This window comes from Coturnix japonica, chromosome 7 (assembly GCF_054131305.1).
Source record: "Coturnix japonica strain WE chromosome 7, WE-NBRP24, whole genome shotgun sequence".
Lineage (NCBI taxonomy): Eukaryota > Metazoa > Chordata > Aves > Galliformes > Phasianidae > Coturnix > Coturnix japonica.
The window spans coordinates 18,920,001-18,985,000 of record NC_140669.1 but is presented as its reverse complement, the minus strand read 5'-3'; the positions used below and the strand labels follow the sequence as shown (position 1 = coordinate 18,985,000).

Sequence of the window (65,000 nt, the reverse complement as noted above, 5' to 3'; positions counted from 1 at the left end):
ACCAAAGAAAGGCGAAGGCGCTGCGCTGCGCGTGGGGATGTGTGGGTTTAACAACAAAGGCGAACTCCGCTGGAGACGCTCCCGCGAGTTCTCCGGCAAATTGAGGCTCTGTTCTGGAGAGCCGGCAGCTCGCTCCGGGAGAGCACTTAATGCCTTCCTAGGGCGCGATTAATTACCGTCCTCGCAACGAGGCTTCGGCTGAGTGTCCTTTAGCAGGACTCCGCGCGGCCCCGACTCATTACCCGAGAGCGCTCTCCGCGGCGGCGCTGTCAGCTGTACACGGCTCTACGCGCTGCGCGGTGCCATAGGCGCGGTGGCAGGGGAAGCGCTAATTACCGTCGGGCTCCCTAATAACGCCGTTCTCTAACGGTACCTCTGTCGGGCTGGCGTTAGCGATCAACAAGAAAATAATCACCAGGGGACGCGGAGATACCAGGGGCGCAAATCGGGTTTCGTCGGGGCCGCGGGGTGATGGGGGTGATGGGGGTGATGGAGGACCGTCGCGGCTCCCCGGGTCGGGCAGCTGCCGTCTGCGGGGCGCGTCGAGACTGCGGGGGGGGCGGCACCGCTCCGGGCTCGGCTTTCCCAGCCCCCCCTCGATGCCGACAGCGGAGCAGCCTGCGGCCGGGCCGAGGCTGTCTGCAGCTCCTCACCTCGAGCCTGACCTCGGGCGTGAACGGAAAGGGCCCTTTCCCTTCTGCTCCGTCTGGTGAAGCCATTTAGTGTTAATTAATCCCCAACTAAATGATAAAACCAGAAACGTCCCTCATTTTTCATGACTAGAAAGTGTATTTTTTTTTTTTCTTCACGATTTGGGTTTACTTCCTTACGAGTCGGGGGCAGGAAGCCGCAGCCCTCGGCCCTCGGCCTCCCCCGGCCGGGAGCTCCATTCCTCTTCCTCTTTCTCCTCGGGCCCCGGATCTGAGCACAGGGGGTGCCGGAGGCAGCGCCCCCTCCCTATCCCCCATGAGCTCCCGGCCTGGGGGGGTCCTCCCCGGGGAGCAGCCGCGTGAGCCCCGTCCTAGCAGCCCGGCCCCTCCTGCCAGCTTCGGAGCGCCAAAGCCAATTATAAGGGCTGTGATTACAGCGATATATCTCCGGTACGCTCCGAATGCGCGGGTGTCAAGGGTGGTGGTTGAGAGAGGGTACGGGGGGCAGCGATTCATACGGGAGAGCTGACAGCTCTTTGATGTGAAAATGATGCCCTGATTTTTACTCCGGGGCGAACAACCGAAGAAAGATTACACTGCTTAAAAAGAGAAATTTAAACCCAGATGATAATAGTAACGAGCCAAGGAGACGAGGTAGGGAAGTCAATCTTACAACCAGAAAAGCAATCTCTGAAGGCCTTGTGCAGCCCGGTCGGTCTGGGGAGCGAAACAAAATTCCCCATCACTCATTAATCAAGGACGATCTCTGCGGCTGAAGGCATCATCCCGCGGGGGTTCCGACCACCGCCCGCGGATGTGGGGACGCTGTGGGCACCCGGGGCTCTGTGCCCTCCGGGTTCGGCCCCGTGAGCACGTCGCGCTGCCCCAGGGGGTAGAAAACAACCTATCCGCATAGCAGGTGCTCTCCTTGCAAAATGACACATTCCGTCTGGAAGTTTCTTTTTTTTTTTTCTTTTTCATTTTTTATTATATATATGTACATGTCTATAAGAAACCTCCGCTGCTCCCCGCTCTGCCCAGCCCGATGCGCTGCCCATGCCGTGCCCCCCTGCTCGGGCTCCGCCCGCTCCGTCGAGCCCCAGCTGGGTTCAAAGCCTTCCATTTCCGACCAATGGGCTCGGATTATTAACACATTATTAAAAACTCCGTTCTGAGCACCTTAATGAGACCTGCACTTATTAGCGATGGGAACGAATTTCACAGCGGTGAAGTGATCAGTTAAGCCGCGTCTATAGTTTCCAGACTAAGCAAAAGAGGCTTTTGCCTAATTGAATTCAACTTCTCTCGGCATGCAGAGGCCGAACTCTGTCCTTCAGGGTGAGGTGCCGATCAGAGTCGGTTCTGTCCGGGAAAACGTGCCATCAAGGGAACCTCACCCCGAGGTGGGAGTGCTGTTTGAGGGGTGCTGCGGTGCTCCGAGCGGGGCAGAGCCCCAGCCCCGTGCAGTCCGCGCCAGGTGCTGGGAGCCCTTTGTCGAACTCCACTTTCGCAGCCCACTCAGCGTGTAGGAAAACGAAACTTGTGCTTCCCCAAATCTCCTCTCTTTACCGCCCCTGACAAATTGTTGCACACAGCCCGTGTTCGGAAGCCCCCGCGCAGCAGTGATCAGGCAGAGGACACAAGGCATCCTCCAGACAGCTGAGGAAGGGACCGAAAAACTTCAGAGCAGAGAAACAGAAACAAATACATCATCCAGCGCAGATTTATTATGGCTCCGGTCTGTTTTGCTGAGTATGACTCAACCAGAAGAGAGTATCGGCTCTGTTTGACGGCGAGCAAGTCTTAAAAATCACGGATCGAATCCAAGCTCCAGCAGCAATTTCAGAAGGGTTCGGAGCCGCACGGGGACCGGAGCCGAGCCGTGACCCAGGGAACAGCCCGGGCCCGGGGGCACCCCCAGGCCAGACCACTGCGGGATCCCCCGCCCCGCTGCTCAGAACTCGTTCTCCCAGGCCGGGTGTGCTCAGGGCCCAGCGCGGCCCTCCCTCGTCGTATTTCATTTTAGACACCAGGAAGACGCGATTTGTTGTCCAACTAAATAGGACGTATCACCTCCAGTTAAATGCGTTAATTATATTACGCTGCCGATTCGGCTTTGTTTTTCATCATTTAAAAACATCCGAACAAATCAATTACATTAGCCATATGGCTTGATCATATCAGCTAATTTCGCTCTCCCCCCACCCCCCCTTTTTTTTTCCCCTTAAATTATTTTTGGAAAGTAATTGTTGTTTAAACACTGACAACTTATTAGTTAAGGTGTTTAAGAAAGATCTCTCTGCTCCTGTCTTAGTTAAAAGATGATTGAAATGACAATGAATACTCACAGCAAAGCCATTAAATCATCCCTTCCTGTGATTTTCACTTTCTATGTGCTAAAAGAGTTCACAACAACAGTGGATGTGTGCAGACTGATTTATACTTCTGGAATGGAGGCCGAGAGACCATCAGGCTTCAATTCAATCCATTCCAGTTTGTAATGATTTGCCTAAAATGAGCCAGGTTTTGGTATGCAGCAGGTAAGTAGTCATTTTTCTTAGTTATTTTAAAGGTGTGTAGCGTTGAGAATGTACAAGTGGTTCCACTCCGGCATTTACACACTGCAAATATAAAACTTCACCCCTCAGTGATCTTAATACTTTGTCCATTAAATGTACTTACTCATTTAAATGGCAGTGTATTTAACTGCTAAACAGATGGTCTACAGTGCGCGCAATTATAAAGCAAGGGTTTGTGTATGTTGCTATATTTTAGACTCCAGATTTCCTGCTTCCCTATACATTTTTCAAAGCAGTTTGTTTTTCCATGCAAAATGCTACCACAGGTGGAGAAGCAGTCTGGAACTCATTTCTTCTGCTCTCGGACACCACAGCACGTTCCTTCAGGCACCCTTCTTCATTTTCTGATGAGGATTTTAACTAGTTCTTCAGGTATTTCAAGCCTTTCAAAAACTGGTCTGAAATGCTCAGGATTATGCCCGTTAAAAAAATATTTTATAGACATTTCTGGTTGTGTTTACTTTGTCAAGTAAATAATGACAAAACGTCTTGGCCCCACATCAATGTTTCCTGCCAGTGCAGAGCTCGGCCCACTTTCCTTACTGCACTTTCTGTCTTTCCCTCATTCCCATTGCAGTGCACCCCACAGACATAAACAAAAACATTCAGCATGACTCTGTAAAGTGAAGATTTAACGCCATCTTCTTACTGGGACGCACAGTTTGGAGACAGATGAACATTGCACATCGTACATCCCACAAGTGACACTGGGTTAATACTTTTAATGTATCCAGCAATTTTATTTTCTCATTGCTTTGCAAAACAAGATGTTGAATGTGATTTCGAGCCATTAAGATGGAAATTACTGTTTGTAGCCAACTACGACAATCTAGATTTAAATGGTGTGCCTGCCATTTTACAGGAGTTCAGTAGTAAGGCAAAAGTTGAATTACACTATTTGAGGCACCATTCATCTATCCCATGAAACCATTCCTTCTCTTGCACAGTGGAATTACCACAGCCTGAACCAAGAGTAGAGCACCAGGTGAGAAGGCACGGCTGACCCAGGGAGCTCAGGTGCAAGCAATGTACCTGATTGACCACAAGGTGTGGAATCAGGATCCACCCTCTTCATCCTCATTTAAGGGTTAGCAGGGAAGGGAGCAGCTTTTTTCTGGATTCAGATTGTGCTTCTCTTCAGCCTTTGCTGGTCATTAGAAGGGGTGAGTTTTTTTTTTGTTTTACTTGCTGTTGCTGTGTAGGCTTTGTGTCCTGATTGTCATTGTCTCCTTTGCTGTACACCCTGTTTCATAAGGCATTTCCAGCATTGTTTAACTTGTTCAGTATATGGCTGGATTTTACTGGTATCAAGCTTGTACTGTGCAGTCATGAGACACTTTCAGAAGACCTCATATCAGCTATTTGCTTAGCAACAAAGATGAGGATTTTATCCAGTGCAGCCCTACCTAGCAGTAGGGTAAGGCTTCATAAATCACCTTAAGAGTGGTAGTTCCCAAGGCCTGAACATTTGGCTCCTCAGGCAGCTTTTGAAATAGCTGTTTGCATGTAGGCTTCAAGATTAACAAATCAGCAAGTGATCCCTTCTTATATAAATAAGCAAAGCACGTGCTATTGCTTCAGTTTGCCATAGGTTTGTTCATTCGTATCGAATATGTGGGAGAGTATCTTTTTAAGAAGAGTAGGGAGGTATTGGAACAGGCAGGAGGCATGTGGTGGAGTTACCTCCCCTGGAGGTTTTTAAGGAAAAGTTACATGCAGCACTTAAGGCTATGATTTTATGAGCAACACTGGTGGTGGAAGGATGATTGGATTTATCAATTTGATGATGTCTGTTTGAAGAGCTGAAGGTTGATGTGTGGAGCTCTGAAAACAGTGCTCAAGGAAGATATGGGCTACTGCAACTCATGTAGTGCCAAGGGGTGTGCAGGGGCAGCAAGCTCTTGCATGACATCAAGCAATGCCATTTCTCATGGCTTTCTCCTTACCTATTCCTTTTTGTGCTGTTGTGAATACATAGCAGATGGATGTACCTGGGCTTTGGTTGAAGGGGTTGCTTTTTATATTCCACAAGTTTAGTTTAGTCCCCAGTCACAGTTATTCCAGACATGACCCAAAAATAATTTTATCCATTCAGATTAAAGATTTGAACATCAGAAATTGCAGTGTATCAGAGGTGTTGTTCCAGCTCTTGGGGTTCATCCAACTCTTGGGTTTTGAGCTATTGCTGTTGGGAAGACTTTAACACCTTCAGTACTCTCATAAATTTGCCAGCTAAAAACATATTATCAAAAATGGTAAATTCATGTTTCCGCCCATTTGTTGCTTCCTGTGCACGTACAGATAGTGCCTGAGAGAGGTATTTCCACTCAGTAGTTTTTTGGCTTCAGAAAAAGCACAGAGGGCAAGGTAACAGGGTTATGCCTTTCAATATATGATCCCGTTGTACTTACGTTTAATTATATTATCTTTTCAGAGCTGCCTATCACTTATTTAAAGGTGTATGAAATCAAGTATTTTGAGAATCTGTATGAGGTGAGAAAAAGCAGATAGGGTGTAGGAAAGGTGATTGAAGAGGTTTGATATTTATGAAGGGAAACATAATTTTCTATAAGGAGAGAGCATCTTATTGTTCATTATCCCTCCTGCCTTTGTTGATCTTTATGGTCTGCTTCTCACGGTAGGCTCTTAAGCCATTTAAGGGGCCTTCTCCTTTCAGAGATATTGATGAGAAGGAAAAAGTAGGAACTTGATAGAACAGAAAAATTTCTGTGAGCTAGAACTGAATAAAAAAAGTTGTTTTTCAGACAAGCACTGAATCATGTCTAGAGCCTTATAAAGCATTATTTGGTTGACAATGTCTCTTAAAATATCTGTTTATGAAATGCTGTTTCACTTCCAGAAATCTACCGTTTTACTCCATGAAAAATAGCCCTTTTGTTCCATGATAAATAAGTAAAAAAGCAGACTTAACAGCAGGATCTTTAATGTCAAGGAATGGGCAAGATGTCAGTTTTATGCTACATCAGAAAGACAGATATATTATATATATTTCACCATTTCTCCTACCCTATTTATGATTGCTGCAATCACAAATAATGTAGCTGAGATCTCATATCTACTTGACCTGTATGTATTGCTGCTAGGGTAGCAGCACTTTGTCATATCTATTTTCTTCCTTGGGTTTTTATCCAGTAGTTAACTCTGTTTTTCAGCATGACTCTGCAGTAGGCAGTGCTTTGCTGTAAATAGGTTCAGCGCTGTGCAAAGGCCAAGACTTATTTATTAACGTATGACATGCTACTCATTTAAAAGCTGGAGATTATACCTTTCTGTTTGTGCGTGTTACTGTTTGGGTGGCACCAGTCAGATGATCAAGTTCAGAGTGTGATGCTCTTTATTTGGGGAGAAGCATGTCATGTGCTGTAATGTGTTGCAGTGCTTTCTAATACACCATGTAAGTACTTCCTCTACCATGTCTTGAAGCTAGCCATTTGTTCAGCCAGAAATGATCCTTATTTAACTTAAAGTTGCATTTAGCTTTCATTAAGTTAATCTCAGTTCACATATCAATTTAAAAACCATTACTTACATTTTGCGATAGGTCTGTGTAATCTGCCAATTAGAAATTCCATGCAAGTTTTCATAGGCTGTTGTAGAATTCTTGAATGGTGGATTTTCTGCTTCAATAGCTGAGTACGCCTGCAGTTCCACAACTTGTTTTGGGACAGATCATGACTTTTTGGGAGCCAAACCTGGGGAGAAGCTCAACTCCACCTCTTTCTCTTTCCATATTTCTATACTCCTGAGAGATAGTCCAGTCAAAAACCCTTCCAAACACGTGGGAAGTAAAGCACACAAATATCCTTTTACTCAGATTCTTGTCAGCCTATTGAAGAATAAAATGTTCTTTTTCTCTTGTAAAGCAGCGTGCAAACATCAGGAAGCTTTTCTGAATTATGTTTTATTTGAATGTGTGAAAATCATTACAGATGATTAATTCTGGGTAAGGATGTTTAATGATTTCCCCTTATCTTTGAGAAATATCAATACTTTTGCTTAGTTGCTATGCTCTTGCACAAGTTATTTCACATATCCTGAGGATATGGAACGTATCTTGTAGAGTTGGAACATCACTACTTTTGTTCTAAAAGATCCCTTGTAGCTTCTTGTTGGATGTTGAACTGCTGGAAGGAAGCCTCATGAGTTATGTGACCCGCTGCCTGGCTGGGATGTGGGTGATGGCTGCAGAAATACTGAAGGAAAGTGTAGGAAACAAACTACAAGAAGCACTATGCAGTTTGGTTATGTTTGGTTCATCTGCTGTGTTTGGGACTGAGGTCCACTCTTTGCACACATCATAGCATGTTAACGTTCCAACTAAAGAAAATGTTGCTTTCTTCTGGGTCTATTACAGCTGCCCTTTCTGTGTAAATAAAACAAGGCTTCATTGGAAAAGCAGGTGACTGCAGTCAACTCAGGCAATGCCCAGCTCCAAGCTATTCATTATAGAAAAAGTGTTTAGATCTGTACTTGGCTTGCCAACAGCATCAGCACTTGACCTACAGAAAGATCTGTCAGGGAAAACATCACCCAGGTCCATTAGCAACCCTGCGATTATAGCCTTTTAAAGGCTCATTATAACTGGTCCTGTAATGAGCTGAGACAACATGTTGCAATGTGTCTCTCACTCTGGACAATCAGAGTGACTCATTAGAGCTACACGGCATGAATGCAAACACAAACAGCATCCTCCCACTCTCAGCCTCCTTTGAGCCAGGACCTGGAGCGCTGCCTTTTCTGCATCTTGCAAAGTCACACTCTGGTGACCTTTAAATAAACTAGGGGTGTAGCTGGAACAGCAGCACTGGGTGTGGAGCTGGAGCTATCAAAAAAAAAAACCTTTGGCACATATGCCATCTATTGATGGAGTGGTTATACCATGACGAGTACCCTGCTGTCCTGGGTGGGCTGCCAACTACCTGCAAGCCCAAGGAGCTCAAAACTAGCTCAAGAGTGCCTCCATTTGATTGCATTTTAGACATGTATTTGAAATTGTCTTATTTTTTTTGCATTGCTGTGTTTTTCTGCTGGATGAAGTATTCTGCAGTGATCCTTCTTGTCTCCCATGGAGTGGCATGACATAATTGAGTTGCCATCTTGTCTGACAATCTAGACAGGTCAAGTCATTTAAGTCCATATCCTTTTCCAAAGATATGGAATTTCTATTAGTTCTTGATTAATTTTTGGTCATTCTTGGTGTGTGCTTCCTATGTGTATTTCAGTCTGGCTACAGAGCAGAACTGCTTGGACTGGGACGTTCGAGTGCTGATCTCATTGATGATGTGACTGGAAATGAAATCAAGTCACTCCTTTGCCTCATTATCCCTCAGACAGAGTTGGTAGACATATATCAGTATGGAAAGAAATGCCTCAGCATTACTTAAGTGTTGGATGGAATTCATGAGTTGAGACTGTGGGGGGATAAACAAGGATTTGGGACACAACCTGGCTCCAGTGCTCCTTTGAGTGGTACGCTGGTGCCTGCCCATGGTGTTGAAGAGGCTCAGTGGGATACAGCCTGGCAGTCATTTGGAGCCCAGTTTCTACATGAGGTGTGGAGACGTGTTGAGATTCATTTGGTTTGTCTCCCACTTTATGCTGTGCTTCCCATTGCTGGTCAATCCCAGAGCACACCTGGATTCATTCTGGATGAATGAACCTGGTTGACAACTTCCTGTAAACCAGCTGTAAAAGGCTTTCAGCCTGGGCCTGATCAAGAGCTGTCAAAAGTAGGAAACCCCTGTAATATATAGGATGTATCTGCCAAGTCCCTGCACTGCCAGCTTGTGCTGCTTGCACATGGTGGCACAACCCCATGGCTTGAGCTAGTGGGCAGATAGGAGGAGAGACCTCTATAATTCATTCAGCGCTTCTGTGGCTCTCCTTTCCAGCTCTTATTGAAAGCATTTTCTTTGTTTACTGAAGTGACCTATTTCAGTAGTGAAACAAAGGGGCTACATTAGACGTCACCAGTACAGCATGCTGCTCCCTGCGTGAGCCTTTATCTCCTTGGAAAAGAAACTTTGATATCATGCCTGTCCAGCCATGCAACTCAAAGTAAGCCAGAGGTGGCCTCAAAATCAGTACAGCTAAACCAACATATAACTTTGCGGAGAAATGAGTATGTTGTCAGTAGTGCATGCTGTGGGGTTCTCTGATGCATGTTTTTTTAATTCCAGCTGGTATTTTTCAGCTGTCCCCTGATGGCTGCTGTCTTGCTGCAAAGTCATCTGTGATACTTGCAGGTGAGAGGACAAGGCAGGAGTGTCAAAACATTTGTCATCTTTCAAGTAGTTTTAACAATCAGAACTTTTATTATTTAAATGGAGCTTTAATATAAACTTCATAGTGAACTTTGCTTAAATAATAAAGCTTTTTCTTCTGACTGTTAAACCAATATTGAAGCAGGTTGAGAACTATTTTACAGTTTCTTTCACAAGGTTTTCATGCTTCTAGCATACATGTATGACTGCTTCTCTGCCCATTTCTTTTGTGTGTTATAAATTTCTCTCATTTACTGTTGGGTGATGCTGAGTACCCCAGCTGAGAGTTCATGGGATTACCTGTACAGTGAATGAGAGAAATTTATGATACCCAGGAGAGATCTGCAGGGAAACCATTATAACTGTGTCTTAAAACTCCATGCATTTCTTGCTGGCGCTGTACAGCTTGGTTACTCCTGCAAACACTGCATTCCCTGGGTTTTCTGTTGGTGTAGAGGAAGCTGAGCTCCCAGTCCTGGGGTGAGCAGGAGAGTTTATTCAGAGCTGGTCTGGAAAGGAGTGCTCTTGAAGCAGTACAAAGAAAGTCTCCAGGGCTTGGCATGGTAAAGCTTTAATAAACAGATGCTACTGCACTGGGGGTGTGTGTGGGTGTTATGAGATGGTACTGACACTTCACTTCCCTGCAGAATGTTTTTTGTAGCCTTAGATGTGGACAGACCTCAGGTATAGCTGATAATGAATGGTAGTGAAAAGTAGCTTGTGGATTGAAATAGCGCCCTGTCCTAGCTGAGGAACGTCAAACACACATTTGGTTCCAGGTTAGTGGATAGTGCAAAACAGCCTGGTTTAGAGTTGCTGTAAGAATGTTCATCTGCAGTATTTTTTTTTTTTTTCTCTTGTGGAGGGATGTCTTAGTAATATTTTATGTCTCATAGTTGTGTGGGTCCTTTTATGAGAATGGAACTACCTTGCATTTATTCTGGGCTTGGTATTGCCTGGTCTGTCTTGGATTTTATTGCTTAAGTTTGTCATTCTCTTATTATGTAGATCTTACGCTGACCCTATTTCAGTATCAAACTGATCTTATCATGAGGACACAATTGTTTTTTCTCGGTTACAACAGGATAGGATATCCTCAGTTGCTCCATTTTTGTCTGTTTCTGATCTGTTGTAATTTCATCATTTTTATCTCTATGAAATCTGTCTGTTAGATCAAGTCCAAGTGATAATCCTGCATTCTGACTAGAATTTGCATTTCCTAAAATTTTTGTTAGATGCAATTTGTCTTTAAAGAGGTGTCCAATTTATCTGTTGTCAGCTGCTCTGGGGGATGGAAACATAGCAACACTGTACTGCAATGGACCACATCACCCTTCTCGCTGCTGCTCCTTGCCCTAGAGACTAGCTGAACTCCTCATTAGCCAGTATCTCTGAAGGATGGATAGAACTACCTTCCTGGATCAGTCAAGGCCACTGGTCTCCATGCTTCACCTTGGTGTAGTCTCAAAAATGTCAAGGATACAGCATGCTACTTAGAATTCTACTCCTAAGAATGATTTTCTCCCTTGGTGTTGAACAAGTAATTTTCCAGATTTCTGCACCAAACCTCCCTTTCCCTTTAGTAGCCTCTGAAGATGTTTTCCCACTTAAAGGTGTGGAGGCACCAGGTGCTAGGGATGTCCTGATGTGAGCTCACGGCTCCCAGGCTGAGGAATGGAGCATTAGATGTGTGCTGCTGGGCTGCCTGTTTGGCCCAGAGCAGCTCCAGATTTGGGGGTTGCCTTTCCAACCAGAGGGATGGGGCTGTTCACTAGGGAGGCACTGTTCTGAAGACATTATGCGTCGTGTAAGACTCCTATAGCACACAAAGTAACCACACAGAATGGATTAAGTCAAAACCAAGCAGGGATGTTAAAGAATAAGAAACATCACTAGGAAACTCAGAACTTGGTATCCCATCAAGTTGCTGGGTAAGTCATTTTTCCTTATGCTTTTCAGAAAGCCAGTGGTGCTTTCTCACACATGTGGATCTGTCTCCATGTCTGTGATGAGCTTCAGGAGTATTTATTTCTCATAGTGGATGCCACATGTGGTTTTCTGTGGGATAGTTGACATTTACCTGAACTGGACTCTAACTCAGACTTCAGGGAAAAAGAAAAGAAAGACTAAAAAGGTTGATCATGTGATTTGTATGTGATAATTCTCTAAATGGAAAATTAAAGAAAGCACAGTGTTCTATGCAGATATGGGCATATCTGTCCCTAAATACACACAAGTCCATTGACTCAGAGCCAGCATCAGCAGCATTCAGACAAGTGATATGTTTCCTTCAGAGCGGCCAATAATATTTTCCTTGGGGGATAAGTATTCTGCTCCATCAGGACATGCCTGTGTGTGGGAAAGCTGGTAGAGAAAGAACTTATGTGCCACATTCCCAGGGGAAGTTAAGAGACATGGGCTAAAATAGCTAATAAAAATCAAGAATCTGTTTTTTCACCCAGTTTTGCAGTAGAAGTGATTTTTTTTTTTTAATTTTTTTTTTTTAAATAGTGGAATCAACCAGGATGTATATCAGAATTAAGGAACAAGCTCTAAATGTGTTCTGTATTTAAAGAATCAGGTGGCACCACTTGCTGCCCATGTCTGTGGAATGGAAATGTATGTTTGGAGAAGTATTTCACAGAACAGCAGTAGTGAGTGGTTGCCTTTGCTTTCTGAACATGTGTTGTCAGTTTGCTTCCTTTCTGTGCGATTGGCAGCTTTTGTGACTATCCATTGAACTTTCTGCAAACTCTGAGTTCTTTTGTCTTTCAGCTGCTTATTTCTTCCTCTGAGTGCGATTTAGACACTGTTATCCCTCTATCAGTAAATTCTATTTTATGGGGCTTTATTCACTAACTGAAATTAAGTGATGTACAGCTTGTGTGCTTTGGTATGTAGCCATTAAAGGATGGGAGATTAACTATGCCAGGTTAAGAATTGTCTCAGAATCCATATTTCCTGTCAGTTCCTTTTTCACCATAATTGTGACTGTAACTCTTTCTGTGAGGCTTCTGATTTATTTTTTAATGCCCTAATTTAGAGTTAAAAAGTGAGTTTTCTATTATCTTTTTATTGCATTGCTACAATAGTGATAAAAATTAATATTCAGAGTGTTGTTGATGTTTCGATTCCCAGCACCTCATCTTCAACCCAGCTTTGTTTTGCTGGCCTTCTCCTTTTTCCCAGTGGTGTGTCTCCTAAGTCTTCCAGCAGAAACTCCTGACCCTCCAGGTACTTTAACTTTCTTTTTCTCATAAAAACAGGACCAAACTCTCTTAAGAGATGCTTTAGCTCCATGCATTGTTTGAGCCCTCATCTCTGACAATACTTGAAACGGAAGCAGGAATGCAAGTATGGAGACTCTTCCTGAAGTACTTCCCTGAGATAATAGTTCCCTCAGAGAACATTTTGTTTAATAATGGCATTTATAAATGGTTTGCTATACTTTTTCAGGAAATGCAGAAGGCCTAGTTTGGCTTTATTGCGTAGGAGCTCAGTCTGTTGACCATAATAGGAATTCCAATTTATGGGCAAAAATGCTCTTAATGACACATAGGATTTCAACATGCACATTTGCTTTTGATTAAATTCTGTAACACATTGGTACACCCATGTAGAACTGACATTTGTCTTTATGAATCTCATGTAAAATGACACTTTGAGTCACGCTTAAGGAATTTACAAGAAGAACATGACAAAACAATGTCCTTTTTGTGAATAGAGCCCATATTGTAAGCTTTTATTGCTTTACCAGTAATACATAATTAAATATGTCTACAAAGTCTGGCTTTGATCCTGGGGCTTTCTTCCCCAGGTTTAAGCTAGATACAATTCCTGTATCCACGGTACGACTACATAGTAGGTAAGGTTTATATCCAGGCTGCACTTTTAAAACCAAGTCTCTCGTGAATTCATTGTACTCCGAAAATAATCTCAAAGAACAGTTTAAAGCTACAATTACACTAAGATTTCAAGTCAAAAGGTCTAAGAAGAGATTAAGGGTAGAGCATGGCTGCAGACGGGCAGCAGCAGATGGGACACGCCACGAAGAGCGCTCGCTGTTGCTGTGAGGCAGCAGGTCTCATGCAGTGTGATCCCTGCAGAAAGCTGAGCTCAGCATCAGCACAGAGCTCTGCTCTGCAGGCATCAGGGATGGGGCTCACCCTTATACTCTGTGCAGCAGGTCATGGAAAGGCTGGGAAGGGGAAAGATATGTTGGAATTCTGCAGAAATACAAAATACTAATTAAAAAATCATTTGCTCATGATATCTTCTTCCTTTCCACATCAGTGCTTTGCCGAATTCTTAACAGCTGACAGTTACTTTGCTCTTAGGTTGTCCTGAGCAGTCTCTTGTCTGAGAAATGCTACGGGGCAAATGAAAGCAATTGGATTGAAGGCAACTAACTTGATATTTTTCCAGTGAAAAGTGGTTTAGTTTTAAGATGTGTTCAGCATCTGAAGTTCCTCCATAGAATTTCTGAAATAACAGCTGTCTGTTTGCTTTTATAACAATATTTTTTATCTGGTTCTTCCATGATATTATTCTTGGAGATATTTGCTTTCTAGGGTTGTTGTTCTTTGATTGAGAATTGTATAATTAATGTGACTTAGAATATTTTTTGTTATCTGCTTAGGAAACCTGATATACACAGTGACTGGACACATTTTGCACTGTTTACTTCTTATTCCATGTTTTGCAAACACAGCTAGAAGGACAGTCAGGGAGCAAACAAATGAGGGTGTGAATGCTGTCAGGGAGGATTTACACATGTAGAACTCCCCTCCTGGCCCATTCAGGGCTGCAGTGTCTCACAGCTGACTTGAGAGATGACCAGGCTGTGTAGGGCAAGGTGTTAAATAGACGAGGCAATGACTGTGTATTTGAGAAACATTTGCATCATGTATATGGGAACTGAGATGTTTCTGTATCATCCTAGAGCATGTTTTTAATGGATGGATGCTAAGTAGAATGAGGCAGAGGACAGGTAATTTAATAGCAGCTACTGGACATGCTGAGTGCTCACAGTGCTGAGGAGGGTCTCAGGCTCATCAGAACAGCAGCCTTCTTTCAAGGAGCTGGTATCTGCCCTGCCTCTGTGAAGCAGGAAATGTGGGAGAGTTTGATGGGGTTAATAACACCTTCATCTGCTTTCGTAGTCAAGGCTCAGTGTTCAGTTATGTTTCATGTTCAGCCCTGGTTTTTCATCTCTTTTGGAGAGACAACCTGCATCATCAGCGTCATTGGTTTGTGGCATAAATTGGAGCCTAAAATGGAGCCAAATACTAAGCTTGGTGGGAATCTGATGGCAGAAGAGGAAATGAGAATGAACAACTGCAAGTTAATTCATGGCTACAGGAAAACACCTGAATTTCCACAGTTACAAACTTCAAATCACCTGCACGTGGGTTCTAATCTTCATTTTCAGTATGTGAATAGCAGTCCTTATAGCTATGGTTTCTAACACCTCTTAGAAGACCTCATTGTCCATTGTCCCTGGTATCCAGGCTTATACAGTTCATATGGAATTCTGTGTCTGCCTTTGATGAATGGCTGAAAGTGTCAACACCAAGAGTTAAGCCATCATATTCATAAAAGACAGGTTGCTTTTTTTCCCCCCCAAAGTAGAAAGCAAGCAAACAAACACAGTAAAACAATCCTATAGCTTCTAGTTGATATAGATGAGCAACTTACAACTAGCAGAAGTTTTGCCCTTGATTTAGGGGTGTTTTTAATTCCAACTATCCCAATAGGTAAGCCTTGTATTTCCTGAGTGGAAATTTTCAAGGGCAGAGTAGCTAAATTCTCATGCATGTCCCACCTGCAGTGAAGATGCTTTGCCCCCTCAGGGCAGATGTGTTTGCTGCACTGCATCTATACACCTTTAAGGAAGATCTGAATGGACTTACCTTCTGCTGCCTGTGCATGTGACTGTGGCTCCAGGCTGTGCAACTGGGATCTGGCTTCTCTCAGTGTCACAAGTCCCTGTGCTGTCACCTTCTGCCCATAAAGGGAGGGAGGGGTGACCAGTTTTGCAAATCCCTCTGGTTAGATTACAGTGAAACTGATGCCCAGAGTGTAAAGGTATCAATTTTAATGAGAATCTCTGTGCTATGTTTGTCTTAAAAGCATTGGCACTCCTACAATTGTATCTATCTGAGCTGTGCAGATGAACTATACAACTTTATAAGAAGTTAATATAAGCCTTGTGTTACTTAGCAGCTTCGTGAGGGGAAAAAGGAAGAAGGGTGGTGAGGGGGATAGGGATGGACAGAGGAAGAAACTGCTAGTCTGTGTTCCAGTGTCGGTCCAGCCATGGGGGGTCCCCTCTGTGAGAGTGTTCATCACTTTAGTAGTGAAGTCCTAAAGTTCTGAAGTCTCCCTGAGCTTCTCTCAGTCATCTCTTTATGCCTGCTAGATTTGTGACATTCACAATCAGCATGTTCACTGTCAACAGCTCCACGGGCAAAACTCCTCAATCAACGACTGAGCAGGGAATTTTGGCCAAAGCAAGGCCGCCCTGTCTCTTGAGGGTTCCCTCCTCCAACCATATCTTCAGCCGTTAGCCTGTTGTCATGGCAATGGTTTTATCTTGCAACTGTTTGAGACAATGCCAGGCATACCACAGATAAAGTGTTTTTCGTTGGTCTGTTTCTCCCTGTTTCACAAGTTGCCAGTTACTGTGTGAACAGTGTGGGACAGAAAGGATGAGGACGTGAAAATGACTGGGGAAGAATGTGTGTAAGGAGGGAAGTTTGACCCACATTTGTTTGTGATGTCATGATGAAGTTTTCCAAGAAACACTGAGATGTTCACCTTTTCTCTCTAATGGCTTTTGTGATGATAATGTTATTATTTAAACACTTCATACTGATTTTCTTTCCCTTCTACATAAGATCTGGATACGTTTGTATCTTACTCTTGTACACTGTGCTCCCCCCTCACTGCATTTCTAAAGCCTGCTTATTGCATAGTTATGTTCTTGTTTGTGCTTTACTTATTATATTCATAGTGATGTTAAATTTGTTGCATCCTCAAACCAGAGATTTCTTATTTATCACTCCTATCTATTGAACAAAGTCTCTTATATTACTCTTATATTATATTACGGACAAACAACTTAAATGGTTTTGACGCTGCAAGGGAAGTAGAACAAGGCATGTGATCATTCTATTTTTAATAAAGCCTTCTTACACAGATGCTTATTTTTATATGTAGTTAATCTTGGGGTTACTTCTGTGAATTTCCTAAGCAATCTGAATTGTGTATTGAAATGCCATTCTTTATTTCAGTATGTAGCTTTTTTTTTAAGCTTTGGTTCAATTTTAATTATCCTGAATGCTAAAAGTCTTTTTCTTTCCTTTAATTCTTCCCATCGCTATTACACTGACAAAGTTACGCATCAATTTACATGACTAGTGGCAGACTTCAGATATGGTACGTCTTCTGTTAGGTGAATACTTTCCAGTGCCCAAAGGATGCTGTTCTGTTGTGCTTCTCTTCCCCCTTAGCTCATGTGGAGAACTGCCTGTCCCCATGCTCACATTTCTCCTTTGCAATTTCAGTGCCATTGACACAGATGTATGTTTTCTTTACATTCTTTTGCACCAGAGCTGTGGCAGGACTTTGTTTGCTTCATGGGCACAAGTTTCTCACAGCTCTTAGTTCTCAGGTTTTGTGTGAAGGAGGCTGGATACTGGAAATTATCAGGGAATTTAGGGCTGACTTCCTGTGTGTGTACTTATAAGTCATTTATTCCTATGACTTTTAACTAAAACTATGATTTCTCTTTGTATCTTACCATCTTATATCTTAGTATTTTACAGCAACCATGAATATAAAATGCAATAGACTAAAGCAATAGACTGTTCAACTGAGAGATGGGCTGTGCAGATACAAGTGTGGGACTTAATAGTTGCAATATAGAAGCTGCACATAAAGTCTCCATCTTCACAGTAAGATGAGACTACAAGCATCCAAACATCAGCAGTTGAACTGTGTGCACAGAGCATGAGGTTACAGTATGCTTTCAAAAGAACATAGCTTTTCCCATCAGACAGAGGACATTTTGATTGCATTAATAGCTGGTGCTCAAAATTAAAGAGAGTTTTTGAAATATGGAGCCCATCCTATTTTATATATTTCTGTAGAAGTATGGATTTTTATAAAGCTATCCCAGATCACTCGCTCTGGAACTTGTAGTTAAGCCTTGATCTGGTACTTTCTGATTAGAAAGAGAACTCCACAGTTTCATTCAAACATGGGTATTTCAAAGCCGATATTTGCAAACTCAGAAAAAAAGGCCTTTTCATTAATCCATCATTCTGGAAACAGTCACACTAACCCACAACCACGTACAAATAGAAAAATCCTAATGGGACTATTTTCTTGCTAAGCTTGTAATAGTTTACATTCACCTAATGGCCTGGGGTTATAAGCAAACTGCTCAATTAGAGAATTTAGGCTGGTTGCCCACATATTTTAGAGCAAATTATCCCTTCACAGATGCAGAACCCCCTATATAAAATGCCTAAACAGTATTTCCTGTCTAAAAAAAAAAAAAACAAAAAAAAAAAAACCCAACACAAAAAAAAAGGCAAAAAACACTATTCCCTAAATTCCCACCTTAACCTACTAAATATTTCTCTTTGTGCAGGCATAGCCAGTTTTATGGAGAAATACCTGATTTGTCTTGCATAACTCAATCTAGACCCTTTTGCTGGTGTGTTTTTAACATTCTGAGCAGCTAAATAATGCTAATGCAACTTTATTTTTGGGGGGCAAGTTTTTGGGAAGTAACTTCTCACTTTCCTTATTATCGACAGTGAAACACCGAGGTCTCCTGCAGGTATTCTGGCCTTCTGAAGCTTCAGGGATAATAGACCTTCCCCTTCCAATGGCGTGCTGAATTCGGAGTTATCTTTTAGCTCTTGTATTAGTACTACTTTTTGTACTGCTTCTTTTATTTAAAAGAGAGGCTGATGATTTCAACCTATAAACACCTATTAAAAGTTCCTCACCCTGTTATGCTGAGTTGCTGCTCTTAATTGTATGCAGCTGGGTGGATCATTGAACTCTTCTTTCAAATGCAAAGAGTTTAAAACTACAGTGATCCCAGTTATCTGTTCCTCACGTCACACCCTCTTCTGGAATTAAGATAAGTGTGACTCTGTATGCAGAGAGCCAATATCTCCCTCAGAAGGCTCTGGAAGCAGACCAGACAGTCCCTTTCACAAATGGAAGTATTTTATGTCTATGCTGCAAGTGACTTGAATGTTGTGAGCATCGGTACGGTGCCTTTTCTCCTGTCTGAAATCCAGGCTAAAGAATTAGGTTGCTGCTACCTTTTGCCTTGCTGCAGTTTTGAAGCATACGAAGACTTCTTCCCATTATTTCTGTCACGACGGGAGCTTGAGGTAAATGTCCTCAAAGAAAAATCTGCTTAAGTCAAAGACAGAATTGAGCTCAAAATATGAACCTGCATGTATTATCTTTTAACTTAATAACCCCAAAGCCTTTTTGTAAAGCAATGAGGAAACATCTGAACACTGAAGGACATCTTAGAGCAGCTGTGCCCATTGTGCAACACAAATAGTTGAGCTCGGCATGAAGAAGCGAGGAATGATTTCAGATGTAAAGTAATGAATTTATAGGTAGGTGTCAATGCACATACTTTTGTAAGGCATGCTAAAGAAGGAAGAATTCAAGAAATGGTGGAAATGTCAGGAGAAATTTAAAACCAGTGACCTACAGGTGGGTATATATTAGGTGCCCCCTAATAGGACAGTCACGTTCTCAGGGGAGTTAGTGTCAGTTCCGTTGGTAGGGGAATGATAACACTCAGGAAAACTCTTAACTTCACCAGAAAAACAAAAGGGAAACAGAGGTTGATTTTTTCAGATGTGCTGGTTAAGCAGGGTTTCTTCTATTAACATGAAATTTCCTTGTTAAAAAGCAGAGTAGATTCCTTCCAAGTCTAAGAAACATATCAAAGGAATATGCTAGCATAATAGGACTCGGGATCAAACCAGAAATACCGTAGCAACCTGAGTAAAACCAAACCGTCCAATCTCTCTGTGTGATAGAATTTGATTAAAGTTTATTGGCTTTTTACTGCAATTTCCAATTTGACAGGCCCTACTAAAGCTAAAATTGAATTTCATATACAAAGCTTATGTGGTTATGTTTGTTATTAGCATTGTCTTCCCAGGAGATACTTGGATTTTGTTTAACTAAAAAATAAACAAGTTAAATAAACGAATTGCCTGAGTAAGACAGTTATATGATGTGGTCTTTTCCTTTCATTCTAGAGATTGTGAGTTTTGGGATACATGTTTAGGAGTTTGTGGTTGCTTTACTTTAAATCTAATACTATGGACTTATAATGTTTTTGTTCAATGTTCTGCTCTTTTCATATAAAGTTCTGTGTCCTGGCCAATTTATGACCAGACTTTTCCAATAAACAAGTTTGTAGGAATTCATTTATAGATTGTTAGAAATATGTGTGGTGCCTGCTCTTTTCCCAGCATTAATGTAATGATTTATTTTTACTGTTAATTTTAAATTATATTACAACAACAACAACAAAAAGGGGAAGGAGGGGGGGATAATTTGCATACATCAGAAGTTACTTTCCTAAACATACTGGAAAAAAATCAGAAGATGCATATTGGTGAAAACAATGCCCATTGAGTATGGATGATATGGATGAGCTCCTCCACTCTTAGATGCCTCTAAAACATTTAAAAGAGACTTGATTTCCAAAGTTTAGACACTCAGTACTTTCTAAAAATGAAATCCCTTGCAGTATTTCAGCTGAACCGCTGAACCTCTCTGAAAGTTTTCTTTGGATGGTAAACTGGAAAGTAAGTAAGCAAGCCAAATGGGGAAGATTATGATCTGTAAAGATGTTTATTAGATCAGTATAATTCAGTATGTGACTGAGCAGGAGGCATATATTTGTACTGTGGAGGTTTCCAGGACCCAATTTGCTAGCAATGAGAGATTCAAGTGCAGAACAGAGACAGCACCAAACTGTTTACTACTTATATACAGGAAACAAACAAGAGACAGATGGGTCATGAATAAGACAGTATTGCTTTATTTTCCCCCAAATAATTTTTCCCCCCCGTGATCTTTTCCATGTGCAATGGTGTCAGGTTCTTTCATGAAAATGAAGAGGTTATGGTGTTTTGAAGAACAGACTCCTAAAAAAGAGAACCAGCATAGAAAGAATAAGTACGTTTCTATTATATGTTAGATTAAGATGTTCAAGTTCAGCATCTATCTGTCTTAAAGATGATTAAATGGATGTGTAAAATAAGGCTGTTCATTGTAAAGAAGCGACTCGCAAGAATAAAAAGCAACATAACAGATTTTTGTGCTATTCTACCATGAAAGAACTGATCTACTACTGAAAAAAAAAGACATAATAAAATAACTCAGACCCAGCAAAAATATATATTTTGCCCTAAAGCAAACCTCCTAGACTTCACTATGTTCTGTTTTCCTTATATCCTAGTAAACTCTTTTCTTCTTAAGAGGGCTCAACTTGTGCTGTCCGTGTTGAAAAATTAATCAGAGTTCATTTTCTAGTGTATTTTATTCTAGTTTATGTTACTTAAAGAATGTAAACTTTATTTCACATTTCTCCCCCCAGAATCCCATGTACACTCTTTGACTTTTTACAGCTTGCCCTTACTTTTCACGGTCCTATCCACCAGCTGATTATGTGTCAGTATTTGAGCAGAACATGAAGGGCACCCAAACAACTTTCAGTAGAAATTAAATACTCCGAAGTGCAAGTTCTTAATTGTGTTTTGAAAACTCGAGACATATAATCTAAACACTTCTGTGTCATCAAAGCAGCCTTGGAATGACCTTGAATCCTATCATTTGGAGTCACTGGAGTTATTTGCTATTACAGGGAATATTTCTTTTTCTTTTTTCATCTTCTACATATATTTAAAGAAATTGCTTTATATTAAGAAAACAAACATACTTGGACATCTTAACACAATTAACTCAAGTTTAGTTTTGGACATTTACTGGTATGTTATAATAAAAGAAAGTCATGTTGACTCATTGGGAGTTTTGCATGTGAAGTCACTGTAAAGTCAGATCTTATCTAGAGCTTTACACTGTAATATCTTTGGCAAAGAAGAGTAGCTGAGATATGATCTGAAATTCTGAATGTTTTCAAATGTGTTTTTTTGGAAGTTATTTGAAAATAATGTGTGTGAAAAGACTGACAGAGGTTATATAATTAAATATGAACACAAAGCAACCGTTCTTTGTCCTTCTGCTTGCATGATACTCGTTTGTTTTCAAGGGGAACTCTAGTCATCTTTAGTTGAATGAAATCACAGATAGTTTTGCATGTGGATTTTATTACCTGAATTGTTTTATAAGCCTGCTATTTAACATGATTACATGAATTACGAACTGTGATTTTATTTCTTTCATAATCTTTGTAGAACTTGCCATTACTTTTACATGTCTATGTCTGGTAATACACACCTTTGAAACCATGCCAAAAATATTTATTGTCTTATTTCTGGCATTCTCGGATTATGTGGTTCCGTTTGGTTTCCAACCGGAACAAAGGCTGTGAGCAGATCCAGTACCTGGTACTTTGCTGAGAACAATTTTATATGCAAATTTAATACTTCATTACAGTAAGCTTTTGTAACAATCACTAGTACGTATGAAATGCCTTTAATGTAGGTAATGTTCTATCTACTATTTTGAACAGTTATCAGAAGCAAAATATATGTACTAATTAGAACTTTCCTTCTCATTGCCTGTCTCCTCCAGCTTGACTAATTGGCAAGCACTAAAACGCAGTCAGGTTGAATGGAAATGGCACAATGTTCCTGCACTTGTTTGTGCTTCATACACACACACAGTGCCCTGGAAGAAAGGCTCACTGCTGAAAGAGCAGAACATTCCCATTCACCCCTTGAGTCATATTCACTTGGTTCCAAATTCCATTATTCTTAATCAAGTAAAAATCCTCTTAAGATTAGAGGAGTTTCACTCAAATTATTTCATAATTTGGCCCTTATTTTATTGGGTTAGTTCTCGCTTTGCCCAGTAGGCACAGCCATATTTGAAAGGTTATTGGATAGCATTCTTTTTTATTTATTTTCAAGGAAATACATGTTAATAAAATTTAAGGATGTACTTATGTGTTTATTGAAGAGTAGGAATCCCGTTGAATCAGAACCCTAATTTGTTTAAAGAATAAACTGCTCCAGGAAGCCAAAATAATACAGCTGACTTAAATATTAGTACAGCTCAAATACTTGCAGTGAGAATAATCAGGCTTTCTCTGGGAGACTGTTTTTTTTTTTTTTTTAACAGAACATTGAGTTATGGTTTACACGGTCATTTTTTCTACCCATGAACATATATTACTCATTACGATCTTTAAAGAGTCAGATGCTTGAAGTTATGCCCATCAGGGAAGGATACGCACTTCTATGTGCGTCATAACTGCTTTGAAAGCTCCACACGTGATTTGAAGCACGACTTATCTCAAATGCAGCCAAAACCATCTTTCTGCTTCTCGTGTCAATTTCATACTAGGCTCCTTCTGTTTGTGAGATTCTAGCGACACAATAAACACATATTTCAGTGTTTTATGAGAAAGTGCTTTCCTGATTCATTGTGTCACAATAATAATCCAGAGTTTTACCATTGCTATGTGTTTGTTGTTTATGAAAGGCCACATGCTCTCATTCTGTTCAGAATGCCCAGGAAGCAGAGTCTGGGCCCCAAGAAACGTGACCCACTGCTGGCTTGATTCAGTTTGCCATCACAGCTGGCTGGGGATGCTCTGCTGGGGATGGCATATGAGGAAGCTGCAGCAAACCAGCCCTAATAGCTTCACTCAGCCAGCCTTGTAGGGTAGCTGTGCAGGTGGAAGGTGGAGCTGAGTGGCCAGTGGCCAGTGTTCCTGGAAGCTCAGGCTTGCTTTAATTACTGAAGTATCTACAGCATGTGAGGAAGTGACCTGAAGAGAAGCTGCACTGTTGAGGAAGCCCGTGTGCTGTATGGCAATGAACACAGGACTGGCGAAGAGAAACAGAGGAGCTGTGTCACAACACTGCCAGCTTTGCTCAGAGCAATGAGACATACAGTGACATGGAATTCTTAAACTCTTTCATTGACAATACAGTGAAAATGCTGGTGAGATGGCAGCAGATGCAGACAGTAGTCAATATGGATTAGTGCTATGGATTAGTAGGATCGGTGATCTTAAAGCTTGCTGCAGTGACATTTCAAATTGCAATGTAGACAGTGTTTCAGTATCTAAATGAGTTAAATTAAATGGCCTCAGTCTGCTCGGTCTCATTTAGGGTCTGCTTTAAGATGATGCTGAGCATGCTTCGGGAGCCTCATTAAAAACCTCAAGCTGGTTCTATACTCAGATTTGTTCTGCTCACCAGCTACATGGGCACACTTCCTTCTTTTAGGTAGATCTGGGCTGAAGGAAGCAGGTCTCTGCATACTATCGTGTCACGTCACATAGATGAGACACTTCTCTTGAGTGAAAGGTTGAATGGTGGTGGCTATCAACACCTTTTTAAACCCACCAGTTCAATAGGTTAATGATTGCGTAGCAGCAATTAGAGCTTAATGGAGGAGGCCTGCTGCCAGAGAGCTTTATGATGGGGCTCCAGGACAAAGTACAGTCCGGGGTGTCCCTCAGATACCCTGAGTCAGGGCTGGTGACTGTGGTGACTTCAACAACTTTATGGCAATAAAAAAGGCGGACAGGCGTCTTAGAGACGCTACTGTTGGCTGTAGCATTATAACAACAAATAAACACAGCACAACAAACAAAAAGAGCACCACAAAACACAGCACCATCATTATCTAAGTTTATTATCCAAGAGCTGAGCAACCTCCTGTGCACCACACACCGAATACACCACACAACCGAACCGCCACACACCGAACCCTCCACACAACCGAACCGCCGCCCGTTCCCCTCCCCCGTCCCTGCGCGCCCCGCGGCGGCGCGGCGCTGATTGGCTGTGGCGATGTCGCGGGTGCTGATGGGATTGGAGCGGGGCGGCCCGGCCCCTGGTTCGTCGGGTGGCGGCGGGATGCGCGGCCCGTCCCGGGGCAGGTACGTGCGGCGGGAGGAGCGCCCGGCCCGGCCCGGCTCCGCGGCGGGACTCGCTGGTGTTTGGGGCGGGTGGGAGCGCGGCGCTTCCCGCGGGCTGGGAGCGGAGCCGCCGGCACGATCCCCGCCCTCCCTTCGGCCGTTGACAGCCGGCGGCCCCTGGCGTGTCGGCGGCGCAGGCTCGGAAGGGGAACCGCTGTCGGGAGGAGCACGGCGCTTCACTATGGAAGGGAGGGGGAGGAAGGAGCTGCCGCCCGCTGTGGGGCGCGGGGGGATCCTGAGCCGCCGCCCCGTGCTCCGTGTGTGGCGAGGAGCACGTTGTGGTGCTTCCAAGCGGACGGCAGAGAAGGTTGTCACTATTGTCACTAACTAAAGGCAGTATGTGCCTCTAACAGAGGGAGCAGGGCAGGGAGCAGTGCATGGCAGGTGATGCTCTCGCTTTACGTGCTTCTGCTCGCTGTGGGTGTCTGAGGCCAACCAGCCTGGGCTCTGGGGGGGAGCAGAGCGAGCAGACACGGACACGCAGTTTGGAGGTGGCAGTTCCATCCCTGGGTGTCACGGTGAGCAACTGATGAGGTCTATGTAGGAACAAATTAGAAGGCTTGCAGAATACCTGATTTAAATAGCACTCCCCTTCAGGCTGCAATGCCTGTGTGTCTGTGTGCAGAATCCTGGCTGAGCCTTCCTTCCTTTCAGTATGACTTGGTTTGGTGTTATTTAGTCATGAGTTTCAGCGCATTAGTTCTTAACTTTAGGGATTTGAACTTCTGGAGAGCTTTTTAATCATAGGACTTCTTTGAACTTAGCTTGAAGAAAGTGCTCACAATGTTCTGCGTGCTTTTGGGCCCTTTCTAAGGGCAGCCCTGAGGGTACCTGGTGTTGTTTGGACCCTGTGTTAGCTCTGAAACGCAGTGCTGCCTGTGCTGCTGGCTGGGGGAGGCAGCCTGCCTGGCTGTGTAACTTGGTGAGGTGCTGTGAGATCATCAAACCATTTGGTGGGTGACTTCTGTAATTGTATGTGATCCATCTTCTTTCAAAAGAAAAGCCTTTTCTGCTCCAGCTGTCCTTCTGTGGCATGTCTTCTTTTTCCTAATTAAGTTGGCTGTTTTTTGGGTAGAGGAGATGCTACCATACGTATATAATATATGCTACCATATATTTGAGACTTTGGCAACAGAAATCACTAGTTGTGTTTTCATGACCTCCTATGGAGTTTTCACAACTCTTGTATTGCAGCGTGTAGTGACTGAGGAAAAGAGCTCTGTGCTGAAGTAGTGTCGCCTTCTGAAGGAGAAGGGGGAAGGAAAGTGTCTGCAGTGATCCATAGTAAACACAGAAAATTCTCCATCTGGTAACTAAGGATTAAGTGACTGAATTGTAAATGTGAGTTCAGTGGCCTTAATCCTCTTTGGAAAAGGGTTTTGGTAACACTGACTCACAGGCAGCATCCATAAAGCCTGTTGCTCTCGTGGTTTGTATGAAATTATGTGTGTGATGACACTTGTCAAACCTGTTTCCCTTCCAGATATTTGCCAGATAGTTTGAAAGACATATGGATAGATACCATATGATACTACGAGCTTTTAATTTTCAGAGGTCTGTGACACCAATGGCTTATGAATAATCTCTGCTCACAGGGCCCTTGAAGTTCAGTGTCAGAGGTTCTGTGGTTATGGCATGAAGGAAAATGGCTCCAAAAGGCCATGAGAACCTAAAAAAGCCACCTGTGCTCCAAGCACCAGTGGCAGTATAATTAAACCAAACTGGATTTGGGAACCACGTGCCAGGTTTACAAGCTTCTTAATTGGTCAGCCAACAGCATTGGCTCTGTTTTGCAATGATGATGCTATCTCAGTGAGGAAGTACTTGTGAAGAAAGTGTCGTCCCAGATCATGGGATGTTGGAAAGCTGCTGTTGTTTTGCTGAGGCGAGTTACTGTGTTACTGATTGTTTGGATGGTTTATGCAGAAGACTGAGGAGTAATAGTGCTTTTTCTGTAGCTTACCCGCTCTGTGCCCATCTGTTCTAGCTTTGTTTTGGCTGTGTTTCAAATACAGATTTGCTTATCTTCAAGGATGGGTTTTCAAAATCATAGGGCCTGCAGTTCTGCGTTCTGAAGTCCTTGGCTCTCTTACAAGGTGAAGAGGAGGCTGTAACACAGTAGCGTTAGTGAGTAGTGTGTATCCTATGTTGTATTAATTCATTCTGACAGCATCAGACAGTTAGGGAACATCTTTAAATTGAGGTTTCTTTATCTTTCAATGCTTGGCCAAAAGTAACTTAATAAACTAATAATCACGTACTTCTGCCAAGCTGGGCAGTGCTTTTTGTTTTGTTCTGTTGTTTCAGTCCAGACTGGAGAGAAATTATGTATTCTAAGGTTCCAAGTCCATTTATTCCGCCTACTGACTGATGGAAGGCTGCAACACTTCTATTTCAGGAACCTAGGCACAGCTTCTTACATTAGCACTGTTCATGGGTTCTGGATTTGTGTAGACTGAATTACTTTTGCGTGCCTAGAATAGCTTTTAGAGCCATTTAATGTGCCGGTGACTGCCCTGAGCTGTGTTCAAGGAACACGAGCTTGTGTAGTGCTTTCCTATAGCATGTGAAATCTCTGTAGCCTGCTGTAATGCTATGTATAATAATAATGCTATATGAGAAGTTCTTGTTGATGAGTGTGAAAAGGAAGGGAATCTATAGAAGAAAGCCTCTTTCTCAGGAATAGTAGCATGTTAATTGTGAATGTTGGGGGTATCAACTAGTTACAAAGGATCATGAAGAGCTGAGCTTAGGAGCAGGTGAGGAATTAATTGGAATTCGGTTTTATAAATTATCTTGCTTAACACTAAGTTATATGACTTTTTGTGTGTGTGTGTGCTGGAGGGTTTTGGCTTGGTGATGGTTATTTTGTGTCTATTTTTGAGGGTCCCCCTCTGTTTACATACTTACAAAGTATTAATAAAGCTGTCCCTGTTCAGGCTGATAAAGAGACCTACAAGAGGGCCTACAGAGACTTGGTGTTATGGTAGCATACGGGTAGATAACTATGCAGTGATCTTATACGCTGCATTGACATAATTCTATGTTAGAATATGTTATCACTCTTGTAGAATGCTGTTAGATTGGTCTTATGTGCTTAATGCTTTACTTCTAGCTGTGAAATCTTGTAGAAGATTAATAGCTCTACCAACTTTTGTCCACTGTAGAAGATGGGTGGATTAATTTCAAGATGGAGGGTAAGTAAAATATTTTAACAATGTAATAATCTTTTGTTAGCTTGGAATACTGGAGATTTCCCAATTCTACAATGATTTCTTATTATGTTAGCCTTCAAATTTGTGGTCCAATGGGTTTGGGATCGTAATTAGTACCTTCCTACTTTTCAGAAATTAGGGAAGATTCTTAGAAAGCAGATTCCAGGTTGTTCCCGATGGGAATTTTACTGGAGATGCGAATGCTTACTTGCAGTTGCTTATGATTTATTTAGAGTGTCTCTTTGTGCGGAATGAGTATTGGTAAGAAGTATTCGAGTTCTTCAATTGTGGCTTCTTGTCTATATTTTCTTCATTTTACCTCTTCCTTCCACTCACCGCTTCACTTCTTGTTTTACTTCCTACCCACACATTTATTATTACAGTACCCATGTAGGTTTTCATCTTTTGTGGTGTAGGAGTGGAGCCTTCAATCCATAGTCTTGGCAACTGTAAGATGGCGATGTGCTAGTGTCTTCTATTTGTCACTGTTAAAGTAGGAAAATTATCTTAATATAAAACAGATGATATATTTATTACATGTCTTTTTGCCAGGGAATTGTTAATCTACACTAATCCTCAGTGCATTGCTTTAGTCAGATTAATGTCTTTGTTCTTTCCCTTGTAAGCAGGCAAAGCCTTCTACTGTAGAAGTATTAGAAAAAATTGATAAGGTATGTATTTGCCTCTTGGTGACTTGGTTTTGTTTGGAAATGTGTGTCCTGTTTGGTCTTGCTTTTATTTTAAGTAAAATCATGCTATGGTTTCAGCAGCTTCCCATGTTAGTAAGAAAGCATTACAGACATCTGAAATTCCACATGTCTGGTAATAGTTTTAGAATGCAAAATATACTTGCTTGAGTCATGTTGATATGACTAATTTTAGTAAGCACTTAAAAGCAGCTTTCTAAAAGACACAGATACATTTAATTAATGAAGTTGAACCTATTTATTTACAGGAAATAAAGACGTTGGAAGAATTTAGAGAAAAAAATCAGAGACTACAGAAACTATGGGTTGGAAGGCTACTCTTCTACTCTTCAATTCTTTATCTTGCCACCTGCTTAATTGTATATTTATGGTGTCTTCCTGATGAATGGACGGCGAGGCTTTTAATGACACTTCCATTCTTTGCATTTCCACTGATGTAAGTAAATGTTTTATTTATTTATTTATTTAAGCAGTTGTCCCTTTGATATAAGGAGATGGAGAATACTTTGTGGCAGGGATTTGGGTTTGTTTTTGATGATCTTTGAGTTCTCCTAACTTGCTTTACTTTTCGTGTTATAATAATTCTAAGCAGTAAGGCAGACACTTTCTTGAAGGGAGATGTTTATCTGGGGTCTGGATTTAGTATTGAATTAAGTCTTATCATCAGAAGATGTTAGCATCTAAAGTTGCTTGCCTTATCAAAATTATACCAGAGCTAGAGAGAGAATTGTACCTGAGCAGCTGTGTATGGGAAATTGGTAATCACAGCCTGAACCTCTGATTAATCAGATGAGGCAAGTGTTGGGTCAGCTGTGGGAGCACAGGTGAGAGTAATTTAGCTGTGCTCACTGAAGGAGTGGAGCTTGACTCCACCTCCTCTAGACCTCATTTAAGGGCTGACCACCACTAAGGCAGCATCTCTTGGAAATCTCTCCCTGGTGGAGACTGCCTCAGTATTTCCCAGTGAAGGCATCTATATCGGTGAGTTTTTCCTCATAAATAACCTTTTGAATATGTTACTGTCTTTGTATCATTCCACCTTACAAGCTGTAAGTTAACATAATATAAACAGAAGAGCACTATCTTGCGTTGTATTTCTACTGCTGTCTTGGAAAAGTAACACTACTGTATGGAAGTGATTCAAGGTATTTTGGCTGTATGTGAAATGAACCGTATAAAATTGGAAGAAAAAATTTGAGACTGACTGGAAAAACTGAATTTTTGATGTTAGCTGAATGTTAATACTGAAGTGACATGAAAGATTGTCAGGTTAAATATATTGAGGATAAATTTTATGTAAATAGCTGTTTTTTATCCCCCTGTAAGTTCCTTGACTGTTTAAATAGAAAACACTGTAACATCTTTGAATGTGAATAGGAGAGAGAATTGTCTTATCTTTTTCTACACCATCGGCCATTTGTCCTCATGACTGACTTGTTTTCCACACTTACTTTTTTCTATTTAAAACCAAAGAATGTTGAGTTACCACCTTACCAAGGAGTGCCTTCACTTCTTCCCTCCGTGCCCCCAGCCATCAGCAAGGGAAACTGGTCTTCTGAGCAGATTTCCTAGCGAGGAGATTGCACAGTGCATTTATTGCTTTACATCATAGGAATTTACGTCATCTCAGATGAACATGATGAATATTGTCTGTGTTTGTGCAGCACAGTTGTATGGAAACCAGACTGCCAGTCCTCTAGCTCTAGATTTGAAAGGAAGAGTCTAATGTATGTTTAAGGATCTGCAAGATCGGTGCGTGGATAACATGTAACGTGTTGAAGGATCCATGTAGTTATTCTCTATATGTTATATTGTGTTATGTGTAATGTATTTGTGTGTTGCTGTTATAGAATCCTGTGGAGAAGATAGATGGGCAGCGCATCTTTTCTGAAAATAATTTGTAGATTAATCTTTGACAGCAATATGAATTGTTCAGCTCTTCAATGCAATGATTTGAAAGCTTTTGTTGTTAGCAGGCAAAGCTTGCTTGGGCTACCAGTGAAAGCGTGTAGAAAAGGAAGCTTGTTGTGACTGAGATAAGGAGGTTTTGTGTAGAAGTGGAAAATTTACAACTGAAGGTGATGGCTTCTGGTGCTCTGGTGTGAATTTTCACTTTGGATTTTCCCTAGTTTGTCTCCTCATTTCTTGCTTCACTTTTTTGGAATGGTGGGATTTCTGAGTAAGATCACAAGCTGAGAGCCAGACTTGTTTTTTATCATTTGTGACAGTTCATCTGTTGTTTTTTTTTTCTATTAAGCTATTACACTTCAGGCTTTTTGACAGATAGGAATGGCAAACAACTGCCAGCTTGTCTTTGCTCTCAGTCAGGAGGTGCCACCCAGCAATAGCTCTACAGGTGTTTTGTTTTTCTTTTTTTTTTTTCCCCAATATATATTTGGAAGCTCTAATCAAACTGGAATATGTTTGCATTTCCCACTTGCAGTCAGTCACCGACTTGTTTCTGCCATATGTCATTTCCTCAGTCTTAGCACGTTACTGATAGGGTGAGTTAACTGCTAGGATTGATATTAAATGTGTATTGATACATCTGAGTAGTTTTGCATTTTATGGGGATATTCTTGGAATAGAATCTATTTAAGTGAAAACTATTTCATCTTGCCCTAATTTTCATATAAATGTTTTCATTTTGAACTTGTTACGTTAGTATGAAAAGGTCTGTTTTCTGACTTTGAGGTAAAAGTTTCATGAATCTTCTGCTTCATGAAATCCTACTATATGCTTTTTCTTAGGATACAACTCTAGGTAGGAAAAGACTCTTCTATATTAAGCATAGATAAAACTAAAGAAGTAATGCCTGTCTACCTTGTATTCTTTCTTCATAGGAAGATATATTTTACATTGCTAAGAGACAAAGCTGTCTGTATTCTTAAGTTGTTACAGCACACTTTTGGAAGTGGAATAGTTAAGCTTGTTTCTCATACCTTGGATATGTTACTTCCACGTTGCATTTGCCTTGTCTGACTTAACTAATTCATGTTTTGTTACTGCTTAAAAGCATTTGAAACTGAGTAGCCATTATATAGATACAAAACATGTTTTTATGAATTACTCAAAAGTATTTTAAATATCTATCTCCTATGCTAGTTATTATTCAGAACATGTTTCTAGGCTTTAGGATGTTGATTTTTTTTTTGCTTAACTGAAGCATTGCTACTTTATTTTAATTATAAACAATTCTAAATAAAAAATTATTAGGGATTGCAGAGAAGCACTTCAAAGGTAAAACAGACATAAATCAATAATTTTATCTTGAGCACAGATAAAGCTCCTGCATTGTTTGGGGTAAGTCAGCTGAAACTGTACAGAATGTGACTGGATTCAGAGCTCTGTAAAATCAATAGGAGTCAGGACAGTTACCTTTGTTTGGGAGAGCATTTACACAATAGCTGTATCTCTTGCCTTTCATTGGTATTGAATTCCTTCTACAAACCTCCTGTGTCTTAATTTTGGGAGTTGGTTGGTAGTCTTGTTTTTTGGATGACTTGCTTCAGAAATTTATTTAACAATAAGCAGTGAATAGGTAGTTTTTGGCTTGTTTCATATACCTTGAGGTTTCCAGGCATTCTCATTGAGCATTTTAGCAAGCGGTGGTGTTACTGGTAGTGCTTCCTTACTATTTCTACCTGCAGTAGCATTTCTTTAACTATTATTCCAGCTGGATTATATTGATGTTGATGTCTTGTTGACAATGCAGTAATTTCATTTATAGCTCCCCACTTAAATATTGTTAGAAGATTTGTTCTTTGTATTTGCGGAATTAAGTCTCTTCTGTGTGAATTGTCTGCTTTGCTAAATGACTTCAGAAATGATTACTGTAATATCCTAATATAACTCTTCTTTCTGTTTTAAAGAATCTGGTTTATAAGAACTCTGCTCATTTTTTTCTTTTCCAAAAGGACAGAAAGGAATAGTAAGTATTTTTCTGTCTTCTGTGAAATTCAACTGTGGCGTTTGTTTTTGGTAGTTATATGTTCCTTAAAGTTATTTCCCAAAATAAGCTTTCAAAAGTATTTAATATACCTAATAAGTATACATAAATAAGTGCAAATGTATGTATATAAATAGAAGTATATATTATGTTAATATTCTTGCTGTTTCTCATAGCTTTATGTGTTTTTTGGAAAACTGAAAAATGGGTAAAAACCATGATATCTTATAAGTGAACTGCTACTGTCCAGTAGTATTGAAGAAGGGGAATAGTTATAAACAGATTTTTGTGTGTGTTAAGCTCTTCTTGCTATGAAGGATAGTGGAAAATATCTTCTGTACTAGGTGATGGTTTATTGCAGTGAGGTTTCATTCAGTGCCAAGCTGGAAGCTTTGACTTAAAGAGAATCCCATTGCATTTGACCTTTCCTCTTTGTTCCTTCTAGAGATAAGAGGTTAAGTGCTGCACTTATTACTTGTAGCAAAGTCTCTTACATTTAGTAGTAATGTGATGTGGTTAGCCTACAAAACTTTTTTTGCTCTTCTGTTGTCTGAAAGAATTGGATGGGTGAAATATATTCAGATTTGAAGCTCAGAATTCATCTGGCATTTGGAACTAGCATGTGTAAGAGGCTTACATGAAATATGGAAGCCAGTAAATCTGGTACTCAGATGTATTAATACTTGGACTTCAAGCATTTTTTTCTGTAGTTTGACTGCTGAGATTAAGTGCATTTGGTCCATTGTTGTAGCAGTTTTAATGTAGGTCAAAGCAGGGTGCTAGCTAGAATTGGTTCTCTTAATGAGGAAATGGTACATAAAACTTTTAAAATAGTTATAACTGTAAAATGGTAAGTGGGCTATAATTTATGAGCAGTTTCAGGGTTAAAGATAAATTATTTTCACACTTTGTTTTTGCAAAGTTTACTGATGTAGGTTTTGTTGTGGTTGGTAAACTTTGATTGTACGGGATGAATTCATTGCTCAGAGGGTGTGGAAAATCTCTTACGTGGAAACTGATGTATAACGTTTTACTTTTAGATGATGCGCTGGAAGATTTGAAATCTCAAAAGAAAAAAATAGTAAGTAAAACTTAAAGAAAAAAATAGTTGTTGTGGTCCACTAAAATGTTTTTGTTTTTACAAAGCTATTAACGTTGCACTGTTTTCATGTGTTTTCTGCTACTCCTGCCACACAGGAGTGTACTTGTGTATGAGAATAAATTGTAGTTTAAATTTAAACTTGTAGTTTAAATTAAGCCTCCTGTTTTATTGTTGCTAGACTTGTTTTTTCCAACCAACAGCAAAATCACAAATGCAGTCCCTACCCCAAAACATCCTCCTGAAGTTGCATTATGTGCCTCTGTTGTTTATGATTCTTTCCAAGTGCAAACACTTGGAAAAAATTCTGCATTGTTTGTTCTAGTAGCTAAATTAACAGAAAACCCACAGCAATGCTACTAAAAAGATGTCTGGTAAGAGTCTGAAGTCATATGGCCTTTACAGGGCAAGCAGAATTCACTGATCTTCCACTGGACTGGAAGTACTTTGTAAATGTAAAATTGGTATGGTAAACTGTAACCTGATTATGTCATCGTCCTTTAGTAAGGAGGATTTGCTAATTTATATCTGCTAATCCTTATTTTAAAGAATCTATTAAATGGAAGTGTCCTTTGACTGGAGAGGTGATAAAAAGTGTTGGATATGCTTAAATTTCAAAGGACTGAAATAAATGAATGTGACATCTGTATTTTTAATCTTATTTTATGAAAACAATAACTGAAGTTAGTTCATCTTTCCAATTTACACAGTTATTGAGTTGTTTTGAGGGGAAATTTCTGAGAAAAGGAAAGCTCAATGGAGAACAAAAAAGCCTTTGGAGTCGAGTGTGAATCTTTCATTTAATTCAAATGATTTTCTGTGATCTCAGTCTTCATGTTCTCGAAGAAATAGTCATGCTGAACTTGTGTGTGAGTTTCTTTGGCTTTTTTTTTCCTAGATGTGACAAAATCAGGTAGATTAGTCAGGGGGAAAAAAATGGGGAGGTTTCTTTGCTTGGAATTGATGCCACTGGAATATAATGTGGATGTCTTGATGATTAAAGAAGTCAAAACAACAGTGGAATTGCCAACCTGTAGTCATTGAAGACAGACTTCTGAGTAGAACTTCAGTTCAACTATTTTTCAGTTTGAGGGCAATAAAGTCTGTGATTATCTCTTGAGCTTGTAGATGCCTGATTCCTGGCAAGGGAGCAGACTTATTAGGGCCTATTGGATTGGAGTGGTGTTGGTATTTTTGACTCAGATGATTTTCTTTGAAGTTTTGTCATAGTTTAAAGGCATTTAATTTGAAATCCTGTTGTGTTGAAATGAGCAGAACATGGATGCAGGTAATGACATAGGACTAGAATTTGTTTTTTAGGTAAAAACATTTTTAAAATTGTGTTATAATGATTATGCAATAATAACGATTTAAAAATAATATGAAGGTTTAGTTTTGGTTTTATATTAATTTTCTTAGTCCCATTTGTATCTGCAAGTACCTTTAGTAAATACCTACTTTGTAGTTAAACAAAGAAATGAAAGCAAGGAAGAAAACAACTAACAACCAGAAGCATTCATGCAAAGTAATGGGAAGGGAGAAGGACAAGATAATATATATATTTTTTTCCTTTTGGATTAAGTAGCCAGTGTATTTGCTAATAGAAATAGTTACTGAGATATTAATTAGTGATATTCAACCAACATTGTAGTACATAAATTATGTATTTCCTGTTTATTTGTAATGTGGATTGTCTAGGAACTATGAGCTTGCCACAATAGCTATAGTATTTCACCTTACTAAAGCTTAACTGCCTGACTGCTGGAGAAACTTTAAAGACAGTTGGCCTTTTGAGAAGTGTTACAGCACTTGAGCTTTTCTGGCCTGTGGTCTATCTTTCTGTTTGTGATGCTCCTTAAGTTCCAAAGGGTGCCGACAACAGAGTAAGCTCCTCGCCAACCAGATGGTAAGCCCTGGTTCTTGTGCCACGTGAGCTGCCAAATGGACCCTTCAGTTCTTCTTAGAAGGGTTCAGTCTTTGTTAGCATGATCACATGGGTGGTAAAGTGGGTGAAATACCTGACAAACATATTTCATCTTGAAATATCTATTAATATTGTCTGTTGAGACACAGTACATGGTGCGTATAATACTTTGCACAGTTGAGTCTATACAGTATTGTTTCCTTAGTGTGTAAACGAGACTGTGATTCTCTATGATACAGGGGATTTGTGTGCATTAGCTGTACTTAAGGCACTTCTTCAAGATGCAGCTTTCTCTATCGTTGTACATATGGGATGCTCTGGTTGTGTTTGTGATAACTGTAACTGTCTCTTTGGCCTTAGTTCTTTGTTGGTTAATGAAGTTGTCAACCCTTAAGCCTGAATGTGTTTAGATGAGCAAGTTCAGAGGGTTAAGCAGATTAAAAGCAAGGGCACAGGACACATATTAAGCTGCTAGAATTGGGAATTAACAGAGACTTTACCTGGAGTAGCGGTTTTAAAGATGGGATAATTCTTAGCCTGAGGACAGAGTTGTTAAGATAGCATAGTAATTACTGACCATTGCGCGAGCCCAGCCATGCCTACCCAATATATGTTAGAGTACTGCAAACTCACAATAGGAAGCTCAAAGTGTGATTAAAAATGAATTCTACTGATGAATGGTCAGGGTGTGTTTCTTGTAGGTGTGTTGCAGTGCTCATACAAAACAGTTACTATTGTGGCTTAAATGACTTTATTTTCTTTTTTAAAGTTGCTTATGTATGTGCTTGTAAGTCTTATATCTACAGATTGAAATTAATCTTCAGCTTTGCACAAATGTGGAGAAATACTTCTCCATAGGGAGGTTTGATGTACCAAGTAATTCAGTTTAAGAACTCAAAAGGTAGTGTGGCAGTTAAGTTGCTTGCACTGTGTTAATACTTCAAATTTCCATTTGTGAAATCATGTTGACCAGATGCTTAAAATACTTTACTCCTATTTATTTTTGGTATAGCCAACTAGTATAGTTTTTGCAGGAGTTTGGTTTTGTTGCCATTTGGATAGGAGGCCAGCCATGGGAGAGAAAGTGGTACATGACCATGCTGCTTTATTAAGATGCGGTTAATTCTGTGAGCTAGTTTGGAAAGCCACAATTAGGGTGGCATTAACCTTTATAGAGAACTGTGATTCTGGATACTCATCGTTTTAGCTTGATAAGCTGTGAATTTTGTTTTGGTAGGAGGTATAAAATGTTCTTGTAGGGGAAAAAATTGAATCTAAGAGAAGGTTATTATGGAGAAGAGTGGAATGGTGGAGTAATTTGCTGTGTTTTTGAGCCATTGTTCACTACTAGGTAAACCTTTTATGGGGTTGTTTCAAAGTACTGAATGATCCAGAAGTCAGTTGTTTGATTTGCATTTGTAAATGAATTTGTGGTAGTGCACAAGCAAGTTTCTTCTTCATTCAAACTTGCAGTATTCCAAGCTTATACACACAAGCCATTATGTGCTTCAAGTAACTATACTAAATTGCTTAAACAGGAAGGAGAGCTTGACATCCTTACTACTTTATTGATATTGCCAGCCAAATTTAACTGATTTCAGGATAACATATTCTAGAAGTGAAACCATGGGATTTGTGACTGTACTTAAAGGAATCTTGACAGTTTTTAGAAGTTTTTGAGAAATTTGCAGAATTTTGATTGCAGATGTGAGTTCTCGTTCATTTTCAACTTTGTGGAATTTATAAAGCTATGTGTGAACTTCAGAATATGAAGAATAACCTGTTGAATTATCCTGTATTTTGATAACGTGAGAATGGCTGTGACATCTGAATCTCGTGATGGGCAAGTGTCAAGTGATGGCGGAGCATTCTGTTTTTTCTTTACCTAGAAGTTGTCTTGCTGAGGTTTTCTCATTTTCCTGTGTTGCTTTGAACACAAATGCACTCATTGTATGGTCATCTGAGTAAACTGACTTGGGGCTCTTCCTTTTGATTTGGGGACCGTATATTGACACTGATCGTTTATGCTTCCCCACTTTCCCTTGTTAACATCACCCCTTTGTGTGAAGGACTGCCTCATGGTTTGCACTTTAATAAGCAATAAATGGTTTATTTTCCTTATTAGACTCATAATTCTGATCTTACTGCATGGTGTGTGGCATTTCGTTTATAAGTTAGTGGGTTAACTCCAAAGTCCTGCAGAAATAAAAATTTAGGACATTTATTGTTATTATTTTTACTTTCCTATTCGTTCCCTTTTTGTTTCAACATTCCTGAATTAGCAGCTTGTTGTATTCCTTGCCTTGAACTTCTGGTAGTGTGTGTAGGAGTGAGCTGTTAAATGGGTGCCGTGTATCTGTTAAATGGAGTGGAATTTATTTATCTTTTGAGGTCTATTTGTGATTGAGGTTTCTCTATCGGTAAAACTAGTGCAAGGGCTGTATACAAAGAAAGGCTGAGATGTTAGTTTCTCACTAGTGAAATACTTGCCTAAAAGTCATGTTAATGTGCACCATTTATTATTTTAGCAGTGATAAATGACTTCGAGGGAACGTAATTTTTTGACCACTGACCTTTTCAGTTTTGCAGCTTATGCCAACAGCAAATCTAACAAACAAACAAACAAGACCACTTTTAGCTGAACGTGGCCATTAGTCAGCATATCTGAGAGAAAAGGTCTGCCTAAGATACTGTAAAATGCATTGTAATTTCTATGTATATTTGTTATTTGTCATAACTTTAGCTATCTGTTTTAAAGTTAAGCTTCTTCTGATGTTGACTGTTAACCACTAAAATGATACTTTACTAGTGATTACTTTTTTAATTAAGCCCATGTATTAGCTATAAAACCACTTGAGTGCATTGTAAATAAAGCGCTATAATAATGAAGTGCTTTAATTACACTCCCTAAAGTATGCATAGTTCTTAGTAAATTTTTTTATTTAAATTCTTAACATGTTCCTTTTTTTTTCTGAAAAGCAGTTTGAACTGTAAAGATGGAGCTGTAGCCTTTAAAGTCATTTGTGCAAATTCCATGGCTGTTCTCTAGTTAGTGAGTTTTCACAGCGTTTGCAGCAAGCTAATTGCTTCTGCTAATAAATAATCTAAAATCGATGCTGACAGCAGTTAATTGGCACAGAGACTTTATTCTGTAAAGCACTTGGCTAACGACCTTCCTTAAATTAATAGCATTAAGTGCTATGAGGAAATAAATCTAAGGAATTGCCTGTCATTTGCTTGTCATGTCTAATAACTTCCAATAATGATGGCTGATAGATTTTTGCACATTCCATTATTGAAGTTGGTGCATGTAATTATTCTCCTCATTATATGTAAACAATTAGCAATATTTGGTGTTTCCTTGCAATAAAGCTGTTAAATACAAGTAGCCCGTTAGAGTTGCTAAACTTTTGGAAACAAAATTTCATATCCATTGTGTGCACCAAATCTGCATTTATCTGAACGTGTTACGTAAGTTACATCTGAACATGGCTTGTTGAGTAGAGCTTCACAATTTGGGAACTTCTCTATGTTGGTTGTAAATAGGTGTGTGTGTGTGAAGAAAATGCTGAAAAAATTCTGTTTTGATATGTGGAACCTTTTGTTTCCAGCTTGAGGAAGTGATGGAGAAGGAAACATACAAGACTGCTAAACTAATTCTTGAGAGGTTTGATCCAGAATCAAATGCAAAGGTAACAGTCTTTATTGATAGTGATTTAACGTAAAAGGTACCATGGACTCGTACATTCAGATAATGTTATTTATAATTAATTGGCAGGAGGCTGAACTGCCATCTGCTGGAACATCTGCAACCTCAAGACCTGGACAAGGTAATCACCCTGTAAAATGGCTGCTCTTTAGCAGAGACACTCATCTTTCATTGCAATTTCCATTCTTGGAAGTCTCTTAGTAATAAAATTTGTAGATTGATTGACCTTTATTTAAGGTTAATAGACTATTTATTAGACTATGCCTGTGGACATTCTTTATTTTTTTCATACAGTGGATGTTAGTAAATACTGCTGCTAACATTGCCTAGAAGAGCATCAACGTTAAATATTGATGCATTAAAATCAAGTTCTTGAGTCACATACTTGTTTTGTTTGAATACTAAGTGGCTGGGAAATCTTATACTGTCCTCCTTGACTTAACTTTCCTGTTGTGCTCCTGTTGTGTCTAGTCAGACATGTCATAATGCAGCACTTAAATTACTTCTCTATGGCAGATGGGTTGATTTCTCAAAGCTAGTGCAGAAGTGGTATTAGGTAGGTAGTAAAGATGGACTTTGCTGGTTTGTCACACAGGAATTGTACTTGGATTTTTTTTGAAGTTGACTATAATATGCTATACTTATACTGTATTAACAGTAGCATTTTCAGTACAAAGGCCACCTGGTGCTATGTTAATGAAGACGGCTTACCAACAAAAACTTGCTTTTAGTGTAAAGGGTTATTTGATGTTTTAACCAACTCAGGTCCATGGGGGCTCATGCTCAAAATAAACTGCAGAATCTTGTGTATGTGATTTTCTAAGGAAGACGTACTGCTCTGAAGCATGTATTAAAGCTCTAAACTTTTGTCTAATTCTTGGGAAAGGAATTTGAAACAACAAGCCTGTATTTCTTTCATTTTTTCACTCTTGAAATCCTGTTTTTGGTAGGTGCACAGTGCTTGTATTTGTGCTGTTTGGATTTATCTTCTGAAATAGGGGAGGCTTATTTTCTCAGTAGTTCATTTTTTTTTGTGTATGTGGAGTTATTTGTTAACTCAACTTTTATATATCAAATGTGTTAGCTTATTGTTTTTCATGCTAAATAACTGCCCCAAACAAATACACTGCACAGAACTGAACATGTGGCAGGGGGGTTGGAACTACATGATCCTTGAGGTCCCTTCCAACCTGGGTCATTCTGTGATTCTGTGTGAGCTTAGTATGACTAGATGGTACCTTATTGTGGCTATGGTATAACTTCTTGTATATAACATAGAGTAGAATTAGTGATTTGACATGAGTAAAATAGCTGATAAGTTAACATGTGTACTTCCTTAGACTTCTCTTGTCTCAGTTTGGAGACAAGCTGGTCAGGGAGCAGAACTTGTTATCTTAAGCATAGGATAGATAATGTCCAATCAGATTGGACTTAAAGCTGTACGTGGCAGTCGGTGAAAGGTTAGTTGGTATGTGTTTAACTTGCATGTTGTTATATGTGAGTTTCAATTTCAAGTTAGTTCAAAGATTTTTATCATTCAGTTTCGCATAGTAGTTAACTCTCAGAAAACCACTCAGCAGCTTCATTGTGTGCTTCACAATTTTTGAAGGTTTTCTGATTTTTTTTTTTTTTAATATACTTGTTAATAGTAATTTTAAGATATTAATTGTATTAATCTTGAGATTTGGTATTAGAAAATCCTGGAAATTCAGAAGGAAGGGAATTTGAAAACTTAAGTGCAATTTTATCCATTAAGTGCTTAGAGTAGTGGAGTGAATGAACATTCAGTACTCTGTCCATTTGAAGAAAATAGAGTAAGTGGGGGAAAAAAAACAACAGGGTATTCCTGCTTTGTACCTGTTCACTTCAGTGCGCTGATACAGCTGTAAGCAATGCTATGTTGTAACTGAGGTCACTGCATGACCAGAATTAAACATAATGCAATAACAGGTGGTTGCAAGTTGTGGTTTGGGTGCAGACAGCAAGGATAAAGAAGTTCTTGGTTCATCTTTACCACTAAAGCGAACAAGTCTGTGAATTATATAATGACTGGCTTTGTGCTCTAGATATTTTAAAAACAGTGTACCAAAATCAAGGAGTTTTGAAGTGAAGGAGAAATAAAATACTTCTGAAAAATGTCGTTGAAACCTCTTCAGCAGTTGCTGTATATTGTTAGAATAGAGATAAAACGGATACTTCCTTCAGTTGACTTCTGGGACTTTAATTATGGAAGCCTGAAAGTTTACAAGAGGTTCATAATTAACATGCAATATATTATTTATAGATGAATTATACTTTTTGAGCGGAATTTTACAAGCTGCAAACGAGTAAATGAAGAGGGTAGTTACTCTAGTGCAGGTTAATTTGAAATGCTGCTAGTAAAATCTCTCACAAAAATCTGTGTCAGTGGTGATGTTCATCATAGATGAATTCTTAATTAAAATTCAATTTCTGACACAGGATAAGTTTTAAAAGTAGAAACATGTTACCAAGGAAACCTTTAAGGAACTTCTGCAACTACCTCACCAATTTACCCTGTTATCTGGATCTGGAACAGTTTAAATGAGGGGATGCATTTTACTTAATAGCACCAACTTAAAAACATAAAGGATCTTCATACTTGTTGGGTGACCTAAACTGGCAGATGAAGCGTCAGTTAATGCAGCAAAGTGCATGATAGTCTAGAAGAGGAAGCTAATAATGTTTTCTGCTTGGTAGGTGACTGAGAAGATAGATTTTTTTTTTTTTTTATTAAGACTTTGGTTGCAGTCTTCTGACTGTGGATGATAATCTTTCCTTCCTTCTGGTGCATACTAATGCTATATATAGGTACAGATTAGTAGGCGAGATCATAGCCTACATGTTGCGATTTCATAGCTCTGGGTGTTGGCAGTTGACCAACTGAATTTTTGTTTGACCTAATGCTCCAGTGATAGCAACAGTTTCTTGGCTAGTGTAAGTTCATGTTACATGCTTTCCATCCCCATAGTGCACAGAAAAGCTTAGTGTGGTAGTGTTTTACTTCCCAGATACAGGGTTTGCTCCTTCAGACTTCAGCACACCCATCTCCTTGTGGCCTTTAGCGACAGCTAACCTGTGGTGGTTAGCTTTTGGTGCAGCAGTTCTGGGGGTATAGTTTTTAGATTGAGCCATCATGTGTTAGCAGTGTATGGAGTCCTGAAGTGAGGGTTAATTTCAGTTTCATTTATTAGAGCATTTCAAATGTTCTTTTGGAGGTAACAGGGTGTAGATAGGATGAAAAACAGTTAAGTGATATTCCTGCTCACTGACCCTGCCTTGCTTTGCTTTGGTAAACAAACTTGTATGTAAATGTAATGCAACTTCAAATTTTCATGACTTGATAAAATATCCAAACTATAATATATTACTGGGATGATATTCCTTCTCTTGTTAATGAGAACTTAATCGTGGTATAAGAGGAGCTGAAGAAACATATAATTTTTCTTAGAAGTAATAGTAACTCTGTGGTCATGGACTGAGAAAGAGGTAGAAGAATGAAGCAGTAGAGTCTTTTCCTGCTTTCTGACAGTCCATGTGCTTGTTACATTTATCGAATAGAGTGAACAAAACTGTATTGTTTTGTGGTCGTTCTAGGGTTTTCATATATGTAATCTGAAACTATCTAATCTGAAACTTTCTTAATAGCACTGGATACTTAGACTGGATGTCTTAGGCAATGACTGAATAGTTTTCATTCTCATGGGAAACAATGCTTGGAAGCATGTTTAAATCATAGAGTAAAACAGAAAGCACAGGTTCCACCTGCACTTTCTGGTTGGAACTTATCTGCTTATCTGTCCAACTTTCTGCCTTAGAATGCAGAATTATAAGGTCGGCATCTGCTAATTTTTTTCTGGAATTTTTTTTAACCCAAGTACACAGTTAATGATCATTACTATTAAAAACATAGCATTCTGTGCAGGCTTTATTTATATGATATGCTCAGCCATTCAGGTGGCAATTTTTAGTTATAGACTTTTTTGGTTTTATTTGACTCAGTTATTTCTGGCTGATTTAAATAGCAGGTTATTGATATTAATGTATTTATTTTTTGCTTATAGAGTTAGATGCTAAAATAAGTATGTGCATATCTTGTCAGAAATTCGTCAGAGGACTGCAGCTCAAAGAAATGCTTCTACACCCACACCTGCTAATTCTAAGCAGGGCTCTCCAAAGTCGCCTGTTTCGACAACACCGTCTCCTAATCTACAGAGGGATGCATCTCCTCTTAGTGGACCACCAGAAAGAATTGCTGTGCCACCCTTGCAGTCAAACACTCTACCAAGACGCCCTTCATCCCCAGCTTCTTCGGTGCCTGGAATGGGTAAACAGAATGCTTACTGTTATTTACAGTTTATATTGTTTTCTCTGGTTACCAATAAAATAGGCCATTTTCAGACAGTATGGAAATGGCATTTCATTTGGAAATTGCAGAGCAGTTATCTGATTAAGCAGGAGTTCCATATTCAATTAGCCATAACTCTTTACAGCTGGCACCTCTTGATGCTGAAACCTATTGCCTGAGCTCATTTAACTGTTATGGCTTCTTTGTTTAAATGGCAATAAAACTTTGCAGTATTCTGTAGTCAACAATATAGCATACCTTTTTATGTTCTTAGTTTAGAAGAACTCTACAGTTATATAAATCAGATATAGAGGAGAACACTTTCCGAATACATTCATGTTTGACTAAACCCTGCACATATTTTTTTTAACATGCATTTTGACATTTATTTAAATTTTTACTCCAGGAGGTATACCCAGGCAATCTATATTCATAGGTTCTAAGTATGAACTACCAAATATGCTAGAAAAATTGTCTGTGCTGTAGCTGGATTTTTTTCTAAAATTGAATGTTTGGTGCCATAGTCAAAAATTTACCAACAGGTCAAAATCTTGTAGAAATGAATGCTCCTTAAAACTTGGTTTTTCTGGTTTCTTGTTGTGAAGGGATGGACTTAAATTGAATGTGTGCAGTTTAGTTCAGGAGGGATGCTAAAATTTGGGAGATTTTGAGAGAAGGAGATTTTATTCTGGTCACTGGAGGTGAAGCAGCAGGGACCAGATCCAGGGTATCCATTTGATGCAGAATATTTGGGGGAAGTTGGATCTTGAGACAGTGAAGGAGATTGCAATCTCAAAATATAATCATAGAATTCTTGAAGTTGGAAGGGACTTTAAAGGCTCTCTAGCCCTACTCCCCTTCAGTAGAACAGGGACACTATAGCTCAATCAGGTTGCCCAGGGCCTGATCCAACCTCACCTTTCAGCCTGTCCAAAGAGGACAGATGTTCCTTTCCATGGATTATTTTTGTGGCTCACTTCTGGATGTGCTGCAACATGTCTTTGTTTCTTCTGTACCGAGGAATCCACATCTGGATGCAGTATTCCAGGTGAGGCCTCCCCAGAGCAGGGTAATGGGCAGGATCACCCCCTCTTGATTTGCTGGCCATATTTCTTTTGGTGCAGCAATTAGCATGACTGGCTTTCTGGGCTGTGAGGGCACATTGCTGACTTGTGTCCAGCTTCCCATCCATCAGTGCCCTCAGGTCTTTTTTAATTTTTTGACAGGGCTGCACTCAATCCTTTCTTCCCCCAGCTTGTATTTGTAGTGAGGGTTGCCACTGCTCAGGTGTAAGAACTTGCAACATGGATCTGTTGAACCTTATGAGATTCATCTGGGCCCACTGCTCAAGCCTGTCTAGGTCCTTTCAGATGGTACCCCATCCATATCATAGGAAAGTGATTTGGTGTTTATGTCAGTTAATTCGCTCAAGATTCTGGGATGCATCTCATCAGGACTCATAGACTTGTGGATGTTCATGTGCCTCAACTTGTCATGGGGATGCAGTTTGCCAAGACTCTTTGCAACACCACTGTAATTTGGTGCAATGTTTATGAGTAGTGATCCGTTTTCTGCATTTTAAGCCTTCTTGCTGCTTAGTAATTGTTTACCTTTATTATGGAACTGCTAAATTTGTTTTTATCCCTGAAGTGAACTATAATGGCAGGATATTAATACTTCTTGATTATCTTGAAGTACTGTAAATTAGCTTTGCACACCAAGTAAGTGGTCATTTGGGTTCAAAATGTGTTTACTGAAACCTGCTTATTGGAAATTTTTTAATGAGTTTAAAATCACATGTTCCTTCTTGGTTAAGATGCTTTATAGGTATAAGCAATCTGCTAGTTTTCTTCTTGGAAAAAAGAGATGGGTACAATGAATAAGCTGGATGAGTGTAAGCCTTTACTTGCAGGAGGAGTTTAGAGGCGGGAAAAAAATTAGCTTGTTTAAAAGGACAGTTGCCAATTAATTAAAATATTTAATGTAATTTTCATGTTAATGCTTATTTGCATGTGCATTTTTTTCAACTTAAGTGTGTTGTTCTGTTGCAGCAATGCTGTGTTGTATACTGTAACTGTTAATGTGGAAGCCTTGTGTTCTCTTGAATTTTCCTAAACCTTTCAAGCATATAAAATCTTAGTCGTGTAGCTGTAGTGGGAAGTATGTAAATTCACTATCTGTAAGAGTAATATCATTGCCTCTAAGTTTATGCATGGCTTGCAACAAATGTGAATAGCCTTAATTATCTCTAAAGTAGAGAAGATTAATAATTCATTTTCATTATACTATATTTTGCAGAGGAGAATCAATTTAACGTGTATTACCACGGAGCTCCCATATGTTTGAAAATTAATAACCAGCAGGTAGTTGAGAGTTTGCCAAGCTTTGCAAAAATGACCAGTCTTTCTACAATGATTGCTTTTGATGTTCATATTAATTACTGGTGTCCATAACAGCATGAGAACTAAGATGGTTGGTTTGAGTTATTAGTAGGCAGGTAATTGAAGTTTTCCTTGGAGCATGTTATAGTGCTAGGTAGTTTTACTTAAATTTTACCTTTTTTTTAACTACTGGAAACTTTGTTATGATATATGGGGCGTATTTGGACATTAATCAGTGTTTGAATACTAACCAGATATTGGGTGGGGGGGTGAAATTGTCAGTGTATACCCAAAGCATTCATGTTACTTCTCTGTGGGTATTTATGAAGGAGTCTGGTGAAAGTGATATTACTGGAAGGAATGCCTTCAGCTAGGGTCTGCACCGGGACATGCATAAAAGGGCTACAGGAAAGATAAACTTATCTGCAGTGAAGCTTGAAGTCTGTCCTTTTTTTTTTCTATTTTCTTTTTTCTTCCATATTGTCTTTCAATTAAATGTCCTTCTGAATTAGTTCAACTAATCCAATCTGTGAAACACATTTCCAAGAAAAATACAGGAACAGAGAATCAAAAGCTGAATGTGTGGTCACTTAAAGCCCTTCTAAGCTATGTGTTTTATATAAGAGTTTTTACTGGATATATTGAATAGTTACAATCCAGAACTCTTCCCTCAGAGAATATTAGTTGCTTTTTGGGCCTTGAGAATTTTACTCATAAGGATTAAATATACTCAGTTTTTGCATGGCTTCAGATTACCCCGCGTTGATTTCTTTCTCCTTGGCATTGAGCAAAATCATGGCAACGGGATAAGTTGTCTGGAACTAATGCTGCGTGTTGACCCATAAGGTTATAGCATTGTTCAGCTGTAAGTATTTTTTCCTCTATGATGTGTTAGAGGTTTAGTTAATGAGCTGCCAAATATGATTTAAAATGCTGTAGTAGCTTTCTCAACTGCTGAATGAGCTTTCAAGTGTAGGTATTAGTCTCCTGGGTTGGTGAGTGTAGCGTGTTCTTTTGTCTCAGGTAACTATGTGAGATCCTGGAAGGAATCTCACCTTATCATTAACGTAGATGTTATTTCAGGTCAGAATTCACAAAGAATTAGGAATAGGAAGTGTGTGTAATCTCACAACTCTGCTAGCAAAGTGTTCAAGCTGTAGAGCAGACTGCAGCTGATGTCATCTCTAAAAAGAATCTGAAGGGTTGGGACATAAAGTTGATCTTGGGTGTAGTATAAGTGGTCACTGAAGGACATGTTCTCAGGTTCTGTCCTTTACAATGAGAAATCAGATGTTTTCCATTGACAGCAGTTATTTGCACTTAACCTGATGTGGTTGCTGGCTGTTGATTGGATGCACAGTTAAGAGATTTAACTAAAACTGACTGAGAAGTTTTTCAAACTGTGAAGCATTGTCTGTAGCCTGCAAGTATGACAATGTGATATGCCAGTTCCGGGAGGTGTACATGTTGTTGTATATAATTACTGTGTATTAAAGGCAGTATTTCTTTAAAATAGTAACTAGTAAGTAGCAGGGAAGTGGAAGGCAGTGTATGTTGCCATATAATCTGATTAATGTGTTACATTTTTGAATGTATTGTAACTTACTCATCTTGTGTGTAAATGGCTTTTGGCCAGGTGTGTCCTTGATTTGATGTTTGATAATTGAGTGGTCATGTCTGAATGATTTTTATTGAATTTTGTTCACTATGCCTAAATGATTCTGTGTTAGGACTAGAAGTCCTTAAAGTATGGAAGTAAGTGGCATAAATGGAAATTGGTAGTTTGTGATGGTTTTGGAGCAGACCAGAGGTTTTCAAACAGGTGTGTGCCATTGATGTGCTTTAACTGCTATATGTGAACAGAGATGTAGGTGGTAGCAATTAATGTTGTTACTCATTTTTAAAGGAGTTCTATTTTGGTAGCAGTTAAACACATGGAATACAAAAATATTTTACATCACTAGTGTGCAGGTTTGAAAGTGTGTTAAGAAAACTCAAAAAAGAGCAGTAATTTTCTTAAGAAGTCTGTGATTCTCAGTCATCATTTAAAACTTTTGATACATAATATTTTTTAGTAATAGTAGATTTAATGATGTAGTTAATATGTACATGTAGAATGAGTTAACGTAAGCTGAAGTAGCAGGTGAGCTTCCACCTGTTGTGGGTTGAAGAAAAATTAAAGCTTTCCAAGTAAATTAAAGAACACACATTTATATTAGGTAGAATATTAATGGCACTAGCATGCGTGGTTGACAGATTCTATACAATACAGTTGAAAATCCATTTGATTTTCATGTTCATGTCTTTCCAGGTCTTCATCCTCCAGGCCCTCCTTTAGCGAGACCTATTCTTCCTCGAGAAAGAGGAGTTGTGGATAGAGTTATTGAATATTTGGTTGGTGATGGTCCTCAGAACAGGTAAGACATTGCTTAAGGGAGTATGCAAATACTTGAGTTAGGGAACTTATTTTTTTTTTAATCAGTAGGGTCAAGACTAAAAGTATTGCACATTTTTAAAATGAATTGGCTGCTTCTTAGTGCTCCATGAAATCTTTAGGGAAAATGGTAACCACTTGGAATGATATTAGCCATGATAAAAAAATAAAAACCTTGATTCTCAAGTAAGTGAATAAATTGTTCAAGAAACCCAATCATTTATTTATCTTAGCACTTCAGCTTTATTGCCATTTATAAATGCTTTGCTTTCAGAACTGTCCAGACATATCAGAATAATCATATTAACCATAGTCACTAACGTAGTACAAACATATAAATGATTTTGGTGTTATTTACTGAAAATGCAGGTATTAAAAGTCTATTCAACTATGAGCTCCCAGTTGTAGCTGTTTCTAAACCAACTTTTAAAATTATTGTTAACTATACAGATTTAGTTGGCCTTAAATAGTAACAGTTTCACTGGGCAAATTAATTTTTAAGAGTAAATATCTAAGCTATTAGTGTCTAAAGTAAAATGCTGCTTCAGCTTCAGAGTGTTATTACTTAAAGGTGCAAAATTAAGTATTAATGTTTTCTAGGTATGCGCTTATATGTCAGCAGTGTTGTTCTCACAATGGTATGGCTCTGAAGGAGGAGTTTGAATATGTAGGTAAGGAAACACCTGTAGTAGACTGTAGTAGTTGGCTTGTGTTTCATAACAAATGCATGTGATGCTTCATTTTGACTGCTGTTAAATACTCAACTGACACTGTTAAATGCCACTGCATATGGGAACAGTTTTATGGTAGCTTGCTACTCTGTGTCTAAAGATTCACTTTAAGATTTAAAGAAGTACTTCTCTGCAACCTCCAGGCCAGGGGTTGAGTGCAGAAAAGTATTCAGTAGAAATAAACCTCCTCCAATACATCCCTGAGAATTGGTACTGACTTGGAATGGTTCTCAGGTGGGTTTTGTGTTGAGAAACGATCTGACATTGAAGTATTCCTCTTTTACCAGAACTTAAAACTTTACTTTGGTAAGAAGATCTTGGGGAGACATCGAAAAAGGAGTGGGAACAAGCCCTGGGAGGCTATATGTGAATTTATAGCAGACAATAACTTAAGACAGACACAGCTCATTATTGAACACAGATGTTTTATTTTGCCTTCTTTCTACCACAAGTGTAAGCCTGATGTTTGAAAAATGGGAGAATGGTAGATAAGTCTATTTAATCTTGTTTCTCTTAATTTTGTGAGAAAATATACGGCACTGTAAAGGAATAAGATGGAAGTTTCCTTTGAGTCTGAATATATTTAGTCTGTATGTCATCCCAGCTCGAGTGTGTTTGCAGCTCTAGTGTGCAAGAGATGGCCATTCCCTCCACTCATGTCTTGGTGAAAATATGTGTTTAGCTGTTATGTGGTATACAGAACTTCAGAAGAAAATTGCCTTTTCTTAATTAAGCATCACTGGAACTGAATGCTCCTCTAAGAGCAGATAGTGAGGGAATGCGTTAGAGTCCACAGCATCCCTTTACTTGAAAGACGAGCACAGTGGCATCTTAAGAAAAAAGTAATCTGCTGGTTGCAGGAAAGAATAGAACAGCATGTGACAACAACTCCTGGTACTGAATTTTCAGTACATATTTCACAATTATGGGCAAAAATATCCTTGCAGAAGCGCAGCAGAGCTGAAAGCAAACAGGTATTTAATAAGTAAATGTGCGCTGAAAGGGAAAAAAAAAACCAACAAAAACCAAAACTAAATAGAACACTTTGTATAAATTTGATGAAAATAAGCTTTGATGTTGATAGCCATTTAATTCTCTTTATAGTATTTTGGACAGTCAAGATATTGTGCAGGAGTAAGGTGAGATGTGAAATCAGTTAGTGGGGCTATTTACTGGATATGCTTTTGTGCAGCATTTAGGTGTGCCTACTGCTTTTTCCTGAATCCTGCAAGAAAAACGAGGCCTCGGGCTCCTCGGCTTCCAGATTTCAAGTTTGAGAAAAAGCAACTTTCAGAATTGCAATCGGAAACAGAGCATCCAGAATCAAGAGAGAGCGAACCGCAGGGGAATCAGCAGGCAGAAGGTACATGTTAATCTCAAGTCTGTTCCTATTAAGTGCCCAATGAAATGGCAATTTCCCCATGCATGCTGGTATTGAGTGTGCCATCTTTTACTGATATGTAATGTCTATATGTTTCTCTTAACTGTGTGTTAGTATTTCTCTGCCTGGGTGATTTTGTTTTTCTATAGAAGTAGCTTTATAGTAGGTACCGTCTATAATTTTTCCAATCTGTTTGTCCCTGCTTATAGCTTAACTTGATGCTGTTGCTTTTGGTCTAAAACTCCAAGGTTTCTTGCAGTATGTCCATTGGAAATGATGTTACGGCAAAATTATTTATACCACTGTTACTGATAAACTCATGGAAAATAGCATTGTTAAGGAGCGAAGTGGTTAACTTCAACTGTGTTCAGCAGGTCATTTGATTAAGTTGTGTTGGAATTTCTGCCTTTGTTCCTTTTGCTGTTTTCCCCAGGGCAGGAAAATCTAGTAAAAACCACCTTGTTTAGAATTAGGGAGTTCAAAGACAAATTGTCAATTTTAATTTAACGTAGTTCCTTTTGAGACGTTTTATAGTCTGCAGATACAGTAGGCATCTGGTGTACAGCCAACAGGAAGATGCAGTGTTTTAAAAGACTTTGGGAATTATAGTTTTGAACCCAAGACTCTCCAGTTGGCTACATTCTTGTGTATTTACTGGCATTTTGCCTTAGTTCAAATAATAGTGGAGTATACTGGAAAAAGTTGTCTAAGATGTTCAGTCTGGAAGCTCATCATCTGTAGTAGACTGTCATATTGTGACACAATACTTGTTTACTCTTTAACACTGAGTACAAAATGGCATCAGCCTTTCCTTCTGGCATGGGAATGCTGATTAAGACTGGTAGGGAAGAATTATCTAGCTGTAGCCATCTCTGTGGGTGTGATCTGATGAAAGGTGCGCTGCAGGGAAAACTTGCTTGGCTACTTTTCCTGTCAAAGCAGTGCTTGTAACTGGGCAGCTTGCCTCAGCTAGTTTCAGTGTAGTTCCCTAACCAGTTGTTGGATCGCCTGAAAGGATAATGTCTGGTTTGTATGTATTGTGGAGCAATGTAAAGGAGGTAAGAAATTCCTTTTGACATAGACTGAAAAGTTCCACATACAAGTATTTAAGACGGCATATTTTATTTCTCTCCCCTTGTGTTTGCCAGTATGCCACAGGTTACAATCTGTCTTAAGTATGTAAATATAGCTGTTGCTAACAGTTTTATTCACATAACTAAGGAGATGGAGAACTACAATAGAATGACAACAGAGATAGGTGTACTTAACTACTTAAGTGTACTTTTATAAGTATTGAAACAAGAACTAAATCAGATGTGTGAAGCCAGACCATGCAAATTTCACCATTGACCTCTAATTGTCTGATCTATTCAGCTAATAGTGGATGGACTGATAAATTCATGACTACTACAGAAGATTGTTGTAGAAAAGACACAGTTAATGGGGTCTTCAGATCTCAGGGATTCTTCTGTAGGAATCAAACAGGGAAGCCCCTGCAGACTGATATTTAACTCTTGGAGATATGTGCCTTGAGGGCATCTGAGTAACGTTCAGCTGCAGCCTTTTAGAGGTTTTGAGAGAGGGTGTGCTAATTAAGCTAGTGTTATCTTTGAAGTAATGTTTATCAAACTATACTTTTAATGGGTTTGAGCTGCTGAGTCAGTTTATAGATGTTGTTAAAAAAAAGAAAGCTTTAAGAATTAGTGTTTCATTAGGCAGTTGAGATGTGGGAGTGAAAATTCTGTGAAATACTGCTTTTCTCAAAGTAGGTTTTTTAGAAAAAAAACATTTTTCTTTGATTTACCCTTAACACTGAAAATTACTTTTTTTCTGGTTGTGGTCTTTGTGTTTTGGTGTGTTTCTTTAACTTAAAACAACAAAAACCAACAAATATTAAACCACTATGGGAGTCATTTCCTACTTATCTTTTCCTGGTTAAGAAGTACATGCTGAAAATTCTGAGGGGAGAAATTAGATATTACAACTTGGTCTGTTGACTTTTGTTTTTGTGTTGTTTAAATACCGTGTCTTTTCTGAATATTTCACCTACAAGGTATGAACTATTCTGTTTTGATAATTAGTAAGCAGCCAGGAATAGAGTATGTGTTAATATTTAACGTAACTAATATCCGAGGAATGTCTTGCTGATGTAATATATGCTACCCTGTCTGTCGCTGCACGTTAACTGCCTGTGTCCTGCCACAAAGTAATCTCTTATGAATGAGAAAATATCATTTTCAGTAAATCACTTTTTCCATCAGAACCCTAATTTGAAGCATAACTCTGCTTACTGACAGTTGGGCTTTATTAATAAATGAGCATCTTCCTTGATTGTAATTTTAAGTTGTGAAGGTATAGCTCTGGGGAAGGCTTTTGTTCACTGTGGTAATATAAATGCTGTCATAGCAAGAATAGAATATCTTCACTTAGAGGTAAACAAGCATTAATGTCAAGAAACCAAACTCACCACACTATTGACAACACAGGGATATCCGACTCTGAAATGTAATTTGTTTAAACCATAGCTATATAGCTTGAAGAAACTGCAAGCTAATGAGATGCGGAAGTGCTATAAATATTTTTTACCAGTCAGCTGCTTTACTAATGAATAGAGCATGAAGCTCAATCTTTTTTCTGCTGTGTGCTCGCACAGTGACAAGCGTGCTACATGCTACTCCAATGGATAAGAGATCTGAGGAGTGGTTGTGTGGACTGCTACTGGCACTGAACCTTGGATTTTGTAATCCTCTGGAAATATGAAGTCATCAGCTGTCAATCTGATGCAAATTACTGGCATAAACATGCTTTGTTATTCAACAGTGTAACTTGGGAGACTTTAGTACCAGAATGAGACAAAATACTTTTTTTTCCTGACAAAGGCAGGTCTCTTCTGAACATGGAAGTATCCTTGTTTGGATCTTATATGAGGGGAGGAAAATACACTACGAATTACTTTCATCTTTGTGATTAATTCTGCCTGCCCCGTGTTAGCTACTTCTCCTCCATTCTTGATGTAGGTTTATCGTTTAGCAACATTTCGAATGTTGAAATTACAGCTTGACAGAATGAGTGTTTTGTGGTATGTGTTTGGTGCTGATGTTCATTAGATGCCTGTGAACTTCAGGTCTCAGGTTTGCATGGTGTTCCTTGGCTGTCTGAGTATTTTAGAATTATTTAATGCTTTCGGCATATGGCAACTGTTAGTATGTTTGAAAGGATTTCTGTTTACAGGGCAGATGCAGAAACTTGGTTTGCACTTCAGCAGAAGTGTTCACAGTGATACTGACTTCAAAAAATAATTCTGTTCTGAGCATATGCTTATCTGAGTTCTACCAAAAGTAGAGCTTAGCTTAGGGCAGGTGTTTCAGATGGAGCAGAAACATTGGGAATAGAACTGGCAAGAGGACAAAAATAAGGAGTAAATTGGTCAAAATGGTCTATTTACTGTGTTCTTCTTTATAAATAATGGAGTGGACAAATTCTGTTAGAGATTTGGCTTCATTATTAAATATACTTTGCTTTCACGGGACAGGTGTGAACATGGTCTGTCTTTGTAAGCTGGTTTGTCACTTAACATATGTGAATTTCTGCCTGCTGTTTCTTTCCTGCAATCCAGCTAACATGGCTAGAGTTCTGTGATTTCTAAGAAGACTTGGCTTTGCTTACCTGGAGTTGAGTAGCACGTTCACAGTTCCTTTAGTTTAAAAAATTATGTTGTTTTTGTCTGTAACATGAGTATTCAAATCTTCTACTTGATCTAGTAGTGATGCAGTATTGTGATTATCACTGGTTATACAATGAAATAACCTCTAAAAAGAGGGTTAGATGAACTCATTCTGTGTGATGTACACATGCTTTGTAAGCATTAAGAAGAAAAGTTAAGAAAATGGGAACTACTGTAGCCTAAACTGGGGCTTTTAAAGTTGCAGCTCTTAAACTTGCCTTAAACCATCATGGAGCTGTTTGCTGTTAGTCATATGTAGCTGCATTCTTCAGTTAAATCTGGGATTCATGATTAATCATCAAGAATGCTACCTTTCTTTTATCACCTTTAAGTGTACTTAGGGATCTTTCTCTTAGCTACTGCAGTAAAGATCAAATGTAACCTAAGTGTTGAGGGGCTGGAGCAAGAAAAGTCATAAACTCATAGTATTTGAGACTGAAGGAAAAAAGCAGAGGCGAGGCAAATAGCAAAATCAAGAGTATTCAGATTTTTATTGGCAGTTTTCAGATGTTGAACTAGATTGTTCTGTTTTTTCCCAGTTTGCTAATTACCTGTCTCCTTATGCTTAAAGTAGTTTCTACCAAGTAGAATATTTTAGAGTGTATTTGTATGGAGGTTCAACTTGAAAAAGCCATACAGTTTGTATTGCTTCCATTACCAAGAATAAAGATACTGAACTGCCATGTCTACTTCTAACAATGTCTCATGTTAAATGAAGAAGCCTAGAAAGTTTCTGTTGAGTATGAATGTATACAAATAATATGTGGTATTTTCAGCAGGGTCTGAAGTCTTTTCCCTAGCAGTTTCTTGTTTCTTTATAGGTTTTACCTTTGGCAGTTGAGAACTTTATGTAATGACTAGTTGAAACCTGTCTATGATTGCAAAATATTTTCTTATGCACTTCAGAAATATAAGCTGTACACTATTTCTGAAAATAGCTATTGGATTTCTTTTCTTTCCACAGAATCTGTAGAAGTGGCTCAGCTCATTGAGACAGATGAGAAAGCACCGAGTGCTGAGCAGTTGAGTGATAGTCTTGTTGAAGAAGTTGAAAAAGAAGAAGCAGAAAGTGTTTCAACGTCTCAAGACTCTATTTCAGATTCTGCTATTTCAACTGAACAAAGCGAAGAATCTTTAGCAAAAGCAGAATAAAGTAAAGTGCCTTCTGTAGCTAGTTTTTAGCTTTGTTCATGCCTGTTGTTACTATTCAGGTGAGCTTTTTTAAATGGTACAACTGAAAAATCTCGCTTGAGCTTAAACTGCCTCAACTGCCACAGTATGTCAAAGCTTTGTGTAAAAGTGGTTATTGTAAATTAAGCATGTCTTTAAGTTAACTCACAGAATGTATAGTTGGTTGAAGTCTAACAGTCATAGACATCGTTCACTTTACGTATTTGAAGAATTAAACTTTTAAGTTTTATTAAAGGTGACCCGTAACTTGGCATCTCTTTAGCTGTCGATGAACTACTGGCCCAGAGCTGATCTAGTAAGTTTGGTCTAGTGAACTTAGATACCTTTTAATGTTTCCCTACTGAAGTAAATTGAGTACATCTTAAATACAGATGTTTACAAACAGAAGTGTCATCGGATGTTTGACTTAAGGGTATGGAAAGTGTCATTACAGTAGTGTTGATGTTATTCATAGTTTAACTTTTTGACAGAATTCAGTTAAATGACACTGAAAAATGGCATCTCCTTTGGTATTTGCATTGCAAATGAACCAGAGGCACATACATACAGATCTGTTTTGTGTTTACATAAAATATAGAAAGTCTCTGCACTTGATTGTACTTGAAGCACTATTTATACCTGTAAAATAATGACAAGACATAAGTGAATCTTGTGCCTTTGTGTATTTTGTTAAAGGAAAATAAAGATATCTAGCAGCAAACTTGCTTTGTGGTTCCTAGAACATTGTATCTATGCAGTTGCTCCCATTAACTGCTTCAGAGGGTTTAGAAAAGCCGTTAAAGATCACAGAATAAGAGTGGCTTGTGTTGGAAGGGACTTAAAGATCTAGTTTCAACCCTTTTATTTTTTTGTACAGAAAGATCTATTTTTAACTTTGTAATTTTTCAAGGGTTTAAAGTTATGGTACATGAGATTAATTTGCAAGTCAATTCAGGCTCAGGGATATATATATGATACTAATATGACTCCAGGCTTTCCTCAATTTACAGTAAGCATTTACACAGTATTCATGCCAAATATGTGTGTTCCAGTCCTGACACACTTGAGAGGAGAGGATTTTGTTTCTGCAGCAGGTGCTTCTTGACTTCCAGTTACTGCAATAGAGGTGATAATTTAAAAAGAAAAGGAAAAAAAAAGCCTGTTCAAGAAGAATTGGATCAAACTGCGTGTCAAGGAAACAAAGTTGATGTTTTGAGTCATGTCTCTTTGACCCCCAAAAACTTGAAGTAGGGTTATGTAAAGCAGAATTTGGAATTTTGCATATTGCTAGTGATATTTAATCCAGATATTTTGACAGAAGTAGATCATTTAGTAGAATGAATCCTAGTATGAAGGTGGTTTGTCTCAAGAAAACTGTTCAGTTTACACCCAAGAAAAGCAGAAGCTGACAAGGAAAAGCAAAGAAAGGTGGTACAGAAGCTGCCTTCATTTACAGGCAGGTTTAGATGTTATCAAAAACATGTCACTAGGAGTGCATATGCTTGCCTTGAAGTCAAGATCAAGAAGGTTGCACCACTTGTGGTGCTGGAGCAAATCCAATGGGAAGACTTAAAGAACTGAACCATGAGGTGTCACCAGCTGATACAGGATGGAAGAGGGGAGCGTTTTTGTCTGATGGGAAAGGCCCTGAGACAGCGAAGGAGAGAAGGTAAGACTTTGAGAACACTTCTGTTTTCAGGTATGGTATTGGAGTACGGTGTGACAGCGTATATTCCAGGTGATTATTTAACAATAGAAACATTGTCTTTGCAATTAGCAATACATATATATATATATCTCAGATATACTTGCTTGTTTTAGATTTAATCCCAAAATTATTGATTAATGTTAACTTGATAGAGTAAGACCTTTTAGCTACTACTAACATTATGAAGTTGCTTTTTTCCTTTTTTTTAAACAAAAACATAGGAATTCTGTTTTTACTCTTGAATTGGATAGTGGTTACTTTTTGTAACAAATAACCTTCAGAAGTCTGGGAGAAAAATATTTCTCCCTCATGTGGTTCTGCCTTGTCTTAGCAACATTCATATGCTTGTGGGGATGGGTGAATAGGATAAATGAAGCTGCTGGTTATTCAGTAGTTAAAATATACAGACAATTGTACACAGAACAATTAGCAGCACATTAGCTAGGCCAGCACAGAAGTAGCACTTGAACATGATTGTGGTCTTTAGGTGGAGTTGGCAGTTTTCAAGTTTGTGGAGATTGATGAAGGTGAGGAATTACAACCAGCACTTAATTGTCCCTGCTGGGCTGACTGGCACTGGACTTTGCCTGCCAGGTGTTGTTGTGTAATAATGCATCATAACAGTTGCAAACTTCCATCAGAACTGTCCCATGCTTGAGATTGTCTGCTAGACCAACTGCTTAGAGCTCTGAAGTCTGGTTCTTCAGGGAAAAGATGGTGTTTCAAGTAGGCTGGAACTATTTGACAGGTGGTCTTTATTGGCAGTTTGTTTATGCAACAAAAAAGAATGAGTTGTAATAGCTTTTAACAATGGAAATTGCTGCCCTCTAGCATTTAAAAATAAATAAATACATTGAGTTGTCTCTTAAGATCACGAGTTTCAAGGAATTTGACTTCTCTCCCCCATTGCTTTTGATTTGTGAACCTCTCTAGGGTCCTGTCAGGTCGCATTCAATCTTTCTCTGCAAGAATAAGACCTACAGAGGTGTATGATGGGCAGGATAGAGAGAGAGGTTTTAAAGTGAAGCATATTGATTATACAATAATTTGCTCCCAAACCATAGGGTTTGGAGATTAAAGCAAACACTCTTAAGATTGTTGATAGATTATCTAACCTGGCAACGGTGCAAAATCTAAAGCACTGAATCATAATATAGCCCTTCCAAGGTTGCATAAAATCAATTTGATCACAACTTAATTTTTACATAGTAGGGAGGATCCTGATGAATTCTTGTAATACGGGTTATTTCTTACCATAGTCACTGTGGGAACAAACATGCTCGAGTGCTACTTCTGCGCAGGCCCAGCACCGTGCTGCTAATTGTTCTGTGCACAATTACTGATATTTTTCCAAAAAGATTTTGTAAGCTGTCACTATTTCCACTGTGAAGTCATGTTCTCTTTCTGTTGTGTGAGAACAATTATATGCAAAAGCAAGGTTGTAACTGCCAGAGAGATATACATGCAGCAAAAATTCCAAAGTAATCAGATATGGGAGAAAACAGTGGGTGCAAATATTGGAGATCTGGCAATTTAGAATATTCAATTTGGGAATTCAAATTCAACTCCAGATTTGTAACTTCTATTGAAATAATAATTCTTTCTCTTGCTTTCTCTGTTTTACTGTCTAAATGAAAATAGAAATGCTGCATCTGTTGAATGCTCAAGCAACGAAGACCTTCCAGCTATCCTAAAGTGGTCTGCTTTGTGATTCCTTGCATTGCTCCAAGGAGCTCTACCTAGTTGAAGAGGCTTAATTTTGAATTGCTTTGCACACAACATTTTACAAAAACACCAAGAAAATGATTTTGAAGAGTTTTATACAGTGTTTTAGAGGAAATGTGAAGGTTAGTATTTCTCAGGGAATATTTGCACTCGTATCCTATGTATTTTGTCAATCAGACTTTTCACCAATGATGTACAAGGACCTTCATGCTGCACTTGTAAAAATGTGCCAGTGGAGGTGCATGGAGAAATTTAATTCCACACATTTGCCTCCATATGCACTTCTCTGTCAGAGGCCATGTTTTCAGACTGCCCCTTCTGCTATCTGTCAAAGGGCAACAAAATGGAATGGAATATGGGTGGGAATGTTCAACCTCTACTGTCATACAACCAATATCCACCTCTGCTTTCATGGACCAACATGATAAAATAGGAGGCACTACTTTCAGAGCAGCCCTGGTGTGTAGATAGTGCTGTGAGGGAGAGGTGCTGATAGCCTGCCTTGAGCTGGTATAACAAATTGTGTGGCAGCTTCAGGGGGGACTGTGGAGTTGTGAAGATGCTGACTTGCCTGTGCTTCCAAAGACACATTTCAGGGTGGGTAGTGCAGGTTTTATCGTATCTAAATGGTGATTTATGTCCTTATTCTTGCATTATTGTCTGCAAGGAACTGCCCCGTGTCACAGGGCTGTATTACCTAATTTTTTCAGACTGTTTCATTTTCATTAGTACAGCTGCTTTAGCTTGTGATCAGTGTGCTGCCCCTCATTGATAATCCGAGGGAGTATTAGCTGCACAGAACTGACACCTAACCCTGTCAGTCTGCCTGATTGACCCCTCAGCTTCCGAAACATGGGTTCATTTTTTTTTAAACCCCGAGTTAGCCCTACATCCATTTTCACGCACACTGTGGGCAGTTTAAAGGTTGGTCAGAATTGAATATTGCTCTTTCAAATTTGATAATGTATGAGTACAGAACTGTGACCTTTGATACATAGTAATACATCAACATGACATGAGCAGTAAGTGCAGCAATTACCTTTACTACACTTGAGATTGTGCTTTAGTTCTCATCTTGTAAGCAATTATTTCAGGGAAAAAAAGGGATGCTTCTAAGTTAAATATATTTTGCAAATAGTGTAAATGGGGAAATTAATCTTTGGATGCGTTTTGACTTACAGGTGGATGTTTTCAAATGAATCTTGGCTTTTAAATTAACACTGGTTCAGTTGCTGTTTCATGGTACTTTTTCCTGAGGGACTACCTTTAACCCTTTTTGTTGTGCTCTGGTGTGATCTGTCTCTTCCAATCACCTTGTGCTGAAGGCTGAGCGAGCTTCTTCAGCTTTGCTTCGTCTGTTTCCTGAGCATAAACAAGTTTTCTTCCTCACCTGTTGTTATAAATTATTTGCATAATGGTAGCGCCAGCCTGGCAGACATGGTGAAAACCCAAATCAGTGCTCCTTCGTAAAGAGCCAAAAGCCTTTGGAAATCTGAGGGAGAGAGAGCTGATAGCAGTTGTGGTTTCTGCTCTGTAGGCTAAAAATCAGAATTAAATTACTGTGTTATTCTGAGCAAGCAGCTGAATAATCATTGCGTGGTGACTTTGCACCAGTACTGTCTGTCATGAGCAAAACTCGAAGGAATAACTTCAAGCAGAACTTGTTCTGTAGATCTGCTTCCTCAGCAGCCGGATGCTGAGCTTTGTTGCCTTGATGGAGTTGTGTGCTGAACTTTCTCTTCTGTGAAGATGGTAATTTGTAATTCAGGAGCTGGGAATGGTTCTGTTCGGTACTGAGGTTGCTTGAAAAATTTCTTGGAAGAGGAGCAACCTTTTTGACAGCAGTTAGGAAACTTGACTCTGTAGGGTTGTTCCTCCCCTGAGAGGAACAGCAAAAGTCATGCGTTAGGTTGTTATGTGAATTGGTCCTAATCAAGGCCTTGATCATGCAACTGTTCTGCAGAGCCCCCTTTTTGGCTGGGTTTGTTTCCACAGAGAGCTCCTGGCCGTGGCACAGGTGGGAGGCTGTCTGCAAGGAACTGTGGCAACCCCTGTACGTATTGTGATCTGTTGAGTACTGTTTGTTCACACTGAATTTATTACTTCTAGTAACAGCTTAAGCATCTCCTATTCTTCTCTGTAAACAATATTGTATATTAGTAATCCTTTTTAAATTGTTACTATTTTTTAAAGAACTGACAGCACTGGTATTTCCCAATGGCAGAGTCCCACTCAGAATCTGGAAAATATTCCCTTTCATATTTTAGAGAAGGGAGTGGATATGATATATTTCCATTGTTCCTATTCCAACAATGAGTGGAAGTATTCTGTTTATTTTTTAAGCTAGGATTTTTGTTTGTATCAGCTATTCGGTTTTGTGTTCCCTTTTAATGGCAGGGAATGACAGCACGGTTTTGGAATACATTTTCTTCTCAAGTCTTATCATTAGACTTGTCTTATAGGTTTGTGATGGTGAAAACTTCCAGGAAGGAGCCTGTTAGATTGCTGACCAAATGGCGAGCAGTTGGTATGTAGGGACACTTGATGGAAGCTACTCAACTAAGTGCAACTTATTGAGGATACTCCTGGTACGCTATAATAAGGCATTATGCTCATCTAGTCATGGAAGCCTGATCTATTTGGTTTCAAAACCTCAGATGCTTTAGGAATTTCAGAAGATGCATTATAAGTAAGCGCGGTGATTCTGGGGGATGCAATATTGTTAGCCATTGTGAGCGGTAGTGGAGGAGCCTCAGGATGTGATAGATGCAATTTTGTTAGATTTTTTTTTTTCCAAGGCCAATTTAATTTTGATTTATTTGCCTCATTAACCCAAGGATTCAGAAAATTGAATGCCACCTGAGTGAGGTATTATTAACACTAGTGAAATATCTTCAAAATTGCTCCATGCTTATAAATTGGTCTTTTGAAAGCATTTTAAAGGCATAATGATGCTGTTGTGAAAGCGTACAGCATCATTTAAAAATTGCAAAACACTTATTTGATTCTGGAAATCAGACTTGGTCACCTGATTTAAATGTATACTGATCTATTATTTATGCCTTAAAAATAGAGCTGATAAAAAACATAAGTGTTCTTGATATTATATTTTGTCATATCTAGCTAGAAAGATTGAAACCCAGAGAAACAATTTTCTGAAGAAATGAAATAGTATGCCCTCCTGAACCCCTGGGGAAAATAGCCTCTCTGTTTGCTCAGACTACGAAGCAGTAAAATCATATAAGTAAAACAGACAGCCCATGTCACATTCCTATTTGTGCGGTTTGGAATGATGCTTTAAAAACATTTTCTAGTTATTTTTGATAAATAAATGGTGCAAATAACATCTGCAAGCCAACCCTGCTGATGTAAGATTTTTCAAATCAGGTTTGTTTGTCAGCGTAAGTCAGAAAATTGCCTTGCAAAACTAAAGTTGTATAACTCCCCCCCCAAAATATGCATAACAAATGTACACGAATGCCTTGCTCTCCTCTTACCTTCCTGCAAAGATGGTAACAGTGATTCTCTATCATCTTTGCATTTGGTCTTGGAGGGTAGATTGGTACACAGATTGCTGCTGAGACGTCCAGCAGTCCTTTTGGAGTGGCTTGTGCTGGGTTTAGCCTTGAAATTTCCTCTTGAGCCAGTAAGGCCCTGGAGGAAAATGAGAAGATCAGAGCCTTCTACAGGTGATGGCCTGGGAGGAATGAAGGGAGCAATGAGTGTGTGTTGTTTTCTGGCTGTTGCTCTCTGCAGATTGTGCCAATAGCTGAGGGAAGTATTCAAAGCCTGGTGGCTTCTGCAAGTGCACTCATCAGTGAGTGATCCATGGCTCCATTTTGATTTCCTTCATGGAGGTAAAAGCTGAGATGGGGAAAAAAATTCTCTGGAATCAAGATTTAAGTCTGACATCCCAACTCTACAGATGTCCTACTGCCTCGGAATGGCTGAGTAAGCACGTGTCCCGACATCAACTACAATGTGGCTCATTCGAGGGAGTGAGATTTCAGCTGCCTTCAAGGGATGTACGTCGCCAAGGCAAAATGGTCAGATTTTATTTCCTGCCTTATGTTTGAGATTTCTACTGTTGCTTAAAAATATAACTTCAGTAATTTTTCTTTGTAAGGATTCTCAGTCAGAGGACATCTGAATTCTGATATATCTGCAGAGTGCAAGAGGAATGTGTTTATTTAATAGAGACCAAGGTAGACCTTTACAAATACAATAGTTTAATAAACTTCACTATTTGAGTTTATACAAAACTAGAGTATTTTATTTTGATACCTGAACAAAACCCAAACCCTTAAGGGACCGATTTAGTGTAACTGCATTTTATTGTGCGAATCTCTCTTCATTGAACGAGAAAGGTCCCAGGCAGGGAGTCATTGTCAGGGTCAGGGGTTGAATTCTAGGAAAGTTATTTTTGTGTTACGGTTATATATGTTCACTGCTGTATATAACAGCAGTGTTGATAACAGAGAATGTGACACCTCAAATCTGTGCAGATATTTCTGTACAGCAAATACAAGAGTTGAACACAGTAATAATAGATCCTGAAAATTCCAGCATTATTTATCTATCTGAGATTGATTTTAGGCTTCTCTTTGGCAAAAGGCTCAAATGTTCCAATACAACACGCATCTACCCATAATTTTTCATTTCTTAATGACAAGAACATTATGTATAGCCATGAAAGGATATTGCCATAATTTCATTGAACCTCTTTTTATTGTGCCATTTATTTGCTTGGAAATCTTGTTTTTAATGTGTTTGTCTAAATAATTATGAATTCAATTATTTGTTCATACTTTATTATAAGACACTTGATGGTTTTTACAGTGCCTGGTTGACAAGTTCTTGGTGCCAAGCAGGCCGTTTCACTGGTAGCCCTGAGAAGTCTTGCACAGGGCAGGGCCAGGACCTGTGTACGCTGCTTACCCTTGCTTCCTTCTCTTAGGTTATTATTTAATAGTGTTGCATCATCTATCCATCCAGAAGATCTTGGAGGGGAAAGGCAATTTTCATCTGTTTCATTATGTTCTGAAGCATCCTAGGAAAGTAGGTAAGTTTTCTTTAAATTATTGCTATTACCAATTGGACTGCCAAGGAGCATCTCTAGAAGACTAAATTGAGTGAATGTTTTTGTTGAATGAAAAAACACTGGGGGTAGGGAGCAGAAGAACAGGAAGAATTAACAGGCTGCAAAAAAAAAAAAAAAAAAAAAGGAAAACCAAAACAAGCCATCTGTATTTCTTTGTCCCAGGTAATGGAACAAGGCTAATATGGAGGTCTGAGCTGTTTCTCCTCGAAGCAGTTCATTCTGTGCAGGCTGGGGCTCATACAGGTCCTTGCAGAACTTGTCAGCTTTCTACCATCACAGATGTTACCTTGGCCATACACAGTATTCAGGCTATAATTATCACAGCTCGATCATTTATGACTAACAAGAAGTTAAAACACTCATAATATAATGTCTGTTAGCAATGTGGCATTCACTCTAGGAAGCAGTTGAAGTATTAATTCTAAATGTAGCGAAAACAAACAAACCAAAACCAACAAAACATACTACTGTCTAAAAATGATTTATTATTAAATGTCTTGGTTGACTGGAGTAATGTGCAGTGAAGCTAACAATGGTTAAAGCTCTGAGTGGCAATGGAGAACCTGAAAATCTTTTTGGTGGGTCCCATTTGCTAACAATCTGTGAAAAGTAATTAAATCTTCCAGAAGATTTCTTCTTGCATACTCTTGTTCTGCTTGCTGGGGAAGCACAGTGGGGGGTGAAAAGAAAGCCTTGAGGCTCTGCAAACACTGCTCAGCAACAGCCAAACATTGCTGGTATCAGTGCTATTTTAGCCACAAATCCAAACCAGGGCAGCATATGGGCTGCTACCAAGGAGGTTAACTCCATCTCTGCCAGACCCTGTTTGGGTATTTCTGAATGCACTTCTGTACTCTCAGGAAGGTTGAACAGAGACAGCATGGGCTGGAGAAGGCTTGCTGTCTATTGGCAAACTTTTACTGGGAGAAAAAAAAAAATTACCTGTATAAAAGTTGCTGCAGAGGGAATCTTAGCCAAGGCA

At 39.2% G+C, this 65,000-nt stretch overlaps 1 protein-coding gene across 2 annotated transcripts; it reads left to right on the top strand.

The window, feature by feature from the left end:
• The first annotated feature begins 24,580 nt into the window (after positions 1-24,580).
• Positions 24,581-56,205, top strand: LNPK (lunapark, ER junction formation factor). Of its 2 annotated transcripts, none has more exons than XM_015868448.3 (13): positions 24,581-24,655; positions 27,810-27,891; positions 28,539-28,580; positions 28,865-29,052; positions 32,489-32,547; positions 33,606-33,646; positions 39,200-39,280; positions 39,367-39,418; positions 43,418-43,642; positions 48,356-48,461; positions 49,079-49,149; positions 50,402-50,572; positions 55,279-56,205. In XM_015868448.3, the coding sequence occupies exons 2-13, from the start codon at positions 27,865-27,867 to the stop codon at positions 55,464-55,466; spliced, it is 1,251 nt and encodes a 416-aa protein (XP_015723934.2). In that variant the 5' UTR covers positions 24,581-24,655; positions 27,810-27,864; the 3' UTR covers positions 55,467-56,205. The 2 variants fall into 2 exon arrangements, with proteins under 2 accessions (XP_015723934.2, XP_015723933.2); XM_015868447.3 differs by having other exon boundaries at positions 28,536-28,580.
• Positions 56,206-65,000: the final 8,795 nt, after the last annotated feature.

What these genes read in the sequence shown, in the direction of transcription:
- LNPK (XM_015868447.3), top strand. Translation starts at nt 27,865, where the DNA reads ATGGGTGGATTAATTTCAAGATGGAGG. An exon ending in GGTGATGGTCCTCAGAACAG is followed by an intron (nt 48,462 to 49,078) that starts GTAAGACATTGC and finishes AATGTTTTCTAG; the next exon opens with GTATGCGCTTATATGTCAGC. An exon ending in GGGGAATCAGCAGGCAGAAG is followed by an intron (nt 50,573 to 55,278) that starts GTACATGTTAAT and finishes TTCTTTCCACAG; the next exon opens with AATCTGTAGAAGTGGCTCAG.